General features: G+C 45.8%; 1 protein-coding gene across 1 annotated transcript; it reads right to left on the bottom strand.

Moving 5' to 3' along the window:
• Positions 1-8,323: 8,323 nt before the first annotated feature.
• On the bottom strand, positions 8,324-36,026 carry MCMDC2 (minichromosome maintenance domain containing 2). Its single transcript, XM_032975413.2, has 14 exons — positions 35,410-36,026; positions 32,445-32,575; positions 31,784-31,843; positions 30,723-30,918; positions 29,325-29,447; positions 26,472-26,579; positions 24,789-24,917; positions 23,797-24,034; positions 18,111-18,316; positions 16,490-16,671; positions 15,699-15,884; positions 13,297-13,439; positions 11,441-11,550; positions 8,324-9,915 (listed from the first exon to the last, which is right to left on the bottom strand). Exons 1-14 carry the CDS (start codon positions 35,633-35,635, stop codon positions 9,749-9,751), a joined length of 2,205 nt encoding a protein of 734 aa, XP_032831304.2. The 5' UTR covers positions 35,636-36,026; the 3' UTR covers positions 8,324-9,748.
• Positions 36,027-72,089: the final 36,063 nt, after the last annotated feature.

Raw genomic sequence — 72,089 nt, forward strand, 5'->3', positions numbered from 1 at the left:
AGAGCCATCAGTCCCTCCTCTCAAACAGAACATCCAAGAATGGCAGCTTGCCATATTTCTCCACTTCCATGGTGAATTTGATGGATGGGTGTCTGGAATTGATGTGGTCTAGGAAATGGTTCACTGGCAAGACCACCTCAGCAGTACTTAACTCAACCCAATTGGTTTCTATGGTCAAAGACATTGTACTATCTCCTGACGATATCCTCGTCAGCTTTGATGTGGTCTCTCTGTTCACCAAGGTCCCAGTACCTGATACCATTACAAGAATTGAAGATTTGGTCCAACATGGACTGGACCCTGATGTACCAGCGCTGGTTAGGCACTGCCTCACCAACACCTCCTTTACTTGGAATGGCACCTTCTACAAACAAAATGAGGGTACCCCTATGGGTTCCCCCTTGTCACCAGTGATAGCCAATGTTTTCATGGAGAAATTTGAATCAGACGCCATCCAGACATCCACCCTTAGTCCTTCCCTGTGGAAGAGATATGTGGATGACACTTTCGTCATTTGGCCACATTGCCTCCCAGCTGTTTCTCCCACCATACAGAAACAACCACTTGACACTTCGATCAAAATCATCACATTGCCAAACATAGCCGGCGTTCATAATAAACTAACAAAAACTAACCAAATTAATAAATTTTCTAGACTACATAATAAACAAATCCCTACTGAAAACCAAAAATTTAAAAACAAAACTGTACTGAACTTGACTAACACTGTATTAACTGGTGACATGGTCTCTATCCTTTCTAAAGGCCTTAACTTTGCCGTTACCCCACGCACACTTCCAGTGGATGAGATAATTGCTGAGGTAGAATCAGCAGTTAGACTCCTTCCACATAATGAGGCAGAGATGACTAGACATGAGGTTGCTAAAATAATTGAGAATAGCAAAGTTCCAAAAGTAAATATTAGCTCTAACGAGGCAAAAGCCTTAAGAGAGCTGCGTGTAAATAAGGATATCCAAATCCTAGCAGCTGATAAAGGCCGCACTACTGTAGTGATGTCACGAGCCGATTATGATAATAAAATTTGAAATTTACTAGAGGACAGTACCTACATTAAAATTAAACGAGATCCAACTAATACTTTAGAACGTAAGACCACTGCAATAATTGCAAATTCATTAATCCCTAAAAATGAGCAATACCTAATTAAGCCAAGGGCCTCAAAACCACTTAGACTCTATGGGCTACCAAAGATTCATAAAATCGACATCCCATTACGACCCATAGTCAGTACAATTGGCTCTGCCACATATCAATTAGCAAAATATATAACCAAACAAATACAGCCCTACATCGGTAAGACATCTTCATTCATAAAACATTCAGAACATCTTGTGAATGTGATTAAAGATATTAAACTTACTCCTGATGATATTCTGGTAAGTTTTGATGTGATTTCTCTATTCACTAAGGTTCCAGTGGACGAATCGCTTAAATTACTTGATACACTAGGAAAGAATACCGGTTTACCAAAAGATATTCCGAAACTTGCTGGCCATTGTTTAAATAACACTTCTTATGGAGAGGGGATTTCTTTAAACAAAAGGAAGGAGCAGCAATGGGTTCTCCTTTATCCCCTGCTATAGCAAATTTGTACATGGAAAACTTTGAAATAACAGCACTTGCCTCGAGTACATTAAAACCATCCTTTTGGTTTAGATATGTGGATGACACTTTGGTTGTCTGGCCACATGGTAAAGATACACTTAATGATTTTCTAAATCATCTCAATGCACAAAACCCGGCCATCCAGTTCACCATGGAAATGGAGGTGAATAACACACTCCCATTCCTAGATATTTTGCTTGGACATGGCCTAAACGGTAAAATAACACACAGCGTTTACAGAAAGCAAACGCACACTGATGCCTATCTGAATGCAGAATCACATCATCATCCAGCTCAGAAATCCTCTCTTATCAAGACGCTCATACATCGGGCTAAAACAGTGTCAGATGGTGAGAGTCTAGTGAGAGAGATTAAACACGTTAAAGACGCACTACGACAGAATGGCTACAATAATGCTCAAATTAACAGAGCACTGAATGCCAAATCACGATTGCAAAGCAATACTGCTGAAAGCGACCAGATTGTTAAAACAATAAAAATTCCATATATCTCAGGAGTAACTGACAAATTAGCCCGGGTTTTGCAAAAGCAAAACATTATAGTAAGATTTGGTACAGTACACAAAATTCTAAAACTAGTATCTTGCACTAAAGACGCATTACCTAAACTATCAACAGAAGGTGTATATCGGATTAATTGTTCATGTGGCAGCTGCTACATTGGGCAGACGGGACGTAACATCAACATAAGACTAAAAGAACATCAGAGAAATATTAAATTATCTCAAACACAACTGTCGGCAGTGGCAGAACATGCTTGTCAACAAGGACACTCAATTGATTTTGACAATGTTGCAGTGGTGTGTAAAACTAATTATTACTGGCAAAGACTAATTAGAGAATCCATTGAAATTGAGAGGAACAAGAATAACTTTAATCGCTCTGACAGCTACCGGCTTAGTGCGGCCTGGAAGCGTATTATTAAATAATACACATTACATTTTGATTTAAAGAATTACTAATCTACAACTCATTACTAATCATAACCAATGACTGATTACTAATCGATTATATAATTACAATACCCACCCCCCCTTCCGCCTCTAATCACTGCACCTGATATGAGTTAAGTGGTGACGTCACCCTGCTGCTCTATATAAAACCGGGAGCAAGCGAGGGCTTTATCATTCTGGTGAATTGCCCGATGATGCTGGATGTATTTACCAGCGAAACGTCGTACTCAAACTGTAAATGTGGATTCACTCTTCAACACACCAGTGGGCTAAAGTAGTGAATCATTTGTCTTTTGTCAACGTTACACTTTTTTTGCTGATTGGCCGTGTCGGGTGGTGGAGGGTTACGACACATTTATAAATAAACGCGATCTAACCCAAAAACCTTTATTATGAATAATATTGGTCGCGAAAGCCTACGTGTTAAACTGACTAACCTCTATGGGGAGGATACTTTTCTTAAAACCAGAAAATTGGAGAAGTTTCGCATTAAGCGGATGAAATTGATATCTTCACTGGCGTTCCTCAAAAGGTGCAGAGATTCAAAGGTAATACCAAACGCAGTTAAAATAACACATCACATAAAGTCTTCTAAAGCTAACCAAATACTACACAAAGCTAGCGAATTATTATTAATAGAGAGAATACAGCACAATAGGAGTGAATTATCTTACATTTCGGAATCGCTAAAGCAGTTACACTTAGATATAAGCAATAATGTATCTAGGCATTATTGGAATATAATCGATAACATAACACAACAATCGGCTGATAATGTGTTTAAACTAACAAAAACTAACCAAATTAATAAATTTTCTAGACTACATAATAAACAAATCCCTACTGAAAACCAAAAATTTAAAAACAAAACTGTACTGAACTTGACTAACACTGTATTAACCGGTGACGTGGTCTCTACCCTTTCTAAAGGCCTTAACTTTGCTGTTACCCCACGCACAATTCCAGTGGATGAGATAATTGCTGAGGTAGAATCAGCAGTTAGACTCCTTCCACATAATGAGGCAGAGATGACTAGACATGAGGTTGCTAAAATAATTGAGAATAGCAAAGTTCCAAAATTAAATATTAGCTCTAACGAGGCAAAAGCCTTAAGAGAGCTGCGTGTAAATAAGGATATCCAAATCCTAGCAGCTGATAAAGGCCGCACTACTGTAGTGATGTCACGAGCCGATTATGATAATAAAATTTGAAATTTACTAGAGGACAGTACCTACATTAAAATTAAACGAGATCCAACTAATACTTTAGAACGTAAGACCACTGCAATAATTGCAAATTCATTAATCCCTAAAAATGAGCAATACCTAATTAAGCCAAGGGCCTCAAAACCACCTAGACTCTATGGGCTACCAAAGATTCATAAAATCGGCATCCCATTACGACCCATAGTCAGTACAATTGGCTCTGCCACATATCAATTAGCAAAATATATAACCAAACAAATACAGCCCTACATCGGTAAGACATCTTCATTCATAAAACATTCAGAACATCTTGTGAATGTGATTAAAGATATTAAACTTACTCCTGATGATATTCTGGTAAGTTTTGATGTGATTTCTCTATTCACTAAGGTTCCAGTGGACGAATCGCTTAAATTACTTGATACACTAGGAAAGAATACCGGTTTACCAAAAGATATTCCGAAACTTGCTGGCCATTGTTTAAATAACACTTCTTATGGAGAGGGGATTTCTTTAAACAAAAGGAAGGAGCAGCAATGGGTTCTCCTTTATCCCCTGCTATAGCAAATTTGTACATGGAAAACTTTGAAATAACAGCACTTGCCTCGAGTACATTAAAACCATCCTTTTGGTTTAGATATGTGGATGACACTTTGGTTGTCTGGCCACATGGTAAAGATACACTTAATGATTTTCTAAATCATCTCAATGCACAAAACCCGGCCATCCAGTTCACCATGGAAATGGAGGTGAATAACACACTCCCATTCCTAGATATTTTGCTTGGAAATGGCCTAAATGGTAAAATAACACACAGCGTTTACAGAAAGCAAACGCACACTGATGCCTATCTGAATGCAGAATCACATCATCATCCAGCTCAGAAATCCTCTCTTATCAAGACGCTCATACATCGGGCTAAAACAGTGTCAGATGGTGAGAGTCTAGTGAGAGAGATTAAACACGTTAAAGACGCACTACGACAGAATGGCTACAATAATGCTCAAATTAACAGAGCACTGAATGCCAAATCACGATCGCAAAGCAATACTGCTGAACGCGACCAGATTGTTAAAACAATAAAAATTCCATATATCTCAGGAGTAACTGACAAATTAGCCCGTGTTTTGCAAAAGCAAAACATTACAGTAAGATTTGGTACAGTACACAAAATTCTAAAACTAGTATCTTGCACTAAAGACGCATTACCTAAACTATCAACAGAAGGTGTATATCGGATTAATTGTTCATGTGGCAGCTGCTACATTGGGCAGACGGGACGTAACATCAGCGTAAGACTAAAAGAACATCAGAGAAATATTAAATTATCTCAAACACAACTGTCGGCAGTGGCAGAACATGCTTGTCAACAAGGACACTCAATTGATTTTGACAATGTTGCAGTGGTGTGTAAAACTAATTATTACTGGCAAAGACTAATTAGAGAATCCATTGAAATTGAGAGGAACAAGAATAACTTTAAACGCTCTGACAGCTACCGGCTTAGTGCGGCCTGGAAGCGTATTATTAAATAATACACATTACATTTTGATTTAAAGAATTACTAATCTACAACTCATTACTAATCATAACCAATGACTGATTACTAATCGATTATATAATTACAATACCCCCCCCTCCGCCTCTAATCACCGCACCTGATATGAGTTAAGTGATGACGTCACCCTGCTGCTCTATATAAAACCGGGAGCAAGCGAGGGCTTTACCATTCTGGCGAATTGCCCGATGATGCTGGATGTATTTACCAGCGAAACGTCGTACTCAAACTGTAAATGTGGATTCACTCTTCAACACACCGGTGGGCTAAAGTAGTTAATTATTTGTCTTTTGTCAACGTGACACTTTTTTTTGCTGATTGGCTGTGTCGGGTGTTGGAGGGTTACGACACATTTATAAATAAACACGATCTAACCCAAAAACCTTTATTATGAATAATATTGGTCGCGAAAGCCTACGTGTTAAACTGATAGCCGGCGTTACCAAAAATATTTCCAAAATTCTAAACAAACACAAGATCCAGGTTCGATTCTATACAGTACACAAAATCCGTGATCTGATCCCATCCATAAAGGATGTCATCCCTGACTTACAGTACCCCGGTGTTTACAAATTGAGTTGTATCTGCGGTCACTGCTATATCGGGGAGACAAAACGACATATTTCTGACCGAATTCGCGAGCACAAATAAGATTTGAAACACGGCAAAACGAATTCGTTGGCCGTAGCTGATCATTGTCTCAACACAGCGGGTTCTCATGAGATTTTTTCCCCGATACCAAAGTACTATGCAAACCTCCCGGTTATTACCAAAGATTTGTCCATGAAGCCATCCAGATATACATAGACACGTCAACCGAGAGGATGGTTTTAAATTAAGCAACCACTGGAAAGATGTCATAAACCAAGTCTAAACGTTAGCTACCTTATAAGCACACAGCATATTCTTCCGAACTTTTCCATTTTTCCATTGCCCCCGTGCAGTGACCCACCGCATCCCCCGCACCCTCAACATAACAAAATACGGATTAACTTAGCCCCCACCCCATCAATGTCTCCTACTTGGCTCCTCCCCTCCCCCCTTAACCTGTATTTAAGCTCGAGGCTCTCAGAGCCTCCCCACTTGATGCAGCGATCTTGATGTGACTGTTCCACCTGAAAACGGAAGCTTGTGTTGCCTCCGAAATGTCGTGATTTAATTGTTTTCTTTTATTTTATTTTACCTACGTGACTTTACCGAAAAAAACTAAAGAGTACTTCTTAACCTGTTGATTTGGACCCTATACATCGCATAACGCTGCCCCCCCCCCTCATAGTTGCGCCCCTGATCATAACAATTGAGTTATAAACGACCCCTGTAAATACATTAGTCGCACAAAAACAATTGTAGGAGCTTCCCGATTGTACTCCCTTCACCAACCACCTTCTGGCAGAGCAGAGGACAATGTGCGTTTAAGTAGCAGGGTGAAAGGGCACGGTGGGCTTGACGTTCTCAATGTATTGGTCAAATTTGTTTTTATTGCTCATTGTTGAACGTTCCTTTGAGATTCGAAGTTTGTAACTCATCTGCTTGCTTTGCGAGCCATGTTTTTCCCTGGAAGAGACTGCTGTTCCAACTGGGCCTCTCTCCCCGGTGTAAGTAAAAGTGTACACATTGTGTCTTTTTTCACGGGATTATCCGTCAATGAATCTACGTAGCAATGTTTTTTTATGTTTACCATTTCACTGTGGATAATCTTCAGCCGGGGAAATCTTGAGCAGAGTCATCACTGGCACAGTAGCCAGCATCCATGAGCGACGCCCGGAGGGTATGTACGGAACAGTACTGAATAGTCCAATAACGATTCTCCTAACCTCGTGATTTTGTGAATTGTCACGATTCAAGTGTTCTTTTCAGTTGAACAAATGAAGCTCCTTATTTACGTCGTGCATTGTGGCTACAAGGATCACGTGAACTAATTACATACTCAACAAAACTATTGAACATTTTTACCAGGTAAGGCCCACTGAGATTTAGAGGTCTTTTTCATAAGCGACCTGGCCACAAATGATAGCTCAATTAAGTGGCCAATCATATGGAAATTTATAGCAGCTAAAGACAGTACTCCAAATGCATGTTTATTCTGAATGTGGAGGGAAAAACCGGTAAACCCAGATAAAAACCCACGAGAACATGCAAACTCCAAATATACAGCAGCAGGCGTCAGGGTCGGGATCCAACCCACGCCCTCCTGTATACCAGGCGAGGTAGTTAACATCTCACCATGGCACCCCAATATCCATTAAGGTGCTATCGGCCAATCATTGTTTACATATGGGAAGAAACTAGAGTACCTGGAAAAATTCCACGTGCGAAAGGAGTCGAAACTTTATCCCATACATATGGAACAGGTGGAGTCCACAGTTGCTATACCGCTTTCTCTAAGCAAGCCAGGGTATGGCACCTTGCAGCCCACAGGAAGGGAGATCCAACACATGTGTGTGATCCACCAACCCTCGCCTCCAACATAATTACAGACATGCATAGCGACGACCCCACCCATTCGACTACACTAAGTAAAGCAGAGCTGCCAATCTGCATTCGTTTCGTAAGTCAATTTGTTTGCGCCACAGTGGCGAGATGTTAACTACCTCGCCTTGTATACAGGAGGTTGTGGGTTCAATCCCAAATGCCGTATATTTCGAGTTTGCGTGTCTCTCTTTGTCCCCGTGTTCTTGTGGATTTTTCTCCAGGTCCTTCGGTTTTTCCCTCCACATTTAGAAACACGCGTTTAGAGTATTTTGATGCTATACATTTCCACGTGATATTGCCCACTTCGTTGAGCTATCATTTGTGGTCAGATCGCTTCTGAAAAAGAGCGAAGTAGCTCAGTGGGGCCTTACTCTGGGAAAAAAATAGTTTATAGTTTTAAATAGTTTAGTTTAAGTCAAGCTGTGATGCAACTGAAAATATTCCAGAGTCTAGTGAGACTCCCTCGGCCAAATAAACAACGACAGATAATTACCAATGTGTTTTTTTTTGTATTAAACATTAAAATGTACAACAATAAACACTTAAACATTACGACAACAACAAACATGTCGTTAAATATGTAATTTTTTAAATCCAAAAAAAAACGATTGCAGTCTCCAACTAACAATTGAGTGTGACGACCGTAACAGATGGACCACATCTCAAAGAGTTCAATGAGTAGAAGTGTACACTGAAGAACGCATTATAACCTCCTCTCTGCCCTAGTCTGGGACCAGTGAATCAGAGTGGAGGATGAGGGGCCCGGATCTACGATGCAGTGGGGAAAAGATCCTCTCAGCGAGGTATTCTAATATTGCTCAACTGGAGTGAATCGTCTGGCTGTGACGAGCCATTAATCTTTTATTTTATTCCCATCGGGTTGCCCAGTCCAATACATTTATATTTACTGATGGTGTGCTACATTACTTCTGCGCTTGTTTTACCCAGAAATAAAATTCAACGAGTCTCGCGACACTTTTTCAGCAGAGTCCTGCCAAGTTTTCATAGTGACAGTTGCTACGTACCATTCCAACTGGGTACGTTGCAATAGAATATTTTTTTTTATTTGAACGACGATGCCCGGACACGATAGCCTACTCTGGCGACACACTCCTCAGGATATATTTAAAGTCGACCGTGAAAAAGCTGGCTTGCAAATTTGAATGTTAATACACCTGCAGTATTAACCTCTGCAACAAGCGGCGAACACGCTATCAAGTGGCTGGATGTATCACGTGATGCCATTACATACAGTACGACACAGGCGCCTGATTCGGCGCATGGTGTCGCGAGTTTGGGGGCGCTGTGGTGATGATATGTTAACTACCTTGTCTTGTCTGGTATGCAGGAGGTCATGAGTTCTGATTCCGACCTGCTGTATATTTGAAGTTTTCGTGTCTCTCTCCCCGTGGTTGTGTGAATTTTTCTCCACGTCCTGCGTTTATTTCCCTCCACATTTTAAAACATAGATTTAGAATATTTGGCTGCGATACATTCCCATATAATTATCCCACTTCATTGGGCTATCATTTGTGGCCAGGTCGCTTCTATAAAAAATAACTATATACCTCAGTGGGCCTTACCTGGTAAAATAAAAAAAGTTTTATTTTGAGGTGGAGCGGCGTGTTTCACATGCTGCTCCATGAGTCCAGCGACCTGGGTCTTACTCTCGGCCATGGATAATGTCAGCATCGTGCGCTAACGTGTACCAGTCCTGGGTTAATACTCTACCCAGCTGCACTGACCAGCGTGGTGCACAATGGCCATGACTGACATGGCATGTGGGGTGGGTGGGGGAGCCTTTTTTCCAGTGGTGGATTGACAACGGTTTTAAACCGACCGCAATGATTCCCGTGAGCTTGAGAATATGATACGAATTGACTAGTGAATAGTGAGGAGAGTTAAAGGAGGAGATCACTCCTCAATTGTCCTGTAAATCATCTCCGGCATGAAGGAAGTGCAGAAGTGCAGGATGTCCCGGTGGCAATTGCTGAGGTGTATGTCGCGCTGCTCGTAGCCCACGCGCAAGGAAAGGTCCGAAGGAAACACCGTGGGGGGCACTATCTGTAGGGCGGAAGTCCCTGCAACAACACAAAGGGCGTCTCTTAACACGACTGGGACACGGACCCAGTAACGGAGACTTTGCGTTCGCAGTGGTGCGCAGGGCACGACTCACAAACACTCGCCGCATTGAGAAAAAAGCCTCCAGTGTGTTTGGAGTCGGACCCTTACAAATAATCTCTTTCTATGGCGTAACATACATACACTTGGCGTGCTTTCATGCACGAGAGTTGTGGCGCATGTTATTCATCGCATGTGGTGCAGTGTACAACTTGTTATCTTAGAGAAATAAAACAACTTTTTTCTCACATTATTTTCTGAGTACAGCACGTACAACCCAAAGCAGCCAGTTTGTATGTTTTATTTATTATTTAATTAGTGTTGCTGTTGCGTGGGTGAGAGTGCTCTCTCCTGGCATTAAAGTAAAAATATATATGGTAGCAAACTGGCATGATTGCCAGCGGAGTTAAAGCGAGAGTGGGGGTTCCCGTTGGAAGAAAGGCTGCGGTGGCGGTTGTTTGGGGGAACGTCCATAGTGGTGGGTTTGCTCAAAGAGCCGCCGAGAGGGCCGGTGGCAAAGTGCTCCTTGCACGCACGAGTGAAAATCAGAATAATATTTATTTAATAAGACTGGAAGAATCCAATGAGCTATAAAAGCTCTTTTTAACAGGTATCCAGTATCGGCGGGTCTGCAAATTACAACAACAAACAATACAAAAAACAGAATAGGAATTAATAAATAGATTAAATAGGTCCGATTTATCAATCTTGGGCAAGGCAGCAAAAACAACAAAACATTCCCAGACCACACCAAGATAACACCACACAGCAGTAGTACCTCAATAACATGCCACATTAACATTTAAACTATCAATACACAGGTAATGAGCATGAATGTTTGCTCTTATTATGATTATGATATGGACGTGCAATGTTTTATTTTCTGCAGAACCTGAACGTCAAATCTGCCTGTCTTATTTTTTTTTGTTCAGCCAGGCCAAACGCAGCAGCAGCACCTGGTCACTTTGCGCCGAAGCTGCAAGTGTCGTATTTGGATTGGAGACGACAGTGTGAACCCGCCACTAGACAGTTTTACCTTTAAACTAAATGATAAACTATTTTTATTTTAGCAGGTATAGCCCACTCAGCTGCAATATAGCTCTTTTTCAGAGTAACCTGGCTATCACATATTATAGCCAAACAAAGTGGCTTATTACGTGGAAATTTATAGCAACCAAAAACTCTAAACGAATGTTCATTCTAAATGTGGAGGGAAAAACCGGAGGAACCGGAGAAAAATCCACACAACCATGTGGAGAGAGACACGCAATCTCCAAATATACAGCAGGCGCCAAGGTTGGGATCGAATCCACAACTTCCTGTATACCAGGCAAGGAAGTTAACATCTCAAGACCACGGCGCCCCTTTGCTTGGAAAGGTTCGGCAAATCCACGCCGGCTGACGGTAGCAAAAGGGCTGGCTCACGATACCGACGGGGTGCGTTACTAAAGACGCAAGCGCAAAACGCGGGAGAGCCCCCTTTACCATGCCGCGAGGTGATGGAGATTTCGTAGAGCGCGATGGCGATCACCGCGTCCGCCTCCAAAGCCACACTCCGCAGACTCAGCCTGGCGTGCGCCCGCGCCACCGACATGCTGGAAAGAGAGGTGGTGGGGGCATCGCGAAACGAATATTTCACGCCGCCTGATATCTACGGTAGTGCGTGAAAAGAACAAAAAATAAACAAACGTGCGCTCGCACGCTAAATGAGAAACACCCGCTAGGCCCACGAGGAACAAATTAAGCCTCACTCTCCTTAACAAAAAGTGAGGGCCAAAGCACACACCTCCGCTCGGGCTGGGTGCAGGGCATCGCAACCCGCTCGCCACTGTGTGGAAAACGAGCAATCGTCCAATTAGTTGCGCTAAATAGCACCGTCAGTGTGTAGTTGGGAATAACACAAACTGCCTGCCCTGCCTACATCTCTGGCAGGAAAAAGCCACTTTCAATTAATTCCTCTATGCCTGCGAACAACTTGTAAATGTCAGTGTGGGATTTGTTTACTTGTGCACACTGTATACACAACATATGCCCATTGTTACACTTTTTCCATTTGCAGAGGGTGACGTTTACGTAATTCTAAGCGTAAACTAAATGCATATTTCTGAAGGCAAGTAATCATTTAAGCACCGCTCAGTAAGCCGAGAACATTTTCCAGTGAGAGCTTAGTATTGGTTTAAAATTCCTTTAATTTATCATTTATAAATAAATAATGCACGTGCCACTAAACTCATTACCGTTTAAAATGTATTCCATTACACCTTGCAATGGTAACCTGCACCGTGTAGTTTCAGTATTGATTTTACACCCTTCTATAATTAAGTGCAACTGAGATATAACATACTCTTTGGGTCTTTCGGTAAAGCCACGTTTTTTTTAACAGACTAAATGTCTCACTAACACAACCACCGTTACGGTGGTTTTCTTACATTGACATGCTAGTCTCTCACAACACAACGGCCACCTCCACAGCTTTGTTGTCCCCGATGTGGCGTTGTGCCTGGTTTTCTTACATTGACATGCTAATCTTCTCATTAACACAGCCGCCGCGGCGGTGGCCTTCTTACATTGACATGCTAATCTCTCGCAATACAATGGCCGCCTCCGCAGCTTCATAGTCGTGGGGTATATCAGCTCTCCGATCTTACATTTACATGCAAATTCCATCTCTAGCCCCATCTCAAATCTATATAACTGCTTGCTTCAGCAGCTCTCCTGCTATATTTTTTCTGCCTCAGCAGTTCTCCTGCTGTATTTTTCACCTGATGACGATTGCTTGTGTTGCGATAAGAAACGTCGTGATATTTTTCATTATTTTTATTATTTTTCAATCTACATGGCTTTACCGAAAGACCCAAAGAGTATGAATTCCTGCAGTCACAAAAGCTTTAAGTTGAGATGTAACAATTTTAATTAATATTTAAAAAAACATCACGTAATATAACAGTGAGAACATTTTCTCTGAAAAAAATGTATGCTGGCCAACGATCATCCCTGTTTGAAAGGCCTTTAGCAATTGCCGTAAATTCCACATTCCTATGTCAAAGGATAGTCACTCCATATAGTGACTCTCTATAGGATGGCTACAAGTGATGACAGTGATTTTAATGCTGACACACTTGTTGATCCTTGTTGCTGTGGTTGGAGCTTTGCGGACTGCTGGTACCAATTGGGTAACCAAAGCTATTGTGACATTGATGGTCTTAGCCCTTTACAGAAACCCCTATGCGAAACGGGTATTTGCACTTTTCCCGGTGATACCCGGGAGTCTGAGCGTCTATGTCTGAGACAGTGGGGGGGACAAAAACAACACGGCCAAAGAGAATGCCTTCTTGTCTCACAGGGTCCGGAGTGCAGTGGAGGGAAAGTTGGAGCCATGCGTGGAGGAGGCGCGCAGCCTCCGGCTGGACAGGTAGTATCCTTGGATAAGCTGCTCGGCGCTGGGGCACAGCTCACACGGCTGCGCTCTGGCAAACTCCACCAGCTGCAAAGGAGAAAGTATACACGGACACACACGCACACGGACCTTGACCCACATTTAAATGGGACACATTGTTTGGTGACACTGCGTTGGCAGCAGTGCACAAGCTCAAATAACAATTAAAAACTCAATACACTCATCCGTAACACTGCCTGAGATGACAAAAAAACATAATCGGTGACACCTCGGTAAATGGTCCTTATTCTTGGTGCATGAAAAGGGACAGACGGCTCGAGCAAGTGTGTCGTTAGTCTCCCCATGCATATCAACTCCGCAGGAACTCATGCACATCTCCTGCATCTGCCATTCATCACATTCTGATTTGACGATTGCAACTCTCTCGTCTTCAAATGCCATATTATCCAAAACAGTGCTCTCAGACTTCTCACCTGTATCCGTAAACTAGAACACATAACCCCAATACTCCAATACTTCCACTAACTCACAATACAATCCCAAATCAATTTCAAGATCACACGTACGGTCTTCAAGACCCCCATTGAACTTCCTCTCCCCTCTTATCTCCCTTAAAGCAAAGACAAAGATCCCCCGTATAGGCTTAACAGACTTTTGGAGCAAGTGCTGTTAGCGAGCACTAATGAAGGCCGGTACGGACACGAGGGGGTGGGTGGCCAACACCACGCCCGGCCGCCTTTGTCTCCCCAGAGTTTACACACCACACTAGATACTCATTTGAGACTGAGTCGATCTAGATGAGGCCCAGGACCGGTTCAGATAATCGTCACTGGTGTTGGCCGAGAGCAGGAATGGAACTTGGGTTGCCAAGTTCGTAGCTCCCCTCCACACACGCTCCTACATCTCCACACTCATCTCCCTCTGCTCCCGTCCACGCACGCTCCTACGTCTCCACACTTATCTCACTCTGCTCCCCTCTGCACACTCTTCTACCTATTCCCTCTGATCTCAATCAACTCCTCTCCACGCATTCTCCGTTTCAACTATGAAAGGTTCCCATCACAGCCTTCACTGAATAAGTGGGAGATCGCTTATTCACTTGTGGAACTCCATTCCTCCAGCCATCTGTGCTGTTGACGCCCCGCCTCTGTTCAAGTCCAGCCAGCCAATACAAGCGTATTATTTGATAACTCCACTCACTTGATGAGATTATCACGTAATCACCGTTATGGCCACACAAAGAAATTAGAACCATTTCTGTTATGCCACGTCAGGTGGTACCGACAAGAGAAATATCTGCTCTGGGCTCATAGACTACACAATGTATTGAGATGCCGTCACAATTATAGACCATTTAAATCCAAACTGTACTGTTGTGAGGCTGTAATAGTTCAACAGCAGTGGTGTGACCAGCATGTACCCAAGATGCCTTTGCCACTGCAGGGCTGGTGTTTTTGACCGTAATGTACGAAGGTATTTATTTTCATGCTGTGTTAAATTGGAGAAAGCCAGAGCCAGATTCAAAACTCAATTGTTACTGCTGTGCCGTGCCAGAATTTGAATTCGGGTCGTGGGAATGAAGTGTTGTGCTCTAACCGCTAATGCACATACATGGGTTGATACTGATATGAACGAGCAAGTATTAACTTCATATATACATTGACAAACAAACACAAAGATCCCCCGAATTTCTTAAACAGACTGTTGGGGCAAGTGCTATTCGCGAGCACTTATGAAAACCAGCATGGCACATGAGGGAATGGGTACCCACCACCACGCCTGGCCACCTTTGTCTCCCTAATAGCAATGTTTACACACACCAGACCAGGTACTAATTTCAGGCTAAGTCGACCTAGGGGAGGTCCAGGACTGGTTCAGATAATCATCACTGGTGTTGGCTATGAATAGGAATCGAACTTGGGTCACCGGGTTCGTAGCGCAACATGCTAACCACTACACTACCGCTATCCTATACATACGTACACATATACATATCTATAGGCATGCAGAAACGTTTTGATACGAGCACACACGTGTTACACATCCACAGCCTTCCGCATGCGTTGAGACTCATTCTCGTATGTATGTATGTTGAACATCTTTCGCACCGTACATAACCAACCATGCTAATCAGAGGTGCGGTGTATTATGTATATTGAACTTCTTTTGCACCGTACATAGCCAAGGACAACAAACTAAACATCAAAAAGCAGTTCCAAATAAATGAGTTTTAAATTCAGGAAATGAGTTTTAAATTCAGGAAATGAGTTTTCAATTTACGTGTCACACGGGCGCGTGCACGCACACGCACAGACCGCGTCACTCTCGCGTGCGTGCAGCACACACCTCTTCAAAATGCCGAGTCGTGATCTGCTCCGGGATGCTATAAACGGGCTCGTTGGCAAGCATCGCCTTATTGAGCGTGTGCTCGGCCAACAGCCTGCACGCTCCGTCGTCGCTCGACTCATTGCCCTCACAGAAGACGATGAGGCCAAAGGAGTCAGCAAGCGGCAGCGGGATGAGGCCCAGCTCCTAGTTCGATGAGAAAACGAAAGCAGGCAAAAGCAGGCAAAACCCGTCAAGGACGGGCCATCAACTGGGTTGCATAAGTGTAGCAGTGGCAACAATTGTGCCTCACAGCAAAATCCATTGCTTTACTATGCTACAAAATGTGCACACCTTGCAATCTGCACTAACCAGCGTGGGGAGGTATGGCCAGATAAGTAAGTAACCTACGTGGCATGGGGAGGCCCTCATGCAGCAGTTAATCTACCAGAGGGCTGTATATGAATATATACATGTTGATTCATACTTACTTTAGGCAATGGAATCACTGACCAAATCTATATCATTAAGAACCCTCCACCACCCGACACAGCCAAACTAAATTAAATGTTTTGTTCCTATTGACACAAATCCGGTCAAATCATCATGAGGCTTCACCCAAAAAAACAATTACGAATCATTATATCGGCTGTGAACACCTACATAATAAATCAATGCATGTCATTTATGCAATGGGTTCCTATGAACGATGCAGCCACTAGTGGCCGCTACAATGTAAAAAAACGTATTAAATCAACGTGAACTGAATCGTGATGATTAATCGCATCGCAAGAGGGTGGGAGTGGAAATACCCTGGTACCCAGGGGGGCATCGTCCCACAGACCCCCCACCCCCACCGTCTTCTTCAGCAGCACCGCAGAATCACCCCCCAGGGCCCACACGCTGCAGCTCATGGGCAGCTGAACCTCCTGGGCCACTTCTTCACCAAACTTCTTCTTGGGAATGGGCACGGACACCAGGCGGCTCTCTAGCGCTGAGTGGTGGCAAGGAGGCGCAGTCACGTCACAAGAGACACATCACGCACCGTGGCGCTAAACAAGCAGGGCCATTACAGGCAGCCCTCGACTTATGAACACCCACACTTATGAACACCCGCACTTACGAACCAGCTTCCATGTTTTTTTTTTACATTGACTTAAAAAGCGTACTCTCACTTGCGAATGGAACCATGGCACTATTTTGTTCAGCCGAGCGATCATTTGTGAGATGTAATGAGTCAGCCTCGTGCTAGGAGTGAGTATTTGTGTGTCTTGACATTTAAATACAGTAGATTTCTGTGTTCGACTTAGCAAACCGTTGGACTTATGAAAAGGTCTCGGGAACAAGTTGTGTCCGTAAGTCAAGGACTGTCCGTCTACCTATGAGACCTTTTTTGCTAGTATTAAAATGAGGGAAAAAAATAAGAAAAGGATGTATTACCCTTTCTGGAAATAACACAGGAGCTGTTCATTTAGTTCATTTAGTTCATATATTTGGTATAGCCCTGTGAGCCATTCGGCTCTTGAATCGGGTGCAACCACAACAAACAAAAAAACAAAAACACGAACAAGAAAACATCTTAAAGTGACTATGTGATTGTGCAAACAGAAAACCCATGAAAAAAAAACCAGCAAAATATTCCTGAAAAAAGTACCGTACACCGATGCTATGTGCAAAAAATCCCAGTGGGATGCAAGTCAAACAACAACAAGAACCACAAGAAAACTTAGATTAAGCATGAAATTTTGTCCGTGTGTAATCTATAAAAACATTCTATGTTAAAATTCAGTTCACAGATAGTACATCATATTATCCAGAAATTTTTTCTGCTTCCAAAATAAGTTATTACCTGAGGATGAATTGTATTTTAAACAACATTCCATGAATCCGCTCACCCAGTATCATCACACATTTGGGCAGTTTTGAAAAAGTAGGTGATTTTTCTTCAGTGACACTCATAACATATTCTAAACTGAAAATTTATTGCAACAAAATAACAAAAGAAAACCGATAAAATTTCCTCCTTCAGCAGTTTTGCAGATCTCCCTTGGAAACTAAACAATGTAAATAAACCACCCTGACCTGCCTCATTAAGCAGAACACATGCTCGTAATGGTTCCTTGAATGAAAATGGTTCTAATGCTCTCGAAATACGCATCTAATTGCGCACATGAAAATGGAATATTTTATATTTGTGCAAATTAATTTCACATGTTAAACATAGACAAATAGACCAAATGAGACAGACGACCCAAACGGGACACTAAGAAATATATTATTGAACCAGATCAGCACCCTGAATGGTAGAAATTCATCGTGGCCTGTAATTTCCAGTGCAGTGGAACAGCGGGGACAGTAGAACAGCGAGCGCAGTGGAATAGCGAGTGCAGTGGAATAGCGGGTGCAGAGGAATAGCGAGCTACGACTGCTGACCATTCTGAAGCGCCTGCAGCTTCTCCTTCTTGTACGAGGACGTCTCGCCGATGCAGCAGATGCCACCCTTGGCCAGGAGGACATGTCCGGCATGGATGCTTGCCGTGGCCGTGCCATGCTCATCCCTCGACACAGAGGCCAGGAGCTCCCCGCTGGGCGGGCATTGGACGCCTCTCTCCACCAGCCCAGCCGCGTAGCTCAGGAGCCTGCAACAAAAAAAAAGCGTCCGCTCCAATCGTGGTGGTGAGCCACCACTGCCAAAGACCAATGCGAATCTCCTGGGTAAATACGTTACATGAGTTATTATGATACAGCCGTTGGCAGAGGTGGCCAGGTGGCGCAGAGGGCTAATAACAGAACACAGTCATAACTCGGCACTGCTTGGATTTAGGGTTTGAATCTGGATTAAACCCACTTGTGGTTAATCTTTAGTTCACGAGGGTAGCAAGTTGATATGTGTATTTTTTACTTCTTTCGCACTGTACACAGCCAACCATGCTAATTGATGGTCACAGCACAATTATCAATAGCTGTACAATAAAGGTAGCAGTGAGACAAATGCATAATTGTGTCACCCTTCATAAGCACAGTACAGTAATCAATGTTAATGGGTCACCATAGCATAAAGGTTAGCCCTCTTAATATATGAGGTTCTCAGAGGCAGATGGCAGCAGTGAACATCGATGACTATACTGCACTGATGAGTCCTAGTTTTTATTGGTTCACTATATAGTACTGTGAATAGCTCAGATTTGTAGTCATTTCTGTGACCAGTCACTAGCAAATCACCCAGTTATTTCAATGCTAAATTCGCCTAGTTATTTCAATGCTAAATTCTCCTGTTTTGATTTGTACTAAGTGCCTCGGTGAATGTGTATGCTCTGACTTCAACGTAACTATTTCTGTAGCAGTTACAAGCGAATGCCTTAATTTAGCTATTGCAATGCTAAATTCTATGCTAATTCCTTTTAACAATGGGTGCCTCTGCGGATGTGTATGCTTTAACTTTTAACATAGCTATTTCTGTGACCAGTCACAAGCTAATCATTCAGCCTTTTCAATGCTAAATTTTATGCTAATTCCTTCGTCAAGGCTCTTTGTTCCTCTCACACAGCTTAAAAGCCGTGATCTGAACGTGGCTCTCTCACTCCAGCGCTGTCCTACCAGACAGTCTCGCTCCCTTCACCTGATGAAGGCCGCTTGTGTTGTGGCCGAAACGTCGTGAGAATATTATTGTGTTATTTTATTTTATCAATTTATTATTTTATTCTCATTCTACGTGACTTTACCGAAAGAACCAAAGAAGATGAATCATTGCAGTCACGAAAGCTTTAAATCGAAATTTAGGTCCACAGTTGTGTCTTTGTCTCCACATTTTCTCAATTTATTGATAGTGGTTTAAGGCAGAATGACCACAATGCAGTTCTTCTGAACTGGTGGTTTAGCATAATGTGTAGTGAGTTCCGGAGACACTTGTAGAGGCGACACGTTTATTATAACGCACAACAGCAACAGACCTTAGTATACAGACTAGGGACTCAGCCTACGTCTAGCGTGCCTGACACCGGCTACGCTCTCAGGTCCTCCGGCTACGAATTAACTATGGGAGGCTAAGTGACCTGACCCAGCCAAGGTTCGGGTCTAGACCACTGGCTTCCTTGGACCTGGCCCTTACAAGGACGTCAGGCCGGGAGTCCCAGGGTCTCACCACTGGTCCGCACAGAGCCCCGGCCCTTACAAGGACAGCGGGGCTAGGGGGTCCAGGGTCCTAAGCTGGCTGGTCTTCTGGCTTCTGTCTTGGACTGGGCCCAAACCTCTGGAGAGGTCCGCTTATATACACCTTTCCCACCGAGGGGCGGGGCTGCGTGGGCTCCTGGAACACCCCGCAGCCCCCTCCCGTGGGGAGGGGCAGCGGGGGATCCCAGAACACCCCGGAGCCCCTCCTGCCTTTGGGCTGGGCAATGCAGCAACTCCCCTGCCGGTACAAGGTACCGCCCTTGATGGGCCCTGTCGACCACTGCAGGTAAGTGTGGCCCATCTCCGGCGCTACATATGTAAGGCCACAGCTTTAGTATATGCAATGCACATCTTCAGAATCATAATCTGTATTTTTCCTGGTTAAATCCAATTGGCTATGAATGTATTTTTCCACAGATGTCCAGTTGGGGTCGGTCAAAAACTATATGTACACAGGCCTGCACTAATTTTCATGTTGTGATGGGTTTTCCCGTCATTTACATGTTTGAAGCATACATTTTTATTTAAAGCTTTCGTGACTGCATGGATTCATCTTCTTGGTTCTTTCGGTAAAGTCACGTAGAAGGGAAATAATAAATAATAAAAAATACAACATAATAAAATAAAATTCTCACGATGTTTCGGCCACAACACAAGCAGCCGTCTTCAGGTGACGAAACAGAACTGTCGGAAAGACAGCGCTCCAATGAACACTGCTAAGATGCCAGCTAGCAACATCAGCAAAGATGAGCGTTTTAAATTATCTCAATTAAAAAAGAGGGATGACATTGTCATCCTCTCAGCCGACAAGGGCAATGCCACTGCCATTATGGACAAAATAGAATATAACAAAATTCAGGAACTACTCAACGATGGCAGCTATACAAAAATAAGAAACCCCACCAACAGCCTCGTCATTAAAACCAACAAAATCATTTCTGATTCAACCGCATTAATTGATCAAACCAAACAGTTCTCGTTGAAACCTTCTGTGGCCAGGCCAACAAGATTATATGGCCTTCCAAAGATACATAAAGAAGATACACCCCTTCGTCCCATTGTCTCTATCAACTCCCCCACCTACAAACTAGCTCGTTTTTTTGTCTGAAATCCTGCAGCCTTTTTCTGGAAAAAACACCTCTGCGGTACTAAACTCTACTCACCTGGTATCGACAATCAAGGGTATTTCCCTGTCCCCAGACGACCTGCTTGTCAGTTTTGGTATGGTTTCCTTATTCACCAAAGTTCCTGTACCTGACACCATCGCAATCATTGAAGACTTGGTTTATCAAGGACTGCATACTGATGTACCCCCCCCTGGTGAGACACTGCTTAACCAACACATACTTCACCTGGAATTGAACTTTCTACAAACAAACTGAGGGCACCCCAATGGGCTCCCCCCTACCTCCGGTTGTAGCCAACGTTTTTATGGAGAAATTTGAGACTGGCGCCATCCAGACTGCCACTCTACACCCGACTTTATGGAAGAGGTACGTGGATGACACTTTTGTCATCTGGCTACATGGCCGGCCGGCTCTAGACCAATTCCTCGACCACATCAATTCCATACACCCAGCCATCAGATTCACCATGGAAGTCGAAAAAGATGGTAAGCTACCCTTTTTGGATGTACTAATTTAAAGGAGACCTGATGGTTCAATGAGCCACTCTGTCTACAGGAAAGCTACCCATACGGATGCTTACCTAAAACCGGATTCCCACCACCATCCATCCCAGAAGAATTCCCTTATCAAGACTCTACATCATAGAGCCAAATGCATCTCTGACCAGGAACACATTGCCAGTAAACTCAAGTACGTACACCAAGCTCTCAAGGCTAATGGTTACTCCGACTACACAATCCGCAAAGCCATCACTCCAACCATGAAGAAGGAACCTCTTGAGGAGCCATTCAAAACCATCACCTTACCCTACATTGCGGGGGTCACAAAAAAGATCTCCAAAATCCTGAATAAACACAAGATCCAGGTCCGATTCATACAGTACCCGGGTGTAATATTGCCTCTGTGGTCGCAGTTACATTGGAGAAACCAAACGACATATCTCTGACCGCAAACACAGAGACAATTTCAGCCGAGACGATGGATTCTGGCTTAGTAATCATTGGAAGGATGTGATAAACCATTTCGGTTCTTGATTGATTGTGTTTTATGGTGACTTTCAGACCGCAGTCCATTCGCTGGCATTGCCTCTTAATACCTTTCACGCGACGGTCAATGGTATGGTTATAACATATTGTATAATAAAAAATAGTATAACAGTGTAATGTTTAATATAATTTATAAAGCAATATAGTATCGTAATTGTATAGTGAATATACAGCAGTGTGGTATACAGTAGGGTTGGTAGAATAATACAGTGTAATATTACAAGTCTAATATTATTATAGTCTAAAGTATAGGGTAGTGTATAGTAACGGATTGTATAATTCAATGGTGGGTTTGTCTATGGCAGTGTATAGTATGGTGTATAGTCGTGTAATGTAAAAAAAAGTTTAGTTGGAGGCATATAAATATAATGCATAATGTTAGAGCTTACATTGGGCTGTATATACGATATTATACAGTGTAGTTTAGATTAGAAGGTATAATATTGTAATGTATAATAGTCTAGTTTATAGCATAGTTGTAATGCAGCACAGGACAGAGTAGCGCACCGTGGTTGTTTCTCTCTCTCCCCCCTCCTCCGTTCCGAGCATAGATGGACTCGTCCATCTGAACAACGCTCGCCGCTTTCCGTGGTGCTAACGTTGAAAAGAAACTGCTACTTTTTTCCGATATAGAATTGTAATGTATAGTGACTTATTGCTGGTAGCTCAGCTGATTGAAGAGTATATTGAGTTTATTGATAATATTGATGTAGTTTATATTTGTTTTTTATCAGTTTACTATATGGTATTCATTATATAGTGTAGTGTATGCCCAGTTATTTAATGTTAATAGCTCAACTTATTGGAGAATATATTGAGTACATTGATTATATTGATGTAGTGTATATTTAGTTCTTTCACATCGGTTTATTATATGATAGTTGGGTAGTTGCAATTCTTTAGCATCAATATACTAAATGCCTCTGTTGATATGTAAACTCTGACTTTAACATAGCTACTTACGTGACCAGTTACATGCAAATTCCTCACATTAACATCATGCTAATCTCGCATTTACATGCTAATTTCTGACTTTAACATCCTGCTAATCTATCACATTAACTACGCTACTTCAATGATAAATTATTCTGTTGATATGTAAACTCCTTTGTCAAGGCGTTCTGCTCCTCCCACCCAGCTTAAAAGACGCTGTCAAGCTTAGCAGTGTTCATTGGAGCACTGTCTTTCTGACAGTTGTTTCGTCACCTGAAGACGGCTGCTTGTGTTGTGGCTGAAACGTCGTGAGAATTAAATTTTACTATGTTTTATTTTTATTATTTTATTATTTCCCTTCTATGTGACTTTACCGAAAGAACTAAGTAGATGTTTGAAGCATCTCTAGTGACTGTGGGGGGTCACGCTAAACCAATTATATTCCCATAGGAGAGTAGCTGCATCTCCCGGGCATGTATGTGAGCGTAATAACAGATTAGAATCAATGTATCCTTGTATGCCCACTAATCCCCGCTGACCACCGCACTGCTGCCATCCCTTCTCACCCACGGTCATAATTAGTACGCAAGTATTAAAAACGGTTACCGCAATACGTGCCTTGAGATGCGCTTCCGTGAACTTCTATAATACTCTTCCTTCCGATATTAGGAAGCCATTGGAGCTGTGCACTTTTAAATCATCTAGATTGAAATCGAATTTCTTTATAACTGGCTTTTTGTGTTTAGTTTGTTGTTCTTCACTCCGCACCTCCAATTAGCATGATTGGCTACGTATGGAGCAAAAGAAGTTTCAACATACACATGGACCTAAAAGTGGCCTTACCTGCCGATCACCAGGGTTTCTCTGCCAATAACCAGCAGGTCCAGGAAGTCCTTGCTGGCGCTTCCGTCCGCGCTCGTGTGCAGGAGGCTGAGCAGTAGCACCAGCTTCAGGGCGCTGTAGGTGCCGGGTGGCGTCGCTTCGGCGGCGAAAGCGTGAGCGAGGCACGCGGCAAACGCCCAGGGGGATCCGCACATCCTGGCGTGCAGGTTCTTCATCCCTGCCGGCAAGTCGCGTGGTCCTAGCACACAGAGGTGTCCACAGTGAAACTCTCCTGCACAGTGAACTCACGTGGGGGGGGGGGGGGGGAGGTGGGGGGGGGCGCTCTTGGCAGATCCTATTATCCGTGAAAATAACTCATGGATATCGTGGGAAATAGGATGAATTGGCTGTGAAACTCCCATTAGCTATAGGATAGATTTAGTGCCAGCAGCAACCACTTTTGGTTGTGCATATATATGCTCTATACTTATCTCCTAAAAAAAATTGCATTTTATATTCTGCCAAAACTATATTGCTCAGGAGAGATGTTGTCACTGGCTTTTAATTTGTCCCAGTTGCTAAAATTTTCTCCAATTTGGCATCTTAGGGTTAGTGATGATGAGTCATGTGGCTATGCCATGGAAAGATTCACTTCCCCAATTTGCGAGTGAATTGTCACAGTTCGGGGTTGTGAATTCTTTATTGTCCTCATTATTACTGCCTCTTTGTGTTGTAACTTGTTCTGTTTGTGAATTTCTGTTCACTTCAACAATCTTAACCACAAAATTATTATTTACTGTGCATTACATTTCACGTGCATGATTCAATGCAAGTGTCGCGAGCGTAATAATCAATTTTATTCGGCGAACCGATGCATCGTTGCATTCCCGAGTAGGCCCAGCGCTGGTTGCATTTTCATACAGTGTCTCTTATGTGACATTGGAAGACCCAATAGGGGGGGTCCGGCCATCTCAAACTGGAGCGTGTAGCCACGGTCAGCCCACTACACTTACCTGCCGTGACGTGCATTTGCACATTACTCGCTTCCATGCAGAACATCGTGTCCGTTCCAGTGCCGACATTCCCTGGAATGCCGCATATGATATACCTTCCACCCATTTCTGCCTTGTTGGTCAGTTCATCTGTCGAAACAGAAGCACAAAGTTGTCACCTGGTGCCACACAAACCAGAGACCAGCCTGTTGCATCTCCAATGCTGGAGGGTCAAAGCTTACGGAGCAGTGGCAAATTGGTTAGCGCACTGTGCCATGCACTCAGAGACCTGTGAGCAGGGCTAACATCAGTGGTGAATGATACGTGAACCAGTCTTGGCCCCCACCTTTCACCAACCTGCACTGACCAGTGTGGTGAAGTATGGTCAAACCACCCTATGACTGACAGCGTTTAGCGCCCTTCATCCAGCAGTGGTTTGAAAAGGGCTGTACATTATTGCCGTATTGTTATTAAAGCTTGCTCTCATATAAATGCATGTAACAAACAACAATGTCCCTTACCTACGGAAGCCTCATTGAGTCTCAAACTATTTATAAAAGTGTCTTGCACTAGAATGTTTGGCCAAATTCCATGAGTGTTTGGATTGTAGGAGCAAACCACAGTACCCAGAGAAAATCCTCACATACAAGTGGGATAACTATCACACTCTAAGCTCTGCGAAGATACGTTTAATGAATATCTGTACTTCTATATCCTGAACATGTCGTGGCCCAAGCCTCCAACACCTGGTATTCATAGGCAGTCTCCCATCAAACCAGTCTCAACTTTGCATATCTTCTACAATGTAATAAGATCGGGTGCATTCAGGGTGATTGAGTCATAGGTGATATCACTGGGGCATCGTGACACAACTAGGAAAACCACATAAATAAACGTGGCTACAGCATATTTTCTAATTTGGGCGATGATAACATGACACAGTGATCTACTCTTGTGCGTCATGCAGAGTGTTGTTTGTGTTATTTGTAAGCCCTCAGCATGTCGAGATGTATAGTCTCAAAATGAATATTCCTGTTTCCTCTATTCTAAGTTTCCAACAACAGGCAAACATCTGTAAGAGGCACACACCCTTTGTGCATATTCAGCAACCATAAGTCATAAGCAAAGACCATCAGCAATCATGCTGATCTGGACTAACTTCATACCACCCATCCTTTCTCCCTCTCTCTGCCTGTGCCCATTGCAGAAGGACTCTCAAGTCTGCAGGGTCATGCATTTGTGAAACCAACTGGTCAGATGGTATTTGATCAGCTGGTCAGATGGTGAAAAACATCAGCATAGTTGCTGAAGGTTTTTTGCATTGCTGATGCTTTTTTTTGCATAATGCACAAAAGGATCTGAGCTCTTTACACAATGTGTGTTACTGTTGTTTTAAACATAGGGTTTTCAGGCCTGCACTATTATTATGTTTCAATATGGAGTTTTTTTCCTCAGCATTTACAGGTTTGATTAATATAAATGCAACCACTGTCTAACCATGCTCGTGAATGCCAACTTGGCTCTTGAACGATAATGAATTGTGCAAGCCTGGACAATGGCTCTATTGTCCACAAGAACTGAATGTTTCCTCGGCGCAGCGCAGCTTGGATTCTGTTACCTTATACCTGAGGGCGAAATGAAGTGGTGTGTGTATGCTTGCACGTGATTGTGATTTGGCTCGGCTGCAGAGCACCCCTGCCTCACCGCGCAGGAAGACGGTGAATGCTTGGTGTCGGACAGCACGGGCGCCTCGGGGAGCCCCGCGCAGCGTAGCCAGGGCTGCGGGATCTACCACCTCTACGAGCTGTTTGTCTGCCGGTTCACAAATCATCATCCACGATTCACACTCGGACGCTTTAACCGTTCTCCACATCACCGTGAACACACGGATTGAAGTGAACACGAAGAGCGCGTATGCAAGTACACAGATTGTCGGTTTCAAAGAAACCATGGTGGAACGATGGAATTGGGGGCAATAAAAGTAATTGTTTTAAAAATTACAAATACAATTTATATCCTCGTGCAACTCCCACACAGTAGCTTCCCGGCGTTGGTTGTATAAGCGTGATGAGGTTCGTTGAAATACGAACAGACACAAAATGGTGTACACACAACCATCACAGCTGATTGCATCTACATTTCACTAACAATAACAATAGAGTCAACGTAAACAGCATTGGATGGAAATCCAGCGGTTTGTATCTCATATCCTAGCGACACTTTAAGTCAGAAATAACAATATTAGGTTTGTCTTATGTCATTACATGTAACTGTGGTCCACAAGAATGTTATTTGCCAAACATCCAAATGTAGAACCACAGAGCTTAAGTACACAGTTGGCGGTGGTTCTGTCTGTATTCCCACTTCTTTGTGGTTTCCCGTGCATCTGAATCATATTCTCTATCCGAGACTGAACAAAAACTGTAAAAAAATACACAAATCATTGAATTATTATAACCAGTGTATTTATCTATTTGAGTCATTCCTCAGTGATGAAAACACAATGACTGCTACAGCAAACAACCTATTGTATTCATGTATTTTTTTCATAATAGAGGTTTTTCGGTTAGATCGCGTAAATATATCAGTGTCGTTATAAACCGCCACCACCCGACACAGCCAACTAGTAAGGGTTGTCACGTAAACAGAACATGCCAATTCGTCACTAGAACAGCACATCGGTGTGTTGGAGAGCCAAGCCACAACATTTGCAAACTGAGTACGACGTTTCTCCAGTAATTACAACTAGCTTCATCAGGCGACAGCCAGATTTGTGGAGAAGTCTTACTGTTTCGTTCCTTATAAAGAGGTGTAGATGTGTTGACCACCCTTCAGCACTCTTGCACAATGTGGGGGGGGGGGGGGATTACTGAGGCAACATACATTATGCATGCGCATTATGCGAGCCCTTTGAACTTGTCCTTCCTGTCTATTGTGTTTATTAAAATAGCCCTACCAACGGTAATCCCCATTGAAGTACGCTGCCCTTTGAAGGCATGCATTTAAATAATGTATTATTTGATTATTCGTTTCCACGCAGCACTCAGCAATTAAAACGATCAAAATACCATACATTGCGGGAGTAACTGATAGACTAGCCAGATGTTTGGAAAAACAAAACATCCGAGTCAGATTTGTCATGGTACACAAAATACAGAATTTAACATCTGGTACAAAAGATGTATTACCGAAGCTATCAACAGAAGGTGTGTACAGGATTAACTGCACGTGTGGTGAATGTTATGTTGGGCAATCAGGACGAATGATCAGCACGAGACTAAAAAAACATCAGAGAAATATTAAATTCTTCCAAATGCAACTGTCAGCGGTAGCAGAACATGCGTGCCAACAAGGACACTCAATTGATTTTGATGTTGAAGTTTCGTGCAAAACTAGCTACCACTGGCCAAGACTAATTAGAGAATCTATCGAAATTGAAAGAAATCAAAATAACTTTAACCGTTCTGATAGCTACCGTCTTAGTGTTGCGTGGAAGCGAATAATCAAATAATAAATTATTTAAATGCATGCCTACAAAGGGCAGCGTACTTCAATAGGGATTACCGTTGGTAGGGCAATTTGAATAAACACAATAGACAGGAAGGACAAGTTCAAAGGGCTCGCATAATGCACATGCAAAATGTACGTTGCCTCAGTAATCAACCCCCCCCCCCCCACATTGTGCAAGAGCGCAGAAGGGTGGTCAACACATCTACACCTCTATATAAGGAACGAAACAATAAAACCTCTCCACAAATCTGGCTGTCGCCTGATGAAGATAGTTGTAATTACTGGCGAAACGTCGTACTCAGTTTGTAAATGTTGTGGCTTGGCTCTCCAACACACCAGTGTGCTGTACACTAATGACGAATTGGCATGTTCTGTTTACGTGACAATCGTTACTAGTTGGCTGTGTTGGGTGGTGGCGGGTTTTCACGACACATTTTTATATTTACGCAATCTAACCCAAAAACCTCTATTATGGATGATATTGGTCGCGAAAGCCTACGTGTTAAACAAAAAAATGTCCCTATCATTTTTTCCCAACACTGAATTTGGCGAAATTACAGTTCTGAAAATTTAATATTTCGGTGCGATTGTCACACGACAGACGTATCTCAAAGTAAGGTAACCGAAGAAGGTGTGCACTGTCTAAAAATAAATTGAAGGGAGCTCAAAAATAGCGTCATAAAAATCATGTTTCTGCAGGACACATGGGTTTGCGTGGGCAGGGCCGCCCAGAAGTTGCTGGATGCCCACAGCCTCCTTACTCATATGAGACAGCAGACAGTTGTGGGGTCCTCTTTTGCGTGAAGTCTTTGGGCAAATTTTATTTTTTGCCCGCTGTCTGGGCAGTTCTTATCTTCTTTGGTTCGTTCGGTAAAGTCACGTAGAATGAGAATAAAATAATGAAATAAAATAAAATAAGACAATAAAATTCTCACGACGTTCTTATCTGCGAAAGCTCTCAGCGGATTTCTTCACCTTGTGACGTAACACAAGGTGATAAAAATCCGAAAGGATGGAACTCCAAAAAAGGATAGCAGCAGCACAGACCTCCTATGGTCCTGCACTTGACATCTTCGTCCATGCTGGCACCACACAGGGAGCACGTGAAGTTGCTTCGCATGGTTGAGGCTTCGTTGGCGCCATGGGAGTGGATGCGGATGTGCCGATAGCCTTTGACAATTGGGTACGAGATAACTTTAACACCGTTTAATTACAGTTGCTTAGCAGAGGGCCTTAAGACCACAGCACTGAGCAGCCAGCAGCAAAAAGAGTGAAAGTATAACAGGTACGAGTTAATAATCTTACAGAATCAAGTAATTATATGATATCCGATTAGCACGTTTGGCTGGGTACAGTGCGAGAGGTTCAACATACATACATACAATGACATTAAACTGCATACATCGATGGTGTAATTGAGGTTCCCCTCTATGACTCCTGATCTTTGGGTTCAAGAATAATAATAAAAAAAACGCACTTGAGGAAGCAAAGGGAGGGCACCTTAACCATCCTCCGTTCAGGGCTCAAGAACCCAGCATTGAGTGTGGAGCAATGAGGTGAAGATGGGCTGTGAGATTGGATGGGATAAAGCTTAAACCATGAACCTGCTCTTGGGCAGGAAATTTGAGAAATTTAAGTTTTGATAACAGCAGTCAGAGTCAATATTTTAAAATATATCATTGTTATTATTTATACTGACCACTGTAGTTAAAACACCCCCTATGACTGACCTGGTATGGTTAGGCCTTCACCTAGCAGTAGATTGAAAAAGGGCTTTGAACTATTATCGAACTCTAAAGGTTTGTTTCAGGAGGGCCTCATCTTGGATGCCTGCTTGAATCTCATTGTGGGAACGAGCCTAGGGCTGTTTGGGATTAGCCATGATCTCCACTGAGCCACCCAACCTTGTACAGCCCTTCTGTCAGTCCACTGATGGATAACATTCCCCACACCAGGCCATGCGGGTAATAGGGGAACATCTGACCATACAGAAACTATACTTGCCAGTGTGTGCTGGTGAAGGTGGGGAGCATAGACGTCTGTAGTCTGACCTTCCACCACCCGACATAGCCAAATAAATACAATTGACATGTGTACAGTAAAAGTGTTTAACGGGCCAATTATTATCGGTTCAACTCACCAGGAAGTTGAAATATAATTTTCCAAAACAAATTTATCAATTTCTAGCCCAAACATCAACTATGAATCATAACAGCTGCAAATGGCTGCATGTTATTACAGCGCAATTTTACCCTTACTACCCACAATGTAGCCCCACATCAGTCTTTAACACCTGTATTCTGCATGGCCATCGGCCCTACAAGCACTATTCCGGCTCAAAATCTGCTTAGCTTCCCAGATCTAGCAAGACAGGGCAGTCTGGCTTGTTTGGTCATAGACCACCAGTAATGAGGGACTGCAAATGCGAGCGCAAGACGCCATCACCTGAGGCTGCTGGGCACATTCTCTCTGAGCACAGGAAGCGTGCACTCTGAGTGTACTGCGTGATGGTCGTAACGGAGACCACCACTCCTTCCACGGAGAAGAAGCGCGGAGGCAGGAGACCGCGGGGGAAAGTGGCAGCGCTGAGAGTGTATGCCGGCAGCTGGGGCACGTGGCTCAGCCTCTGCACAATCAGGATCTTCCACCAAGAAAAATGAGGCGAGACAAAGGATTGAACAAACCCAGGCTCCACTCGGTGCTTGCCAAACGTCGGCAGCCTGACAGAAAAGCATGGAACACGACTGGGCTAGGAATGTCAGACTCACTGCTACCATACAACACGAGAACCTAGTGTTAGCTGCGATGGTGGAAGCATTGATTCTGAGTAGGGGAGTTTAACAGCTGGCTTTGTGGGGTGACAAAAGCATCGGCATCAACCCCCCACCCGCCGAGCCACCCAGCTACCTTTCATCGCCTCTTGATAGCGTAAAGTACGTGGCGGACAGGAATGTTTGCTCAAGCCATTTCAAAAATAACTCTACATCAATGGGCCTTGCATTAACTTTATTTCAAGTGGTTGTAATTATCCAAAAGTACTTTTAAATAGATCACATGAGGGAAACGCAGTTCATTCTTAACTTTTGTGAAAATGCAATGGGTGCCAGGCTCGTGAAATGATTGGTGGTACAGTCCCACGTGTGAAGGAGGGCCACAATATTCGATCAAATCCTTACGAAATAGAAAGCTGTCTTTTATTGAGAACACATGTGCGGGTTCCACAAAGACTGCTCCCAGCTGCATACATAAGGGCAATGAGCTGTAAAGAATTCCATTTTGTTTTAAGAAGTCACATGCTACCATGCCTTCTTTATTTATCCCATGTTGACATTGCATTGCATCATTTCACATTGCAGAAAAAGTGATTTTAAACATGAGGAACCGTGACAGATATGAGTTTTGTGCTAAAACACGTGGAAGATATTAAGATCTAAGCATTGCTTTATGCAAAAAGTCTTAGGCATAACAATTGTATAAATCTTCAAAAAATGAATGTTATTACAAACCTGGTTTTCACATTCTATGGATTCCATCAAAGAGAGGGCCTTTATGGCTAAAAAGACGACCTGTGAGCACATGGAAAACATACGTAAAACCACTCATTACAGAAGTAAGTATGCTAAAACATTTCCGTCGTTTTCAGTCCCCCATGTGAATTTCTCTTGACTGATATCCATACAACAACATACCAATGCAAAAGCAATATACCATAAAGAAACATACGTAAAGCAATACAAATGTTCCTAAAGCAGAAACACTATAATCATTGTTATTACCTGCAATACATATGAATCAGAAACATGGATATTGATTACGTTAAATAAAATATTGAACAAACACAGAAAAGTGCCCAAACCATGGAGAGACGCATGCTTGGAATGACACTGAGAGAGGCAGAAAGAGGAACACACGGATTAGAGAACTACACAATTTAGAGGCATCACATTGACTGGTAATAAGAATAAACAGGACAGGTTGCTCGAAGGAATGATGGCCGGTGATCGGGAACAATGATGTTGTGGCAGCCACAGAAATGGAGCAGTGAAATATACTCGTGTGCAGTTGCTAAATGCAATGTTGCATCGGTGGACCGTGAGACATGGCGACGGATTGGGTAGGCCTTCATCCAACAGTAAATTGATAATGGCTGATAATGATGGTGCCCACCTTCCGAAAAAGGTACATTGCTTGTATTGGCCGATTCAACACCATATTCCCCAGCCTTGCATCACACTCTGTCAGGTGGCACGGGTTAATCTTCAAGACGAAGCGAAAGACTGCAGCAGACTGCACCGTCTCTGTTGTGCAAATGCAATGGAACACGCAGGCGGCTACTTTAGGCAGGATGCAGAAGAGACAAGGAGCACACGCTGGATACTTTCAACATTCATACAATCACTGTAGAGATGATCCCTTGACTACAACGTTGATAACATATTATTACGTGCAACATTGAAGAGTGGAACACTCTGGAATGTATATTAGAACATGATTTTGTGTGCTAAAATGGTCTTCACCTGCCCTTGATTGTACTTCATGCATTAAAAACTTTGGACACATAGTGTAGGTATATCTCAGTTGCTGGAAAGACAGCGTTTGAGCTGTATTATCTTTGCCATTTCTAAGACGTAGAATTCAAAACGTGGAATTTCCCATTGTAAACATGCAATTAGTTAACATCTGAACATAATTGTACGTAAGAAAGTGCATGCAACTTGTAACTATGTGGATTTATTTTGAGCGGGTTTCATGTATATAGAAGATTAGTTATGTATTACAAATGTACACGTTTAGTGTTGAAGAAAATGTACGTATAACTTTTTTGCATCATGAAATATATTTATCCATTAAATGTAGTCCCTAATATAACTTTAATCGTTTAACTGTAAACATTAAATTTTAATAAGATTGCTGAATAATTTGTAATCATATCTTATTTGGTCCTTGCAAATTTACTTTGTCACCATGCACACGTGTGTATGCTGCTTCCACCACTGGAGTTAAATAATGCTGCACTTTAAACACAAAAATCTCACTGCCTCTCAAGACTCTTTCAGGAGGGTCCTGTGTTGGGGTGTTTGGTCAATTCCATATTTATTGATTGGCACTCCTTAAATTATATAAACATTTTCCAGATCAGTGAAACTGAAATGATTCGTAACTTATGACTTGGAGATGGTATTGTGCACTCAGTGGACACAATCATTTCACTCACCCCCTTTCCAGCAGTGCCACCTATTGGTGAATAGACGACTGGCCCATGCATGAACAATGAGCCACACTATAGTTTATAGCATTCACACCCCCAAATATATAAACGAAAACGCCCATTGCCCGCACTTGTTTAACAGCTAAGAGGGGTCACGCTGCAAATTAATCGGACATCTAATTGTCCGTGTTTATCTGCGGGTTTGCTGCATACAAAGTCGTGTTCTGGAAAAAGTGCTGAATATATTTTAAATGCGAGAATGTTTTCCCCTTGTTTCTGGCAACAAAACAGTTGTTAAGATGTTAAAACACCAAACTTAAATCTTTTAGAAGGAATCATGTCTGCATTAACCGCAACACTTGTATTCAGAATGCAAACGAAAAACATACTCTGATAATATATGCATTGTCTTTGAAACTGATTGGTCCACACCAGAGACAACTTTCTTTTGAGCCTAGTCTCATAACGGTGTTAGACCAGACGACGCCAAAATATGTCCTCTGTCTTAAGTACGCCTTTTGGCGACCTTTGAGTGTTTCCTCGGGGTACAAATGTGCCCAATTTGGATTACACAAAGCAGGAGCGGCCATCGCCCCCTTACTGCCACACCAATGACCCAAGTCGCTCTTGCAAATGAGCTGAATCCAGGTCTCTTGAGCCCTCGCTTGCGTGGAGAGCTGTCTCCAGGTACGGATGCTTTGCTTCCACATAACCCCTCATTCATGGGATTTGGCCAAACAATCTATTGCAGGAACCTCTTATTGCGGGATCCATTGAGCCTTGAGACTCAATGAGGGGTTTGCAGATTAATAAATGGCGTTAATCCATTGCAGCCATTGGGGAACTAAATATCAATAGCGTGATGAATATACATCGTGAGGCATATTCGGTGTGCGACATTTACTAGACCGTTGAAACATGGATTTATTCGGTGACACCAAGAATCTATTAAAATCGCCTCAGCAACATTGCCACCGCTCAACACGCGCCTTCCTACATTCACTCCTGCAACAATTCTCCTGAGGCATCCATGAAAACATCCAATGAACAACTCCCATTCCGGTAGAGTGTTCATCATGCAAGCTCCGTGGCCATGACATTTGGTCAACCCACTGCACAGTGTGAGGTGGAGCGGGTGACTTGACCATACTTCACCACGCTGGTCAGTGCGGGGTGGGTGCCCTGCGAACCCGGCGACCGAGTTCGATTCCCGCTCACTGCCTACACCAGTGACGATTATCTGAATCGGTCCTGGGCCTCCCCTAGGTCGACTCAGCCTCAATTGAGTTACTGGTGCGGTGTAGTAAAAATCATCGCCAATGGGGTGCAGGTCACCCACACCCCTCGTGTGCCGTGCCGGCCTTCACAGGTGCTGCTCTCTAACACCACTTGCCCCAACAGTCTGTCAAGGCTACACGGGGGATATTTGTATTTGTAGGTGCTGCTCGCTAACACCACTTGCCCCAACAGTCTGTTAAGGCTACACGGGGGATCTTTGTCTTTGTATGTGCTGCTCACTAACACCACTTGCCCCAACAGTCTGTCAAGGCTACACGGGGGATCTTTGTCTTTGTAGGTGCTGCTCTCTAACACCACTTGCCTCTACAGTCTGTCAAGGCTACACGGGGGATCTTTGTATTTGTAGGTGCTGCTCGCTAACACCACTTGCCCCAACAGTCTGTTAAGGCTACACGGGGGATCTTTGTCTTTGTAGGTGCTGCTCGCTAACACCACTTGCCCCAACAGTCTGTTAAGGCTACACGGGGGATCTTTGGTGAATGTTGGGGGCCAACAGCAGTGCAAGTACAGCGCAGCACTGCACCTAACAGCGGATGTTTTTTGCACTGCCCCCTCTGCCGGCATTCACAGCGCGATGGCTGTGAATGCCGCTTCGCGGTGCGGTGCAGGGTGAGGCAGCAGCACCGCGGCGAGCGCGGCGGGAAGCGGCGATGAGGGACGCGAGGCCGCCGTCGCGGTCCAGGAATCCGAGCGCCGCCTCCCGCAGGGACCACTGCAGCTCCGCCTCCCCTGCCGCCATGGGAGCCGTGGTGACGTCGCCGCGGCGTGCGTGATGACGTTCTGGCGGCGTGCGTGGCGACTTCAACACGGCGTGCGTGATGACGCATTTCAAAACACTGGCTGTCTCCATCAATGGGAAGCCGGCTTCTTCCCCCACTCGGCGCTCCACCAATGGGAGGGTTCCTGCATTTTACAAACGCCCACACGTGACCGTCACCGCCGACTGGTGAGTATCTGGGTTGTATTTTGATTTAAAGCTTTCGTGACTGCAGGGATTCATATACTTGGTTCTTTCAGTAAAGTCACGTAGAAGGGAAACAATAAAATAATAAAAATATAAACAATAAAATTCTCACGACGTTTCGACTGCAACACAAGCAATCATGACTGCAACACAAGCAATCGTGATGATTACTTGTGTTGCAGTCGAAACGTCGTGATAATTTTGTTTTATTTTTGTTATTATTTTATTGTTTCCCTTCTACGTGACTTTACCGAAAGAACCAAGGATATCTGGGTTGTGTTGAGAGTGGCCAACCGAGTCGGGTCAGAGCCCACGCTGGAGAAGAAACCAGGAAAGAGATAATAGTTTAGATAAAGGGACTGAGCCAATGGGGACGATTATTTCAACTGTAGGAAGAGCTGCCCTCTAAATTGTATATCCAGGTTTCCCATGCTTTATGTGGATTCGGATTGTGCGACTTCACGTATATTCAGCAAACCTATTTCAATGCAAACATCTAATTGAATTCACTCATGTGGCTATGTGTTCGGATGTGTGTCAACATTGTGTGTACTGTATGTGCTGCTAGACTGTCTCCTGCCTCCTGTGGTGTCTTGTGCGGTGTAATATGGGTGGATGACTGCGGTCTATGCTGTAAGATTCGCTTTTTGTGCCCTTTTTTGGAATGCATCTACTACCGTATAAAGCAAGGGAAACGCATATACAGGGTGGCCCAAAAGTCAGCACCGAGAGGGTTATTATACAGTGGCCAAAAAGTCAGGACAGATTGGGTTATTATTATAGAGTGGCCCAAAAGTCAGAACAAATAGGGTTATTATACAGGGTGGCCCAAAAGTCAAGACAGATTGGGTTATACAGAGTGGCCCAAAAGTCAGGACACATAGTCTTATTATAAAATGTGGCCCAAAAGTCAGGACACAGGGTTATAAAGAGTGGCGCAAAATGTTTGTTATTTTAGGCAAATTTTATCTCTTATCACTTGACCTCTTGACCCAAGTAATCAGCACCCGACTGCTCTCCTAAGCCCATGTCCTCATCTTCTGCCCCATACGAGATGCATCTGCCGTGTTTTTATGGACGGTCGCTACATCTGCACCAGCCCTGCTACTACGTTGTTATCCTTGTGCTGAAGCTGTGCAACGACCTCCAGCTGGATGTGGCCAAATCCCACCGGGTAATGTCCTTGTTAGGACATTTACATGTACGATAATGACATCAGAAAGCGACAGCGTTACACGCTAAAGCTCTCTTGCCTCATTTTCAGAGGTTAGTCATTTCCACACTTATTCAATCACTCATCTCTCACTTGCTCACTCACACTCTCTTGTTCACTCGCGTATTAACTTGCTTGATCACCCCCACGTGCATTATGTTCTCTCAAGCCCATTTACTTTTTAAAGTCAACTTATCTCAAATTGTGTTCATTCATCCATGTGCTCCTATTTCTGCCCCCACCATACCACTGAACTACAGTCAGTTACTTAACTTCTCCCAAATTAAATAATTCATTTATCTTTTATTCAGTCACTAATTCCACTCTTTAATTATTTATCATTCTCACCCATCTTGTCATTTTCCTACCTCATGCCTCTCAATCTTTTCATTCACTCATTGGGGTTTTTTTCTATTTTTGGGTTCCTCTTCAATTTCCTGAAGTTACTCTCAGTTCTTTCGGTCTTTCAGTAAAGTCACGTAGATAGGTTCAAAGAAAATAACAAAAAACTTCGACGTTTCGATCACAACTCAAGCGATCGTAATCAAGAGGAAATAAACTTTAAAAATATATTTTTTGAAACAACGGTTTTATTCACAACTTCGTTTAACTCACCCTCGAGAAGTACGCCAATGATGCGGTGCCTGCTCCCACATCAACGCTTTTACTTGAATAAATTGATTACTTCTGTAACTCGTTCACACGGAGCAGGCGCGCCTGAGACACGTGGCGCTTGCTTTTTGTGCGAGACGATTCGACAGTTTAGGGACCACGGCGTTTTTGACCTAGACAAAAATATATAATTAATTAGGCGTCCATACTAAAATTGGAATTGCTTGAAAGGGGCCAATTAATTGATAAATTGATGCCAATTTCGATACAGACATGCATTGTCTCCGGATCTGATTACGTGTGCAAAATTTGGAATTGATTGGACACCAGGAAGTAGACTAATTTTTTATTACAAGATTTGACCACGACAAACAGGAGTGAAGTTAAATAAAACCGTTGAAGATAAACTCCTTAAACATTTTTTTTTAAAACAACGGTTTTATTTTAAAGTGCACTAAAAAGTAAATAACTCGATTGGACAACGGGAAGTGGACGACATCTTGATTATAAGATTTGACCACGACATACAAAGGAATGAAGTTGAATAAGTCGAGTGGACAACAGGAACTGGACGACATTTTGATTACAAGATTTACCACGACATACAGAGGAATGAAGTTTAATAACTTTTTTTCACAACTTCGTTTAACTCATCGTCGAGAAGTACGTCAATGATGCAGCGTTTTTACCTACCCAAATAAATATTTAATTAATAATCCGTCCATAGAAATGGTTAATTGCTTAAAAAAGCCAATTAATTGATAAATTGATGCCGATTTTTATACAAACATGCATTGTCTCCGGATCTGAGTACTTGTGCAAAATTCATTGGACAACAGGAAGTAGACAAAATTTTGATTACAAGATTTGACCACGACAAACATAGGAGTCAAGTTAAGTAAAACCATTGAAAAAGATGACGATCGCTTGAGTTGTGATCGAAACGTAGTTTTTTGTTATTTTTTGTTATTTTATTTGAACCTATCTACGTGACTTTACCGAAAGACCCAAAGAATATGAATTCCTGCAGTCACGAAAGCTTTAAGTCAAGATTTACACTCAGCTTTTTGGGTTTCCCTAAATTTGAGGTAACCCTGTCAGTTTATTGCATTTTATACATGTGTAGTGAGTTCAACTGAGTCGCAGACGTAGTCTTGGAGGCAACACATTTATTTAACACCAACACACGGGGTAACTGCTCTTTAACAGAATAGCAACCAATGGTGGTGACCACCAGGGTGACTACACTAATTACAACGTAACTAGCTACAATGGACCAGACCACGTGTTGGAGACTCGTAGAACGTAGACGAAGGTTTCTTCAGGATCAACAACAGCGCCGGTCCCTCTGGGGGACCCGGCTTATATCCTCTGGCGTGGCTGGATCCGCCCTTGGCCACGACCACCTTCCAGAATCCTCGAACAGGATCTCGACCCTGACACGTGACCACCTCTAGCCCCCACTTGGTGCCCCTGTGGAGACTTAACCGGTCACGTGTCCTCTGGGGTCAACCAGAGTGCCACGGCCCTTAGTAACCCCATTTCCATGGCCGGCACTCCTACACCCTATCGTGTAGGGGCCAGCACTGCACGCCAAGCGTGGTGCCATCCAGCGCTATCGATCAGCGCTCACCCAGCCCCTCTAGGGTCAGTACTGCACCTACATCCTAGTGGTGTCCGCGATGTCAATACACCGCACGCCGTGCCTCTCTTGGCCCGGCATTACACAGTGACATCCCCCGATGTCACTACACATGTATGTAAACCAATGGCATTTAAAAGTGGTCCGTAAATAAGTTGACAATAAAAAATGTATGGCCAGTCAAAAGTAAAGTTGCCAGTGAAAAAAGCGTGGCCATTAAAGAAATTTGGCTTGACAAAAAAAGTTGCCCGTTAAAAAATTAAGTGGCCAGTCAGGAACATCTAGCCGGGAAAAAAAAATGAAGTGGCCAGTCAAAAGAATTGGCCCATAAAAATATGGGCCAGTCAAAATGAAGTTGTCAATAAAATAAATATGGCCCATGAAAATGACGTGGTCTGTCAAAATGAATTGGCCAGTGAAAAAAAAGTGGCCTATAAAAAAAAATTGGTCAGTCAAGAACATCTGGCAGGGAAAAAATATGCAGTGGCCAGTCAAAAAAATTGGCCCATAAAAATGTATAGCCAGTAAAAAATTGCCCGGCCAAAATAAAGTGGCCATTAAAAAAGTGGCCTTTTGAAAAATGAAGTGGCCTATTGAAAAATAAAGTGGCCAGTCAAGAAATCTGGCTGGGAAAAACTATAAAGTAGCCATTAAAAAGAATTGGCCTGGAAAAAATATATGGCCACTAAAAAAAAGTAGGCCTATTAAAAAATAAAGAGGCCAGTAGAAAAAGTTGCCACTCGAAGATATATGGCCCTTAAAAATAATGTGGCCAGTCAAAATAAAGTGGCCACTGAAAAATAAATGGCCACTAAAATAAGTTGCCTATTAAAATATTAAGTGGCCAGTCAAGAAAATCTGACTGGGGAAAAAAATATGAAGTGGCCACTAAAACAAACTGCCCTATTATAGAATAAAGTGGCCACTAAATAAAATCTGCCCGGGAAAAAATATGAAGTGGCCAGTCAAAATCATTGGCTCGTAAAAAATATATGGCCAGTCAAAATAAATTGGCCAGTCAAAAACATCTGGCAGGGAAAACATATACAGTGGCCAGTCAAACAAATTGGCCCATAAACTATGACGTTTCGATCGCAACACAAGCAATCGTCATGAGAAGAAAAAAATAGCGGGAAATGTTAGCGACTCCATCAGATGAGCCTTCTTGTCTTGAAGTTTGTTAAAAGGGTTTCCACACAACTATTAGATTTTTTAACAAACGACAAGAAGGCTCTAAAAAAAGTTGACTAATGTATTAAGTGGCCAGTTAAGAAAATCTGGCCGGGAAAAGAATATGAAGTGGCCACTAAAACAAACTGCCCTATTAAAGAATTAAGTGGCCACTGAAGAAAATCTGTCCGGGAAAAACTATGAAGTGACCAGTCAAAATAATTGGGCAGTAAAAAATATATGGACAGTCAAAATAAAGTGGCCTATTAAAAAAAAGTTGCCCAGTAAAGGAAATGTGGCCCATTAGAATTATGTGGCTAGTGACAAAAAAGTGGGCACTAAAAAAAAGTTGCCGATTAAAAAATAAAGTGGCTAGTCAAGAATATCTGGCCAGATAAAAATATATAACGTGGCCACTGAAAATAATTGTCCCATAAAAAATATATTGACAGTAAACAAAATAGCCAGTCAAACTAAAGTGGCCTATACAAAAAAAGTGCCCAGTAAAAGAAATATAGCCAGTCAAAATAAAGTAATCCATGAAAAAATAAGTGGCCACCAAAAAAAGTGGCCCATTAACAAACTAGTCTAGAATATCGTGCCGGTAAAAAATATGTGGCCAGTCGAAATAAAGTGACCAATTAAAACAATGTGGCCATTAAAAGAAATGTGGCCCATCAAAATAATTTGGCCATTATAAATAAAGTGGCTAGTGGAAAAAAAAGTGGCTGTTGTATATATGCATTTTCCAAAAATATATATTAAGAGTGATATTTCCTGTTTTTGTAATAGTTCTTTTTTTCCTATATATGGATGTAGCGAGTTATACAAAAATAAAATAGGCAGTAACGGAGGCTTGTGAACTCCTCCCTCGAGACAACGAAAGAGCCAGTAATAATACACGTAACTACACACACACCTATTGATCATAATACAAACACACAATAATACTCCTTCACTCACACACACATAGAGGATAAACATATATATATACATTTTCATCTAATATTTTACACTCATCTAATCACACATACGATTGATCACATTACACTCACGGTTAACATCAATTAACATGAATACACGTTTCATTATTTGAAAATGTTTGCCTAATTTGCATAATTTCGTTATTTTTCCTTTTCTTCACAACACAATAATTCTTCATTGGTTCTTTCGGTAAAGTCACGTAGAATGAAAATAAAATAATAAATTGATAAAATAAAATAACACAATAAAATTCTCATGACGTTTCGGCCACAACACAAGCGGCCTTCATCAGGTGAAGGGACGAGACTGTCTGGAGGACAGCGCTGGAGCGAAAAAGCCACGCTCAGATCGCGACCTTTAAGCTATGTGAGAAGAAACAAAGCGCCTTGACAAAGGAATTAGCATAGAATTTAGCATTGAAATGGCTGAGTGATTAGCTTGTGACTGGTCGCAGAAATGGCTATGTTAAAGTTAAAGCATACACATCCGCAGAGGCACCCCTTGACAAAGGAATTAGCATAGAATTTAGCATTGAAATAGCTGAGTGATTAGCTTGTAACTGGTCACAGAAATAGCTATGTTAAAGTCAGAGCATACACATTCACAGAGGCACCTAGTACAAATCAAACAGGAGAATTTAGCATTGAAATAACTAGGCGAATTTAGCATTGAAATAACTGAGTGATTAGCTTGTGACTGGTCACAGAAATGGCTATGTTGAAGTCAAGGCCTACACATCTGAGCTATTCACAGTAACTGGGTATACACTACAATATATAATTAATACTATGTAATGAACCAATAAAAAATTAAAATATAAATTACCTCAATGTTATCAATACAATCTATATATTCTCCAATCAGCTAAGCTACCAACAACACGTCGTTATATATCACAATGCTATATGGCGAAAAAATGGGTGGATTCTTACCCTCAACTTTAGCAGCACGGATAGCTACGGGCCCCGTTCAGACGGACGAGTTCATCCATGGTCGGAACAGAGGAGGGGGAGAGTGACAGCTGCGAGGCGCTGTTATACTCCATGTTGTAAACCATACCATTAACCGTGGTGTGAGAGGTATTAAGAGTCAATGCCAGCGAAAGAGCTGCGGTCTGAAGGTCATCGTAAAATACGATTAATTAAGAACGGAAATGGTTTAAAACATCTTTCCAATGGTTACTAAGCCAGAATCCATCTTCTCGGTTGAAATTGTCTCTGTGCTTGTATATGTGAATGGCCTCATGAACGAATCTCTCATGGTAGCCGGTTGGTTTGCAAAGAACCTCCGTCTTGGAGAAGTCAATGTCATGTGAGCCCACTGAATTATAACAGTGATCTGGCACGGCAGAGGAGTTCGTTCTACCGTGTTTCAAGTCTGCTTTATGTTCGCGGATGCGGTCCGAGATATGTCGTTTGGTTTCTCCAATGTAGCTACTACCACAGAGGCACTTTAGTTTGTAAATGCCCGGGTACTGTATGTCTGGAACAGCGTCTTTTACAGATGGAACTAGATCACGGATTTTATGTACCGTGTTGAATCGGACCTGGATCTTGTGTTTATTCAGGATTTTGGAGATCTTTTTAGTGACCCCTGCAATGTAGGGTAAGGTGATGGTTTTGAGTGGCTCCACAAGAGGATCCTTCTTCATGACTGGAGTGATGGCTTTGCGGATTGTGTAGTCGGAGTAACCATTAGCCCTGAGAGCCTGGTGTACGTGCTTGAGTTCACTGGTAATGTGTTCCTGGTCGGAAATGCATTGGGCTCTATGGTATAGAGTCTTAATGAGGGAGTTCTTCTGGGATGGATGGTGGTGGGAATCCGGTTTCAAGTTGGCATCTGTATGGGTAGCTTTCCTGTAGACAGAGTGGTTTATTGAACCATCATGTCTCCTTTTAATTAAGACATCCAAAAAGGGTAGTTTGCCATCTTTTTCGACCTCCATGGTAAATCTGATGGCTGGGTGTAAGGAATTGATGTGGTCGCGGAATTGGTCTAGAGCAGGCTGGCCATGTGGCCAGATGACAAAGGTGTCATCCACGTACCTCTTCCATAAGGTCGGGCGTAGAGTGGCAGTCTGGATGGCGTCAGTTTCAAATTTTTCCATGAATACGTTGGCTACAACCGGAGATAGGGGGAGCCCATTGGGGTGCCCTCAGTTTGTTTGTAGAAAGTTCCATTCCAGGTGAAGTATGTGTTGGTTATGCAATGTCTCACCAGGGGGGGTGCATCAGTATGCAGTCCTTGATGAACCAGGTCTTCAATGATAGCGATGGTGTCAGGTACCGGGACTTTGGTGAACAAGGACACCACATCAAAACTGACAAGCAGGTCGTCTGGGGACAGGGAAATGCCTTTGATTGTCGATACCAGGTGGGTAGAATTTAGTACCGCAGAGGTGGTTTTTCCAGTGAAAGGTCGCAGTATATCAGCAAGAAAACGTGCCAGTTTATAGGTGGGGGAGTTGATAGTAGAGACGATGGGACGAAGGGGTGTATCTTCTTTGTGTATCTTTGGAAGGCCATATAATCTTGGTGGTCTGGCAGCAGAGGGTTTCAACGAGAACTGTTTGGTCTGATCAATTAATGCTGTTGAATCAGAGATGATTTTGTTCGTTTTGGTAACCAGGCTGTTGGTGGGATCTCTTTTTATTTTTGTATAGCTGCTATTGTTGAGTAGTTCTTGAATTTTGTTGTTATATTCTGTTTTGTCCATGATGACAGTGGCATTGCCCTTGTCGGCTGAGAGGACGACAATATCACCTCTCTTTTTTAATTGAGATAATTCAAAACGTTCGTCTTTGCTGATGTTGCTGGGTGGCAAGTTAGCGTTTTTGAGGGTTGCAGCGATTTCAGATCTTGCTACGTCTGCAGAGATATGACTCAAGCCCTTGATTGCAACGTCGACATGGGCGATGATATCATTAACCGGTAAATGTCTCGGTGTGACAGCAAAGTTTAGACCTTTAGCTAAAACGGATTTCAGACCATCAGAAATGGAACTGTTACTGCGATTAACTACGACTTTGTTGACGTCTATCTTTTCGGTGTGTGGATCCGATTTTTTGTTGGAGAGTTGATTGAATTTGGAAATCAAATTGTCCCTACATTTGTAGAGTGTGTTAGACACAAATTACACTTAACATTGACAGCAACAATGTCTACATCGGATTGGGAACATGTAGACAATATGACTACCTCTTCAGCTGCCACTATGTCGATCAAATGTAGGGACAATTTGATTTCCAAATTCAATCACCTCTCCAACAAAAAATCGCTGCAACCCTCAAAAACGCTAAGTTGCCACCCAGCAACATCAGCAAAGACGAACGTTTTGAATTATCTCAATTAAAAAAGAGAGATGATATTGTCATCCTCTCAGCCGACAAGGGCAATGCCACTGTCATTATGTACAAAACATAATATAACAACAAAATTCAAGAACTACTCAACGATGGCAGCTATACAAAAATAAAAAGAGATCCCACCAACAGCCTGGTTACCAAAACGAACAAAATCATCTCTGATTCAACAGCATTAATTGATCAGACCAAACAGTTCTCGTTGAAACCCTCTGCTGCCAGACCACCAAGATTATATGGCCTTCCAAAGATACACAAAGAAGATACGCCCCTTCGTCCCATCGTCTCTACTATCAACTCCCCCACCTATAAACTGGCACGTTTTCTTGCTGATATACTGCGACCTTTCACTGAAAAAAAACACCTCTGTGGTACTAAATTCTACTCACCTGGTATCGACAATCAAAGGCATTTCCCAGTCCCCAGACGACCTGCTTGTAAGTTTTGGTGTGGTTTCCTTATTCACCAAAGTTCCTGTACCTGATACCATCGCAATCATTGAAGACTTGGTTTATCAAGCACTGCATACTGATGTACCCCCCCTGGTGAGACATTGCTTAACCAACACATACTTCACCTGGAATGGAACTTTCTACAAACAAACTGAGGACACCCCAATGGGCTCCCCCCTATCTCCGGTTGTAGCCAACGTATTCATGGAAAAATTTGAAACTGACGCCATCCAGACTGCCACTCTACGCCCGACCTTATGGAAGAGGTACGTGGATGACACCTTTGTCATCTGGCCACATGGCCAGCCTGCTCTAGACCAATTCCGCGACCACATCAATTCCATACGCCCAGCCATCAGATTTACCATGGAGGTCCAAAAAGATGGCAAACTACCCTTTTTGGATGTCTTAATATAATAGAGACATGATGGTTCAATGAGCCACTCTGTCTACAGGAAAGCTACCCATACAGATGCTTACTTGAAACCGGATTCCCACCACCATCCATCCCAGAAGAACTCCCTCATCAAGACTCTATACCATAGAGCCCAATGCATTTCCGACCAGGAACACATTACCAGTGAACTCAAGCACGTACACCAGGCTCTCAGGGCTAATGGTTACTCCGACTACACAATCCGCAAAGCCATCACTCCAGTCATGAAGAAGGATTCTCTTGTGGAGCCACTCAAAACCATCACCTTACCCTACATTGCAGGGGTCACTAAAAAGATCTCCAAAATCCTGAATAAACACAAGATCCAGGTCCGATTCAACACGGTACATAAAATCCGTGATCTAGTTCCATCTGTAAAAGACGCTGTTCCAGACATACAGTACCCGGGCGTTTACAAACTAAAGTGCCTCTGTGGTAGTAGCTACATTGGAGAAACCAAACAACATATCTCGGACCGTATTCGCGAACATAAAGCAGACTTGAAACACGGCAGAACGAACTCCTCTGCCGTGGCAGATCACTGTTATAATTCAGTGGGCTCACATGACATTGACTTCTCCAAGACGGAGGTTCTTTGCAAACCAACCGGCTACCATGAGAGATTCGTTCATGAGGCCATTCACATATACAAGTGTAGTGGGTTCCAGGACACGGAGACGGCAGAATAGAAGCAGCACTATTTATTTAAACCTTAACAAGTGTTACACTAGAAGGGGTAGCGGCCCCTCCACCCGTATAACTCAGGAACACACCCCAGGCTCTCTAGCCTAAGCTCTAGGCTCCCAGTTCCTCCTGGTAGGGCTCTAAGGGAGGCTATCAGATCTGACCCTGGTTAGACACAGATCTCGGCACCCCGCCGACCAGACCGGCCCTTAGAAGGACTCTGACTCTGGGGCTCTGGGGCCGCACCACTGGCTTGCTGTGCCGGCCCTGAAAAGGGCAGCGGTCACAGGAGTTCCAGGGTCTCACCTAGCTGGCCTTCTTTCTTCACTGGTTGCTTCAGCCTCGGGCCCCACATTCTGCCCCGAGCTCCCTGGCTCCCCGCACTTTATACCCACTGGAGCCTTAGCGGACGTTGTTGTAGCCACCAAGGTGTGGGTGAACCACACCTTCCCGTGCCATGTGTTTATTCCCCATAGCACCCCTACATCACCCCCTCCCGTGTAACCCGCAGCCGTCCCGGCTGCAACAATACTCGAACAATAAACACAACAAACCCCCACCCGTGCGTGCCTCATAAGAAGGAACACCCCAATAAATAACCCAACCGACCTATACAAAATTACACTATATACACATATACATTGTACCCCCCGCCCCCCCCCCCCCATCAATGCAGCAAGAAAACTTAACAGTGAACAACAAGAGTAACAAGAACCATTATTACAACAAGCGGCGCGTTTTGGCGCGAGTCCGTTTTGCGGGTCCATCATAGGGGGTGGGTCCGGTCGGCCCGGTAGTGGGCACCGGCTGTGCAGGTGCACCGTCTTCCGTCACCCCGGAAGGGCAAACTCTGTCCCCACCGGGTGGCGCAGGCGCGCTGGAAGCCATCATTCTTGAGGCGCCTGAAGGTGGAACAGTTAGCGAAGCATCAAGGGCAAGTGACGAAGACGCCGTCCGGGAGTCAGCGGACACATCACATGCTCGGCCCGTGTAATGTGGTGGAGGGACGCGCGGCGCCACAAACGGCTTCAGACGAGAGGGGTGTACGTACCAGCGGCGTTTCCCCCACTGGATACGAACGCACTGCGGCCGCATAACCTTCACAATAACTACAGGGCCCCTCCAAGGCCGCAACAATTTCGCCGAGGTCGCCAACGGCACCTCAGGGCAGTGCAGCCAGGCTTGCTCGCCTGGCTTCCACGCATGTGTGCGTGATTGGCGCGATCGCAACCTCTCGTTGGCCTTCCGCCGAGAGGAAGAGTTTTGGGCCGCTGCCTCCCGCGCCTCGGTCAACCTCAGGATATTAAATTTAACGTGGTCGGCCAATTTCGATTTTCTGCTGGTTTCCGAGACGCGGAGCTGAGTCGCAATTGCTGGGTCAACGTCGCGACCGTACATCAAAAAGAACGGTGAGAAGCCGGTTGCCGCGTGAGGAGCCATTCTATAGGCGGCCAAAACCCCCGGAATGTGAAGGTCCCAATCGGTCTGGGAGTCACACACCTGGTGACACAACATAGATGTGAGCGTCCTATGCAGCCGCTCCACCATGCCATCGGTTTGTGGGTGATAGGGGGAAGTGCGAATCTTTTTCGTACCAAGAAGCGCACACACCTCGTGCAGAAGGACGCCAGAGAAGTTCTTCCCTTGGTCAGTCAGCAGCCGTTCGGGAGCACCCTTGTCGAGGACATAGCCCTGGACAAAGGCCTCGGCAACGGCTGCTGCTGACTGGTTAGCGAGAGGCCATGCCATAGGCCATCGGGTGAAATATTCCACGCCAACCAGCAGGTACTTGTTACCCCTAGGGTTCGCAGGGAAGGGCCCCAATATATCGAGTGCGACGAGTTCGTTAACCCGAGAGACCGTGATAGATTGTAGCGGTGGGCAGGCGCCTTTCGCTGGTGGTTTTTGTTGGGCGCACTGAGTGCATGCACCCAGGAGGTCATCCATATCCCTTGCCATACCCGGCCAGAAGAAATCCAGCTGGAGCACGGCAAGGGTCTTGTGGGTCCCCAGGTGCAAAAGCCGCTCGTGTGCGGCCCAAACGGCCTTACCCCGCAAAGAGGATGGCACCACAAGCCTGTGACGGCAGGCCCTCCCATCCCAATGCATTAGGAGCCCCTGGAGCAGCCCGTACGAATCAATCCCCGCGACCCCCCGCACGGAACCCCCTGCGCGACGACGCAACGTGAGGAGGGATGCGTCCTCCATCTGGAGGCGCCCCCATTCCACAACGGACAACCCCAGCAAGGAGTCCGCACCTCCCTCCCCGACAGGACCCTCAGGCAAGGGGTCCTCAGTGGCAGCAGCGAGAACCGGGATATCTAAGGGGGGGCTATCCTCTGGCGGCTTACAACGCCCCGATCCCCTGAGACAAGCGCAATCTGAGGCGGGCGGCAGGCGAGACAGCGCATCCGCATTAGTGTGCCGAGCACCCTTCCGATATGTGGTCGTGAAATCATAATCCTGAAGGATTTCGAGCCATCGGGACAATTGCCCCGAAGGCTGCGTCACCCGCAAGGCATATTGTAATGCCGCATGGTCCGTACGGACAGTGAAATGCCGACCGTACAGGTATGGGCGATACTGTTGCATAAAAAATACAATAGCCAAGAGTTCCCGACGCGTGACGCAGTATCTCTGTTCCGCCGGAGACAAAACCCTACTGCCATAAGCCACGACGCGTTCCACACCACAGATTACCTGTGAGAGCACACCCCCAATGCCCGTATTGCTGGCATCTGTATCGAGCAGGAAGGGTTCCGAAAAATCGGGGTAGCTCAATGGAGGGGCCCACACGAGAGCGTCGTGAAGGGAACAAAAAGCGACCTCCTCCTCCTGGCCCCAGTGAAATTTCACTCCCTTCGCCGTCAGAGCGTGTAAGGGCTTAGCAATGGTCGCGAAATCCGCGACGAACCGCCAGTAATAAGACGCAAATCCAATGAAACTCCTGACCTCAGCCACCGAGGTGGGGGTTGGCCAGGAGCTGACACACTGCGTCTTTGCGGGATCGGTGGATATGCCCGAGCGGCTGACGATGTGCCCCAAATAGCGTACGGATTCCCGTAGCAGGTGGCACTTTTGCGGCTTAAATTTCAAATTCGCAGCACGCATTTTGAGGAACACGGCGCGCAAGCGCAAAAGGTGTTCGTCAAATGTCTTGCTGAACACGATGACGTCATCCAGATAGATCAAACAGACGTTCCACTGTAAGCCAGCCAAAACCAGTTCCATAAGGCACTGAAATGTCGCCGGAGCGGAGTGTAATCCCATAGGTAACCGGTTAAATTGCAATAGGCCGTGTGGTGTGCGAAACGCAGTCTTTGGCTTGGACTCATCATCCAATGGGAGTTGCCAGAATCCGGATAACAAGTCCAACGTAGAAAAAAAACGTGCGCCAGCCAGAGCATCCAGAGATTCGTCCATCTGGGGAAGTGGATACGCGTCGGCCACGGAGATCTTATTAAGGCGGCGAAAATCCACACAGAATCGCAAGGACCCATCGTGCTTTTTGACAAGCACTATGGGTGCTCCCCATGGACTGGTGGAAGGGGCTATAATGTCTGCAGCCAGCATGTCATCCACTGCCGATTTGACATGATCTTTTTCGGCCGAACTTAACCGAAAAGGATTCTGGCGTACCGGGGCATTGTCACCCGTGTCAATGTGGTGACGCAACAATTTTGTGCACCCAATGTCATATTTGTGCTTACTAAAGACATCGGAAAATTCCGTCAGAAGGGTGCGTAGGCCGGCACGCTGGGAGTCGGACAGATCACTCGTGCCCAAACATAGTGCGTCCATCCAACTATCGTCCCCCTCAGAATGCGGTTGAGCCAGAGGATCGGTCCCCACATTACCCATAACCGTGTCTACCACGGGGACTGGCGTCGCGTGCGCGAGCACAGTTCCCTGAGGAACGACGGCCGTCTTTACGCCAACGTTAAGGACGAGGATAAACGGGTAATCGCTCCCCTTAACGAGCGTTTGAGCGGCCTCCAGATCCAGCCCGTTTTCCCCAGCCCTCGAGGGCCCTAACAGAATTCCCTGGTCCAGAACACCGGGCACGAAAGGCCGACGCAAGCGAAGGGGCACGAGCATTTGCGCCCCGGGAAGTACACGCACCGTCCGAGTGACGAACGCTTGTATCGATGCGCACGCTGCCCTTGAGGTGACAGGGGAAGGCAGGAATGTTACCCGTCGGCCCGAGGGAAGCTCGATGCAACCCTGATCAATTAGAATTTTAATCGGCATTTTGCCCAAAAAGTCCGTCCCCAACAAGCACGGAACCGCCAGCGAGGACGAGACTAATATCGGCCCGGAGAGTTTGATATCGCCAATGCAAATTTGTGCTCGAATTTGGCCTATGATACCCAGCGAACCCCCGTTCGCTGCGTAACACGGAACGGTGACTGGGAGCAAGGGGCGGCTTTGAACGGGAAGAATATTATAAATAAAGTCTGACACAATGGTCGCCGAAGCTCCCGTATCGACGAGGATACGCACCTCGACCCCGTCAATGCAACCCGCGACCACGGACAAGCCTGCCGACGCAGCAACAATGCGGTGGGCCAATTTCGTCCACTGCCCCGGCCCGAGCACCCTCTCGACCCTGCCGTCACCCAACAACCCAATGGGCGTACCCCGAGGCCCGTACACCGAAATGCGTGAGGTGGGGACAGGTGTGTGCACAGGCCGAGCATGTGGGGTGCCGCAACTTGCCGGGTTGCGATGCGGAGGCCTGTAGGCTGGAGCGCCGTCCGACCGTCCCGGCTGTCGTTGACGAGGCGCCCGGCATTCCGCAGCCACGTGGCCCTTGCGGCCACAGTTGTAGCACGTAATGAGCGCCTTGGGGTGCTCCTGGCGATCCAGTGTTGTCCGAGCCGGCCTCCCTCCGGATCTCCACTCCACCGGGCGACCCGCCGCGAAGACCTCCTCGGAGGGGGGGATGGTTGGCGTCCCAGCGCACACCGCAGCTGCGCCCTTGGGGACGAGAGGTGATCGACGCTGCGCTATCAGGTGCGCGTGGATGTGTCTTGCTGCCCGCAAGGAGCACATGTCCTCGTCGTCCTCTGTGACGATGACGATCTGTAGCTCCTGGGCCAACGCCAGGAGCTTCTCCGTCACCATCGCGTCCACCCCTTCGCCGTCCATCCGCGGGAAAGCCGCTTTTGCGAGGGCCAGGAGAGCCGTGCGATACGCCAGCGGTGGCTCCTTCTGGCCCCTGCACCGCTCGTGGAAGAGTTTGCGGCAGTCAGACGATGGCCCGTAGACTATGGCGAGGACCTGGAGCGCCGATTGTAGCGTAGATCGCGTTGATCTGGGAGCTGTGATGAGCGTAGCAAGGGCGTCATCGTCCAGCATGACCGGCAGCGCACTCAACGCCTCGTTGTCCGTCCAGCCGGCCATCTCTTGATGAGCGAGAAAGCGGCGTTGAAAGGCCCCCCAGTCGCCGCCGTCTGAAACGAACTCCTTCAACACCGGCAGGCGTTGTTGAAATGATGGCTTCGTCTCTGAGAGGTGCCGCGCGCCATTTCCGGCCTCTCCGCCAGTGTTGGAGGGGCTGGGGACACCCATCGGCGGTCGCGCAGGTGATGACGATGCGCCCGCCGATTGGTCCTGACAGCGGGCGTCCGTTGGTGATGACGTCACCACCGCTGATTGGCCCACAGCATCCACGTGGGGCTGCGACCCTCCAATCGCCGTGGTGGACACTGTCATGGCGGCAAATCCGAAATCTGGTGGCTGTGTTTTGGCGGGAATGGCCATTGAACGGCGTTCGTCTCTCTGCCGCCTTTGCGCCCGCAGCCCCGCGCGGTTGATTTCCTCCAGCGTGGAAGCCGCGGCATACAGCAGCTCAGCCAGTCAAGAGTGAGCCGCCTGCAACCCATCCTCCATCGGCGGCCACTCCTCCAGCGGCGGCTGCTGTTGGGGCGTCTGGGGCATCCCAGGATCGTCGGCTGCGGCCTCTGGCGCAATCCCAGGCGAGCCGTCCTCCTCCTGGGGTTCCTGTGATCGGTTTGTACTCCTTGTGTCCATTTTAAGACCACTTCTGACACAAGTTGTAGTGGGTTCCAAGACACGGAGACGGCAGAATAGAAGCAGCACTATTTATTTAAACCTTAACAAGGGTTACACTAGAAGGGGTAGCGGCCCCTCCACCCGTATGACTCAGGAACACACCCCAGGCTCTCTAGCCTAAGCTCTAGGCTCCCAGTTCCTCCTGGTAGGGCTCTAAGGGAGGCTATCAGATCTGGCCCTGGTTAGGCACAGATCTCGGCACCCCGCCGACCAGACCGGCCCTTAGAAGGACTCTGACTCTGGGGCTCTGGGGCCGCACCACTGGCTTGCTGTGCCGGCCCTGAAAAGAGCCGCGGTCACAGGAGTTCCAGGGTCTCACCTAGCTGGCCTTCTTTCTTCACTGGTTGCTTCAGCCTCGGGCCCCACACTCTGCCCCGAGCTCCCTGGATCCCCGCACTTTATACCCACTGGATCCTTAGCGGACGTTGTTGTAGCCACCAAGGTGTGGGTGAACCACACCTTCCCGTGCCATGTGTTTATTCCCCATAGCACCCCTACACAAGCACAGAGACAATTTCAACCGAGAAGATGGATTCTGGCTTAGTAACCATTGGAAAGATGTTTTAAACCATTTCTGTTCTTAATTATTTGTATTTTATGATGACCTTCAGACCGCAGCTCTTTCGCTGGCATTGACTCTTAATACCTCTCACACCACGGTTAATGGTTATGGTTTACACCATGGAGTATAACAGCGCCTCGCAGCTGTCTCTCTCCCCCTCCTCTGTTCCGACCATGGATGAACTCGTCCGTCTGAACGGGGCCCGTAGCTATCCGTGCTGCTAAAGTTGAGGGTAAGAATCCACCCATTTTTTTGCCATATAGCATTGTGATATATAACGACTTATTGTTGGTAGCTTAGCTGATTGGAGAATATATAGAGTTTGTTGATAACATTGAGGTAATTTTTATTTTTATTGGTTCACTATATCGTATTCATTCTATATTGTAGTGTATACCCAGTTACTGTGAATAGCTCAGATGTGTAGGCCTTGACTTCAACATAGCCATTTCTGTGACCAGTCACAAGCTAATCACTCAGTTATTTCAATGCTAAATTCGCCTAGTTATTTCAATGCTAAATTCTCCTGTTTGATTTGTACTAGGTGCCTCTGTGAATGTGTATGCTCTGACTTTAACATAGCTATTTCTGCGACCAGTTACAAGCTAATCACTCAGCTATTTCAATGCTGCATTCTATGCTAATTCCTTTGTCAAGGGGTGCCTCTGCGGATGTGTATGCTTTAACTTTAACATAGCCATTTCTGCGACCAGTCACAAGCTTATCACTCAGCCATTTCAATGCTAAATTCTATGCTAATTCCTTTGTCAAGGCACTTTGTTTCTTCTCACACAGCTTAAAGGTCGCGATCTGAGCGTGGCTTTTTTGCTCCAGCGCTGTCCTCCAGACAGTCTCGTCCCTTCACCTGATGAAGGCCGCTTGTGTTGTGGCCGAAACGTCGTGAGAATTTTATTGTGTTATTTATTTTATCAATTTATTATTTTATTCTCATTCTACGTGACTTGACCGAAAGAACCAAAGAAGATGAATCCTTGCAGTCACGAATGCTTTAAATCGAAAAGTGTTGGCACCGTCGACCTGTGGATGCGCTGCGAGCGCAATCGTGCCTCGCTTGAGAGCATGGAGCAGGAGAGAGAGCACATAACCAGCGCAACCGAGCAAGAGTGCCGGCACCGACGACCAGCGGATGAGCTGCAAAAGCAATCATGCATCGTCAGAGAGCACCGAGCAAGAATGCCAGCCCCGGCGACCTTGGGATAAGCTGCAAGTGCGATCGAGCACCTTCAAAGACAATGGTCGTGCCGACTCAGCTCATCCAGCAGCGGAGGGGCCTGCAGCTGCTGCCGAGCGAGAGACAGAGAGCCGTGTGTATGACACGCTGACACTCAAACACCATCAACTCATCGCCCAGCAGGGAACCAAGGCATAATCGGTACAAGAAACGCCCCACCTCAGCGTCTGCTTAATGCAAAGAGTTGAGCAAGGAGACAATCCACCCGCACACACATTACGCACATGTCGGGACTAATAAGAGTACTCCAAAAGTTCTCCTTGTGTTTTGAATGGGGCCATCCTGAGGTGGTGCGCAAAATCTTAGCTGATTGTGAAAAGCATTGCTACCCCTTGAGTTACGTGGATATGGTCGTTAGAAGTATTTTAGTCATTATTTTTAATTGTATAACTGTACCAATGAATTAATTGATGAAACTAAACATTTAGAAACATCTATGTTACGAATCTACACATTCACAGGGAGACTATTGTGTTGAAATATTTATTTTGATCACAGAATCTTGCCCGCGAATTTATTAAAGCCTTAGCCAATTGATAAGCATTCGCTAGACAAGCATGCACACTGCCGCACACCATTGTTCCAAGACATTTCGTTAATTGCATAATCTTACCAATGAATTCAATGAGGTCTGCTTTTGCTTTCGGGACATGTATCTTTATTACTGTTCGTATGAATATTGTCACATTCATTTTTAAGGACTTTTTCCTATCGCCGTATATGCTCACCTTACTCTGAGGAATTAACTGATTGTTCTGTTACCCAGTTTAACAAACGTAATCATTGAGGGTTAAATGTATGGATCAATGAGGACATCTCCAGGAGTACTGTGTTGATATTCCTAGCATAAGAATTCGCATATTAGAGTGTTATTTTTTTTAGATATTAAAGTTGCTTAACAGAGAAGGGTCTGAGTGGTGCCTTCCTAAGTTCATGCATAATATTTTTTTATTATAAGAACGGTATCCTGTGGTGAGATCTGAATTTTGAGAATCATTGTATTATCCTGATTGATAATACAACCCTAGACAATGAAGCCGAGCTTAATCAGCATACTTACATTACACTTGCATAATGCCATACAATTCATTGTATTATCCCGATTAATACAACCCTAGACAACGAAACCGAGCCTAATTATCATAATTGCATACATTAGCATAATTGCATACACTTGCATAACTTAGTATAATTGCACTTTTCTAATTAGCATAAATCTTTACGTAAATTAGCATAATTTCGGATAATTACACTTCTTTCATTTACTTTTAATTATTTTTATTAAATTTTCAAGACCCAATATATACAACACAACATATTAGAGTTTGCTCGTCCGGGATCTCCTGCAGAGAGTTTATGCATGCATTAAGGAATTAATCACTGTTGTGTTAACCAGAGTATTGTGAACTGATATTGCCTTGTGATCGTAAACGTGCGTAAAACTAAAATAAACACCCTGGGTCGGATTACCAGAGTGGTGAATGTTGTACTAAAATACTTGAATCAATATAATTTCCCGGGGTCGATAGGACTGCCTGGTGATAGTTTTTGAAATGCACATTCTGGGTCAGATAACCAGTGTAGCCTACGTCACAAATGAGATGCTAAAATGAAGGTACATATCTTGAGTCGATTGACTTCATAGTAAAAATGGCATATGATCCGCAAAATCCTGAGTCAGACAACCATGCACGTAACTCTGATTCAAAGGACCAGACCTTCCAGGGTGAGATGGAATCGATGGAAGGAGAATATCATGAACTCGTATTAAAACGTACAGGCAGACAAGATAAAGAGACACATGGGAGGGGAGCCACATCGATGACATTAAGACACACCGAGGGAAACTACTTAAAGATTTGATAAATAAAATGTGACAGAAGTGAACATGATGTAAAAATCGCAGAAATAGTGTTGTGTGGTGCACGACGACTCGGAGGCAGATTTCCTAGTAAGGGCTTACGCCGGTTTATTAACACAATAGGAGTAACAATACACACCAGAGATAGGTGTCCCTATACTCGGTCCTTCACTCGGACCTCAGGCTCTATCTGTCCCTAGCTCGGCTATCTCTTGGGCTCTCTCACTCGGGTCGGGACGGGGGCTCAACCAACACCGCCCGACCAGGAAAAGCAGCACTCCACGTAAACCTAGCTGGCTCTTGCAAACTTCTCTGAGCCCTACCCCTGGCTATATCTTCGGCTATCCTACTCGTAGAACCCGGGCGGGGGATCAACCAACACCGTCCAGTCACGAGCAGGAGAGAGCTCCTTCAGACGCTCACCATCCCGGGCTCCCACAATGACCCGCTTTCATCACGAGGTCCCCTTAAGGTATCCCCTCTGACGTAACCTCATCCCGCCTTCAGCGCACATGATGTCACCTCGTCATACTACCCTACGATAGCAAGATTAGACTCATACCTTCTCACACAAACAGAAAGACAGAGAGACCAGCTGAACACCAAAGAACACCCACTTCCCGTGGCAAGGTGACCTCCATAAACAAAAGGAAGGAGCAGCAATGGGCTCTTTTGTTTCAAGGTTGCACCCGAGTCAAGAGCCTCATGGCTCACAGGGTTATACCTAATAAATGAAATTGAAAGTCTGAATCCGATGTTTTGTTTTTCCAAACATCTGCCTTGTTGATTTGTGCATCATTGTGGCCGTTCGTTTGCAGCGCTTCTTTAACATGTTGAATTTCATTTCTCAGACTGTCACCATCTGACACTTTCTTAGCTTGATGAATGAGCATCTTGATGGGAGCGGATTTCTGTGCGGGGTGATGGTGTAACTCTGCATTCAGATGGGCGTCAGTGTGCGTCTTTCGGTAAACACTGTGTGTTTTGCCATTTCTACCCCGTCCGAGCGGGGTATCCAGAGGTGCTGCAGTTCTGTCAGCTTCCACTTCCATAGTGAACTGGATGGATGGGTTTTGCGAGTTGAGATGATTTGGAAGTGCGTTCAGTGTATCTTTGTCGTGTGGCCAGGCCACCGATGTGTCGTCCACATATCTGAACCAAGCGGATGGTTTTGGTGTGCTTGAAGCTGTTGCTTTTGTTTGAAGGTCTTCCATGTGCAAATTCGCTATCACAGGAGACGGAGGAGAGCCCATTGCTGTTCCTTCCTTTTGTTTCCGGAGGTCACCTTGCCACGGACGATGTTCAGCTGGTCTTGGGATGTCTTTGGCTGAACCATTGTTCGTTGCCGGAGTGTCGAGTAATTGAATTGACTCGATGACCGGAACCCTTGTGAACAGAGAGGTCACATCGAAAATTACGAGAATATCATTAGGATTAAGCTTAATATCTTTAATTATATTTGCGAGATGTTCAGAGTTTTTGACAAGACTAGCTGAACACTGTCTAAGGAACACCTTGTGGCGGGGTGGCTACTATAAACAGGGGGAAGGAGCAGCAATGGGCTCTCCTTTGTCTCCTGTGATGGCAAATTTGTACATGGAAAATTTTAAAAACAAAAGCAATAGCTTCAAGCACACAAAAAACATCTGCTTGGTTTAGATATGTAGATGACACATTGGTGGTCTGGCCACACGGCAAAGATACACTGAACGCATTTATAAATAATCTCAACTCGCAAAGCCCATCCATTCAGTTCACCATGGAAGTGGAGGCTGACGGAGCTCTACCATTTCTGGATATTCTGCACGGACGGGGTAGAAATGGTGAAATAACATGCAGTGTTTACCAAAAGAAAACGCATATTGACGCCTGTCTGGGTGCGGGGTCGTACCATCAACCCGCAAGGAAATCTGCTCTTATCAAGACGCTCATTCATCGAGCTAAGAAGGTGTCAGATAGTGACAGTCTGAGAAGTGAAATTCAACATGTTGGAGAAGCGCTGCAAATGAACGGTTACAATGATGCCCAAATCAACAAGGCATTGAATACCAAAACCAAATCAAATAACAAGAGCATTGAAACTGCCCAAGTAGTAAAATTTATCAAAATACCATACATTGCAGGAGTGACTGATAAACTAGCCAAATATTTTGAAAAAAAAACATCCGAGTCAGATTTGGCACGGTACGTAAAATACAGAATTTAATATATGGTACAAAAGAGGTATTACCGAAGCTATCAACAGAAGGTGTGTACAGGATTAGCTGCACGTGTGGTAAATGTTATGTTGGGCAAACAGGACGAATGATCAGCACGAGACTAAAAGAACATCAGAGAAATATTAAATTCTCCCAAATGCAACTGTCAGCAGTAGCAGAACACGCGTCCCAACAAGGACACTCAATTGATTTTGATAATGTTGAAGTTTTGTGTAAAACTAGCTACTACTGGCCAAGACTAATTAGAGAATCTATCAAAATTGAAAGAAATCAAAATAACTTTAACCGTTCGGATAGCTGCCATCTTAGTGCTGCGTGGAAGTGAATCATCAAATAATACATTATTTAAATGCATGCCTATGTAGTGAGTCCAACTGAGTCGCAGACATTGTCTTGGGAGCAACACTATTTATTTCAGTAACTCAACATAACATAACACAACCTATACTTTGCCCATCTAGCCACGCTACGGCAGAACTAGACATGGTTCGCTATCCTGGCCTGGACCACAAGCTGGGTCCCGGACCGCGTGGCTAGAGGCTTCTTTACCCGACGTGGATCTTCTTCACCAGCAACCGGAAGAACCCCGATCCCCTCACAGGGCCCCGTTATATCGGCCTGGGCTGGCTCCGCCCTTCGCCCTGCCCAACTTTTAGATCTATCGAGCTCTTTCCCGAAGGCTCCCAAGAGCTCTTTTATACCACGTGACCGCCCAGCAGCTCCCGTCTACCGGTGGCCCCCCTCCAATATCAGCCGGTCACGTGTCGGCAGGTCAACCAGCGTATCATGCCCCAAAGTAACCCTGGCTGGCTGACGCTCCCTCTCGCTCCCTCACCGGGAGCCCGCACCACACTGTACGTGGTGCCTCCGTGCTGACCAGCGCTCACCAAAGCCCCACTAGGGCTGGTACTACGCCTAGTAAGCAAGCTATACATAATGCCAACACATCCGCCGTGGATTCGTAAGCCCGGCACCACACAGTGACATTCACAGTCACTACACCTACAAAGGGCAGCGTACTTCAATAGGGATTACCGTTGGTAGGGCTATTTTAATCAACACAATAGACAGGAAGGACAAGTTCAAAGGGCTCGCATAATGCAGTAATCCCCCCCCCCCCGCATCATTGTGCAAGACTCCAGAAGGGTGGTCAACACATCTGCGCCTCTATATAAGGAACGAAACAGTGAGACAACTCTTACTAGTTGGTTGTGTCGGGTGGTGCCGGGTTTTAACGACACATTTACATATTTACGCGATCTAACCCAAAAAACCTCATGCACACAAAAGGTATGACTATCGATCAAATTAGCTTTGATAAAGAAACGCCCTCGCAACCCGAGAGAATGGTCGGGGAAATACAGATGCAGCAGAAAGCAAGGGGGAGACAGAATCCTAAAATAAAGTCGCCAGGATATGCTATACAGGTGGCACCACGAAGGGCAGAACCTGGGCAACACGACGCCCACAGCAGGGACAGCTCACCAGAGAGACACACACTACGTAAACATGATCAACACGGCACAGATAGGGCCAACTCACCAGAGAGACACACGCTATGCAGGCATGACCAATATGACACATACAACAGGGAAAGCTCGGCAGGGAGACGCACGCCACGTAAACATGACCAATACAACACAGACAACAGGGATAGATCACCAGGGAGACATGACAAATACAACCGCTCAGCAGGGAGACACATATCACATAAACATGATCAACACGATACAGCGAGCAGGGACAGCTCACAGGAAAGACGCACGCTTTGCAAAAAACACAACACAAAACACCCCATACCTCATCGGACAGACACGGAGATCATGACGGACACGAGGCACCTGACAAATTTAAGTCAAGTATCAAGCAAAAACCTCGGGACACAAGCGCCTCACCCAGCAGACACGATACATATAGTGAGCGTGAAGGCCATGCCACGAGACACTCACCACAGAAGCACAGGCCAAGGAGACAATGCACACTACCCCAAAAACAAGGGTCACATGACAAACCTAGAATGCATAAGGGACACAAGTCACGAGAAAGACACAAATCACTGGGCAGAATTGGACCATGGTGCAAACAGGGAAAACATGACAAAAGTGATAGTAGAGAACAATACATCTCAAGTGAGCACTCCTCGGACACTAACTCCTCTGGCGACGACCAACTTTCAGAATACCCCTTCAGTAGTAAAACTCTTAAATTGATGGACAAAGCTCTCGTTATAATTCCCTATTTTTATCCACACAATGAGAACTAGACATACACACCCATATCGCAACAGTAGAAGAGAAGGCAATGATCAGAGGTCTGAGGAAGTTAGACGAGAAAGCAAGTCTACTGAAAATAAATTTACATGATCATGCTACACCATGGGTAAAGTCGCTACCATACAAGGTTAGGAATTATTTCAAACGCCCGAGCCTGGCAGTGATTAGGAAGTTTGGGGAATATTCAATTATGTCTGAGGGGCTTAATGCTGTTAAAATTATTACTCATGCATAGACGAGGGTCCATGAGATTACCTCCTACAGTTTAAAAAGCGTAGTATGCAGGTGATGTTAATAAATACCATGAGGGTGACAACACGTTCAGAATTGTGTTTTTTTAATCCTTGAGTCCAGATATTACAGAAATTGTGGTAATGGTGTTGGACCCAGAGACAGCTTCCTTATGCCACATGGAGAATAAGGCTCACATGGCATGGTTATATAGAAGTAGGAGCCATAACCCGGGCAAAACACACAGGGTCACCAGAGATAATGAACTCCGCCATCTAGAGGGAAGTAAAAATCCAGTGAGCAGCTACAGCACCCCACAGGTGAGGCATAATATACACCAGGCACCACAATACAGACAGGAGCAAGCACCCACCAACTACCAACAGAATTACACACTCAGCTGCAAAGATAACAATCTAGCAAGAGGGTGGCACACAAATCCATGGGGACCACAGGGCACAAAAACAGGTAATTATGGGAATCGCAGGATGTGGAGAACAGGCAGGGAATTATACCAGGACCCCATGCCACAACGCACTCAAGGCCAAACACAATCTGGCCATTCCCCCTTAATACCCCCACCGACTATACTAGGAGGGAACATAGAAACAGGAAATAAGGAAACTAAAATTGGCTCATCTGAGATCGAAAATGTGGCACATACTCGTGGTGAATCACCCACATTAATTGAGAATGAGCTGCCAGTGAAAGCACTTCCCACTGAATTACTGACTGATATGGAGAATGGGGACATTGACATACGACTCTTGTTTCAAAATGACAGCCCCCTTGGAGAATATCTGCAGGCTGCTTGTGGCAAGGCAAACCAAAATAATAGTAATAATTGGAAAACTTTAAATGCATCAGGTATCAATTCAGACAATGTGGTGGAGAACGAAAGTGTCACTCAAGTAATTGACACACATATCGAACGTAAAAACATAACTACATTTATGTGTGATCCCACAGTAGATGGGGACATACAGCAGGGAGGAAAAGCTGATCGCCAGAGGGATGCAAAACACAAAAACACACCTCACACAACACACATACAACATGATGAGCGTGAGTTGAAAGAAAAACACCCCACCTGACACACACTGCACCGTGAGTGTGGAAGCTGCGCATCGAGCAGGCTATTTGAAAAAGTGGCCCATTGTCTCGTGGATTTGCATGATTGTACTATGGATGGGGCAGAGAAATGTGTTACAGGGGCATGCCCTGAAGAAAGCAGGCATCGGCCTTTGGATAAAAAAAAATGTGCACTGACACGTTGATGATGGATGTTGAACGGCGTGCTAAAATGGAGGAGTGGAAGATTTATGACGGATCGGTAATTGTGTTGAAATCCAGCCCAATCAAAAGCACAAAAGGGGGGACCCAATGGGGCCCGAATTCAAATCTATTAGCTGAGTCAACAAATGTGCATATTTCTCCGGGTATGGCAATGGACAGTCGAGTACGGAAAATCGTGGTGTGCACCGATTCTGGTTATGTGCGACACAACTTCAAGCCACATAGTGCCACGTGGAAATAGGGTGGCATAAGAGAATACAAAAACGAACCAGTAAACCATTGGCAATTGATCAAAGCCATAAAGAAGATCATCTAAGAAAAGGATGTGATGATGTTGTGGGAACAGGTAATAGGTTACTCCAAAGTGCCTGGCCATGGGAATGTTGGTCATGATCAGGAAAATTCCATAAACAAACAGGGAAGTCTGAAAGACATTGCGTGGAAATTGGCATGTAAAATGTAACCCACAAAGGAGGGAAAGAGGGATCTCAAGCATGTGTAGTGTTGTAGGCCTCTTCTTCCTTCTCAAAGCTTGTGTGTGTGTGTGTGGGTGGCGAGCGTCGCACACACATTCAGTCGGAGACGAGGTAGTCGTAAGAGGCACCGTCTTTATTATGTTCACGCCACCAACTCCGGCCCCCTCTCTCACAATCACTCTGCCATACATCCCGGCCGAGACACGACCCCGTCCACGTTGGACCGACGGCATCGACTGAGACAAACCAACTACTGTCCGGCCGTGCAATGATCGGGCGAAGGCGGCAGCGACGAAGGCGGCGACGACGACAGTGACAACGAGATGAGTCCACTCCCAGAACTGGTAGCCCGGAGCTCTCGCTCTCCACTGCTTATATTCCCCTCGGCGCGGTTTGACTCTGCCCTAGCCGTGCCTCCCTTCTTGAACCCACCAGAGGGTTTCAGGGGCTTCCCCACGAGGTCTACGGTGCCCCTTGCCCCAGTTCCTCTGCCCTGCCGGCACACCCGTGTATATGCTCAACAACGTGTGCGCTAAGTGTCTTCCTGCAGTTGCAGCTGCTGAACAGCAGTCAGCACTGTGTCACTACATCACCCCCCCCCCCAATCAATGCTATAGCCGCAACCGGTATGCAGGCAGGGCAACTCGGCAGGGCAACTCCCTTACCTTGCGGAACACCCATAACATCAACGAGAAAAAAAAAACTTCCCCACAATCCTGTTACAACCGCATTCCCCACAAATCAACAACACATCTTGCTATCCCCCCGATAACCAAACCAACACTTTACCCAACGCGATACCCCCGATCTCCCAAATTGGCAACTCCCCGCAGCATAGCGCCCATGTCTGTGAATTGGCTACAACTCCCACATGGCCCCCCATCCACCAATCGGGGACACCTCACACACAGCATGGCGTCCCCCAGCCGCAAATTGGCGACAACTCCAAAGGCCCCCCGTCCGCAAATTGGAGACACCTCATGCACAGTACGGCGCCCCCCCCCACCCCCCCGCAATCGAGAAACCTCAATTTCCCTTTAACCCAGGCCCTTAGCCCCAACACCCCCTCTTCCTCGAATCTCTGCCCAGTGCAAAGGGAGAGTCTCCCCATACCGGTACATAGCTGGCGTGATCCGGTCCATGGCGCCGGTCACCTCCGTCTCAGTGAGGTCTTGCACTTCCACAACCCAGAGGGCGAAGAGATGATGGAGTCCTCGGCTCAAAGGGCGTGGCCCCTCACCGCTCAGCAGCACCCTCTCCAGACCCCGAGACCTCGCACATGGCGGTCTCGGTAGGCCTCAGGGACCCGGGTCCGGCGGGCTTGCATTGACTTTGCCAGCGGGCCGGAGGGCGCGGGTAACTTTGCTGGTGGTCACTCGTCACCCGGACACTCCCCAGCGATGTGGCCCGATCGACCACACATGAAGCACTTGGGCGTGGGTCCCCAGGGCAGAGGGAGCTGCCCCCACCGCGGGTCCAGCCGCGGGGATAATTTTTCTTACGTCCCCCGGCCCCCCACCAACGCCAACATATCTTCCATGCTCCATGTCGTGGCCTCCCACGTTGTTCGCTGCTGCTTCTCCTCGAAGACCTGTATCTTCCGGGGCACCATGGAGGATGGAATTTCTGTGCCGACGGCGGAGGGCAGGGCAACCTAAGCTTTCTTGCCAGCTCCTGCAGCCTTTCCGCCACCTGAAGGTCGAACGCCCCCTCACCCAATAGTGCGTATGCCTCCCGTCCCAGTGCCAGCAGCGCTGCCCAGTAGGCGTAGGGCGTCTTGTCCTCCATCCGCTCCCTCTGGAAGAATCTTGTGCGAGCCTCCCATGCCAGATCAGGAGCAGCTTCTTGCAGCTCCGTCACTCTTCGCACCTCCTCTGCGCGCTCCTACGCTCACCTCAAGATGGTGCCCGATGGCCACTGGAGGTCCTCCGGAGACAAAATGGCGCCCACCATGTGCGCGGTCCCCCATCCGGAGCCCCTTGCTCCCGCTCAGATGGAAGCTTCCGCTTGGTTTTCCCCTCTCTCTTCCATACCGGCCCGCGCCCCTCTCCACAAGGTGATCCTCTGCCATGCTGCTTGGTCCGCGTGTGACCAAGGGAAAATCCCAGCCTCTCTCCCCATCAAAGTGCAGCTCTCGCTTTCTCCGTTGATGTGCAGCCCCCACTGTCTCTCTCCGTCGACGTGCAGTCGCTCTCTCTCCGTCGATGTACAACTGCTCTCTATCGACTTGCAGCCTCTCTCGCCATCGATGCACAGCCACTTCCACCACCTGGTATAGCCACTTTCGCTGTCGACGCTCAGCCGCTCTCTTTCCGTCGATGTACAGTCGCTCTCGCCATCGACGACGAGCATCTGCTGCCGCCACCTGGTATAGCCACTCCCGCCATCGACGCCCAGCTGCTCTCTCTGTCAACACGCAGCCGCTCCCACCACAAATTTGCATAGCAGCTGTCCTGCCGATCCATGGCGGCTCCTCCGCTGCCCAGCAGCCCACGGGCTGACCGTCTTGCAGTTCACGACACTACAGGTGGCTTTTTAATACCCCACTTGTGACACCAAATGTGTCGTAGGCCTATTTTTCTTTCTCCTTGAGGCTTGTGTGTGTGTGTGTGCGGGTGGCGTGCATCGCACACACTCTCAGTCAGATATGAGGTAGTTGCAGGAGGCACCGTATTTACTTTATTATGTTCCCGCCACCAACTCCGGCCCCCACTCTCATGACCACGCTGCCATACATCCCGGCCCAGACACAACCCTGTCCGTGTTGCACCGACGGCATCGACCGAGACTACTGTCCGGCCACGCAGCTGACCGAGGCGCCTGGTGAGCTCCCGCCAGCTCTCCCCGGCAGTCGGCTGTGAGGGACCGGCGCCCTGCTCCCGACTGCTCCACAGGCACTGTCTCTGCGGGTCACATAACCAGGGTCCCAGACTCCGGAGCTGTTGAGGGGATAACACCCTCGTCATCCTCGTCCTCCGACAACATTACAGGTGGGTTTTTCCTCTTCGCCTTTGACATGAAGACACTTTTGTCACCACATGTAGTGATGCAGATCGGAGACAGTAATATTAGGAGGCACCTCTTTATTCTTTACTCACAATGGGGACTATATACACTCTACATGGGTGTACACTATTATATATATATCTCTACACATACAACCATCTATTGTCGGCGGCACTATCTAACTAAACAGTTGGCAGACTGTCTAGCTAGCGGCACCCAGTGATGGTGAAGACGGCGGCGACAGTGGTGACGAACAGCAACTCAGCAAGGGATCCACTTCCAGCAACAGCCCCGAGCTCTCGCTCAGGGCCCCCTCTTATCTTCCCGGTGTGGCCTTGCTCCGCCTTCACTACGCCCACTTCTGGAACCTACTAGCAGGTTTCCAGGGCTTCCAGATGGCCCTTCCAAGAACTAAGCCGAGATTTTTATCCCCCGTATATACTGTCGTCTCTTGACGTGTGTACTGCCGTTTCTTGTAGTTATACTTTGTAGGCAGCAGCCAGCGCTCAGAGACGATCAGAAACGATCAGAGACAAGCAGGGATAATCAGAGACCATCAGAGACGAGCTCAGGCGATCAGACACAAGTAGATACCATCAGAAACGATCAGAGACAAGCAGAGGCGATCAGAGACAAGCAGAGATGATCAGAGACGATCAGAGACGATCAGAGACAAGCAGAGACGATCTGCGACAAGCAGAGACGATCAGAGACGACCAGAGACAAGCAGACATGATCGGAGACGACCAGAGACAAGCAGAGAGGACCAGAGACAAGCAGAGACGACCAGATACAAGCAGCAACGATCAGAGACAAGCAGAGACAAGCAAAGACGATCAGAGAAAAGCAGAGATGATCAGAGACGATAAGAGACGATCAGAGACAAGCAGAGACGATCTGGGACGATCTGAGACAAGCAGAGACGATCAGAGACGATCAGAGCCAAGCAGAGACGAGCAGAGACGATCAGAGGCGATCAGAGACGATCAGAGACAAGGAGAGACGATCAGAGACGAGCCGAGACGATCAGATACGATCAGAGACGATCAGAGACAAGCTGAGACAAGCAGCGACGATCAGAAACAATCAGAGACAAGCAGAGACAATCAGAGACGATAAGAGACGATCAGAGACAATCAGAGACAAGCAGAGGCGATCAGAGACGAGCAGAGACGAGGAGAGATGATCAGAGACATGCAGAGACAAGCAGAGACGATCAGAGACGATCAGAGACGATCAGAGACAAGCAGAGACGATCATAGACGATCAGAGACAAGCAGAGACGATCATAGACGATCAGAGACAAGCAGAGACGATCAGAGACGATCAGAGACAAGCAGAGACAAGCAGAGACAAGCAGAGACGATCAGAGACGATCAAAGACAAGCAGAGATGAACAGACACAAGCAGAGACTATCGGAAACGATCAGAAATGAGCAGAGACGAGCAGAGACGATCAGAGACAATCAGAGATGATCAGATACGATCAGAGACGAGCAGAGAAGATCAGAGATGATCATAGACAAGCAGAGATTATCGGAGACGAGCAGACGATTAGAGACGAGCAGAGGCGATCATAGACAAGCAGAGATGATCAGAGACGATCAGAGACGATCAGAGACAAGCAGAGACGATCAGGGATGATCAGAGACAAGCAGAGATGATCAGAGACGATTAGGGACAAGCAGAGACGATCAGAGACGATCAGAGACAAGCAGACACGATCATAGACGATCAGAGACAAGCAGAGACGATCAGAAACCAGCAGAGACGATCAGAGACAAGCAGAGACGATCTGAGACAAGCAGAGACGATCAGAGACGATCAGACACAAGCAGAGACGATCAGAGACGATCAGAGACAAGCAGAGACAAGCAGAGACGATCAGAGACGATCAAAGACAAGCAGATATGAACAGACACAAGCAGAGACTATCGGAAACGATCAGAAACGAGCAGAGACGAGCAGAGACGATCAGAGACAATCAGAGATGATCAGATACGATCAGAGACGAGCAGAGAAGATCAGAGATGATCATAGACAAGCAGAGATTATCGGAGACGAGCAGACGATTAGAGACGAGCAGAGGCGATCATAGACAAGCAGAGATGATCAGAGACGATCAGAGACGATCAGAGACAAGCAGAGACGATCAGGGATGATCAGAGACAAGCAGAGATGATCAGAGACGATTAGGGACAAGCAGAGACGATCAGAGACGATCAGAGACAAGCAGACACGATCAGAGACGATCAGAGACAAGCAGAGATGATCAGAGAAAATCAGAGACAAGCAGAGACGATCAGAGACGATCAGAGATGATCATAGGCAATCAGAGACGATCAGAGACAAGCAGAGACGATCAGAGACGATCAGAGACGATCAGAAACAAGCAGAGATGATCAGAGACGATCAGAGACGAGCTCAGGCGATCAGACACAAGTAGAGAACATCAGAAACTATCAAAGACAAGCAGAGGCGATCAGAGACAAGCAGAGATGATCAGAAACGATCAGAGACGATCAGAGACAAGCAGAGACGATCTGCGACAAGCAGAGACGATCAGAGACGATCAGAGACGACCAGAGACAAGCAGACATAATCGGAGACGACCAGAGACAAGCAGAGAGGACCAGAGACAAGCAGAGACAAGCAGAGACGATCAGAGAAAAGCAGAGATGATCAGAGACGATCAGAGACGATCAGAGACAAGCAGAGATGATCAGAGACGATCAGAGACGAGCAGAGGCGATCAGAAACAAGCAGAGATGATCAGAGACGATCAGAGACGATCAGAGACAAGAAGAGACGATCAGAGAGGGTCAGAGACGATCAGAGACGATCAGAGACAAGAAGAGACGATCAGAGAGGGTCAGAGATGATCAGAGACGATCAGAGACAAGCAGAGATGATCAGAGACGATCAGAGAGGAGCTCAGGCGATCAGACACAAGTAGAGACCATCAGAAACGATCAGAGACAAGCAGAGGCGATCAGAAACAAGCAGAGATGATCAGAGACGATCAGAGACGATCAGAGACAAGCAGAGACGATCTGCGACAAGCAGAGACGATCAGAGACGATCAGAGACGACCAGAGACAAGCAGACATAATCGGAGACGACCAGAGACAAGCAGAGAGGACCAGAGACAAGCAGAGACGATCTGCGACAAGCAGAGACGATCAGAGACAAGCAGAGACAAGCAGAGACGATCAGAGAAAAGCAGAGATGATCAGAGACGATCAGAGACGATCAGAGACAAGCAGAGATGATCAGAGACGATCAGAGACGAGCTCAGGCGATCAGACACAAGTAGAGACCATCAGAAACGATCAGAGACAAGCAGAGGCGATCAGAAACAAGCAGAGATGATCAGAGACGATCAGAGACGATCAGAGACAAGCAGAGACAAGCAGAGACAAGCAGAGATGATCAGAGACGATCAAAGACAAGCGGAGACGAACAGACACAAGCAGAGACGATCGGAAACGATCAGAAACGATCAGAGACAAGCAGAGATGATCAGAGACGAACAGAGACGAGCAAAGAAGTCAGAGACGATCATAGACAAGCAGAGATTATCGGAGACGAGCAGACGATTAAAGACGAGCAGAGGCGATTATAGACAAGCAGAGATGATCAGAGACGATCAGAGACGATCAGAGACAAGCAGAGACGATCAGCGATGATCAGAGACAAGCAGAGATGATCAGAGATGATTAGGGACAAGCAGAGACAATCAGAGACGATGAGAGACAAGCAGACACGATCAGAGACGATCAGAGACAAGCAGAGATGATCAGAGAAAATCAGAGAGAAGCAGAGACGATCAGAGACGATCAGAGATGATCATAGACGATCAGAGACGATCAGAGACAAGCAGAGACGATCAGAGAGGATCAGAGACGATCAGAGACAAGCAGAGATGATCAGAGACGATCAGAGACGAGCTCAGGCGTTCAGACACAAGGAGAGAACATCAGAAACGATCAGAGACAAGCAGAGGCGACCAGAGACAAGCAGACGTAATCGGAGACGACCAGAGACAAGCAGAGAGGACCAGAGACAAGCAGAGACGATCAGAGACAAGCAGAGACAAGCAGAGACGATCAGAGAAAAGCAGAGATGATCAGAGACGATCAGAGACGATCAGAGACAAGCAGAGACGATCTGAGACGATCTGAGACAAGCAGAGACGATCAGAGACGATCAGAGACAAGGAGAGACGATCAGAGACGAGCAGAGACGATCAGAGACGATCAGAGACGAGCAGAGGCGATCAGAGACAAGCAGAGACGATCAGAAACGATCAGAGATGATCAGAGACAAGCAGAGGCGATCATAAACAAGCATTGACAAACAGGGAAGATCAGAAACGATCAGAGACGATCAGAGACAAGCAGAGACGATAAGAGACGATCAGAGACGATCAGGGACAATCAGAGACAAGCAGAGGCGATCAGAGACGAGCAGAGTCGAGGAGAGATGATCAGAGACATGCAAAGACGACCAGAGACGACCAGAGACAAGCAGAGACTATCAGAGACAAGCAGAGACGGCCAGAAACAAACAGAGACGATCAGAGACAAGCAGAGACAAGCAGAGACAAGCAGAAACGATCAGAGACAAGCAGAGACGATCGGAGACGATCAGAGACGATCAGATACAAGAAGAGACGATCAGAGACGATCAGAGACAAGCAGAGAAAAGCAGAGACGATCATAGACGATCAGAGACGATCAGAGACGATCAGAGACAAGAAGAGACGATCATAGACGATCAGAGACAAGCAGAGACGATCAGAGACAAGCAGAGACGATCAGAGACGATCAGAGACAAGCAGAGACGATCAGAGACGATCAGAGACAAGCAGAGATGATCAGAGAAAATCAGAGACAAGCAGAGACGATCAGAGACGATCAGAGATGATCATAGACGATCAGAGACGATCAGAGACAAGCAGAGACAATCAGAGAGGATCAGAGACGATCAGAGACAAGCAGAGATGATCAGAGACGATCATAGACGAGCTCAGGCGATCAGACACAAGTAGAGAACATCAGAAACGATCAGAGACAAGCAGAGATGATCAGAGACGATCAGAGACGATCAGAGATGAGCAGAGACGATCAGAGACAAGCAGAGACGATCTGAGACAAGCAGAGACGATCAGAGACGATCAAAGACGAGCAGAGACTATCAGAGACGATCAGAGACGATCAGAGACGGTCAGAGGCGATCAGAGACAAGCAGAGACAATCAGAAACGATCAGAGACGATCAGAGACGATCCTAGACTATCAGAGACAAGCAGAGACGATCAGAGAAGATCAGAGACGATCAAAGACGATCAGAGACAAGCAGAGACGATCAGAGACGAGCTCAGGCGATCAGACACAAGTAGAGACCATCAGAAACGATCAGAGACGGTCAGAGACAAGCAGAGACGATCTGCGACAAGCAGATACGATCAGACACGATCAGAGACGACCAGAGACAAGCAGACATAATCGGAGACGACCAGAGACAAGCAGAGAGGACCAGAGACAAGCAGAGACGACCAGAGACAAGCAGAGACGATCAGAGACAAGCAGAGACAAGCAGTGACGATCAGAGAAAAGCAGAGCTGATCAGAGACAAGCAGAGACGATCAGAAACAAGCATTGACAAGCAGGGAAGATCAGAAACGATCAGAGACGATCAGAGACGATCAGAGACAAGCAGAGACGATAAGAGACGATCAGAGACGATCAGGGACAATCAGAGACAAGCAGAGGCGATCAGAGACGAGCAGAGTCGAGGAGAGATGATCAGAGACATGCAGATACGACCAGAGACAAGCAGAGACGATCAGAAACAAACAGAGACGATCAGAGACAAGCAGAGACACTCAGAAACGATCAGAGATGATCAGAGACAGCAGAGACGATAAGAGACGATCAGAGACGATCAGGGACAATCAGAGACAAGCAGAGGCGATCAGAGACGAGCAGAGTCGAGGAGAGATGATCGGAGACATGCAGAGACGACCAGAGACGACCAGAGACAAGCAGAGACGATCAGAGACAAGCAAAGACGATCAGAAACAAACAGAGACGATCAGAGACAAGCAGAGACACTCAGAGACAAGCAGAGACGATCAGAAGCAAGCAGAGACGATCGGAGACGATCAGAGACGATCAGATACGATCAGACACAAGCAGAGACGATCAGAGACGATCAGAGACAAGCAGAGAAAAGCAGAGACGATCATAGACGATCAGAGACGATCAGAGACGATCAGAGACAAGAAGGGACGATCATAGACAATCAGAGACAAGCAGAGACGATCAGAAACGAGCAGAGACGATCAGAGACAAGCAGAGACGATCTGAGACAAGCAGAGACGATCAGGGACGATCAGAGACAAGCAGAGACAAGCAGAGACGATTATAGACGATCAGAGACGATCAGAGACAAGCAGAGACGATCATAGACGATAAGAGACAAGCAGAGACGATCACAGACGAGCAGAGACGATCAGAGACAAGCAG

This window comes from Petromyzon marinus, chromosome 56 (assembly GCF_048934315.1).
Source record: "Petromyzon marinus isolate PM22_M1 ecotype Great Lakes invasive population chromosome 56, UKy_Petmar_22M1.pri1.0, whole genome shotgun sequence".
Lineage (NCBI taxonomy): Eukaryota > Metazoa > Chordata > Hyperoartia > Petromyzontiformes > Petromyzontidae > Petromyzon > Petromyzon marinus.

Excerpts from the sequence above, each read along its gene's own strand:
- MCMDC2 (XM_032975413.2), bottom strand. The coding sequence starts at position 35,635 with ATGGAGACAGCCAGTGTTTTGAAATGCGTCATCACGCACGCCGTGTTG. Across the intron at positions 16,672-18,110 it reads GCTGCAGGCGCTTCAGAATG|CGCTAGAGAGCCGCCTGGTG; the intron begins GTCAGCAGTCGT and ends GCCACCACTCAG. Across the intron at positions 11,551-13,296 it reads TCCACTGCACTCCGGACCCT|CATGTCGGTGGCGCGGGCGC; the intron begins GTGAGACAAGAA and ends CTCTCTTTCCAG.